Source organism: Apium graveolens, chromosome 8, assembly GCF_009905375.1.
Source record: "Apium graveolens cultivar Ventura chromosome 8, ASM990537v1, whole genome shotgun sequence".
Classification (NCBI taxonomy): Eukaryota; Viridiplantae; Streptophyta; class Magnoliopsida; order Apiales; family Apiaceae; genus Apium; species Apium graveolens.
This window is the reverse complement of record NC_133654.1, coordinates 217,220,280-217,292,368: the sequence shown is the minus strand read 5'-3', so window position 1 is coordinate 217,292,368 and position 72,089 is coordinate 217,220,280.

Sequence of the window (72,089 nt, the reverse complement as noted above, 5' to 3'; positions counted from 1 at the left end):
TTAAGGTAGATGTCACAAGCTACAGAGGTATGATTGGCTCGTTACTCTATCTTACTGCAAGTAGACCAGATATTATGTATGCTACATGTTTATGTGCAAGGTTCCAAGCGGATCCTAGAGATATTCATCTCGTTGCTGTTAAACGAATCTTAAGATATCTTAAGGGAACACCAAATCTAGGTATTTGGTACCCTAAAGAATCTGGTTTTAACCTTGTTGGATATACAGATTCAGATTACGCAGGAAGTGTTGTTGATAGGAAAAGCACCTCAGGAAGTTGTCAATTCCTAGGAAGCAGGCTAGTCTCATGGTACAACAAGAAATAGCAAACAGTTTCCAACTCAACGGCCGAGGCTGAATATATTGCTGCTGGAAGCTGCTGTGCTCAGATCTTGTGGATTAGGAACCAGCTTCGAGACTATGGCTCAGTATTGAACAAAATTCCTATTTTATGTGACAATACAAGTGCAATAGCCATCACCAACAACCCTGTGCAGCACTCGAGGACAGAGCACATTGACATCAGGTATCATTTTATTAGAGAGCACGTCATGAATGGTACTGTTGAACTATTCTTTGTTCCAACAGAAGAACAAATAGCAGATATTTTCACTAAACCACTTGATGAATCCACATTTACCAGATTAGTTGGTAAATTGGGCATGTTGAATAGTTTTAGTGATTAATTTAATTAATATCTGAGATCTGTTCTTGAATAAATTTACAAATGAATTTTTCATAAATGAAAAATTCATTTACAAATTTATTTTATCATTTTATCATATTTCTTGCTTATTTCTATGTAATTTATATTATCTTATCTGTTTTTATTTTCCCTACTTGTTAATTTAAAATATCTCAGAATATTTTATTTTCTCTAAAAATATTTTTCTATGAATTTTATTTGCTAAAATTCAATAGAAATCTATTTTTAGAATAAAAATAATAAATTCTGATATATTGTCTTTGTTTCTGTAAATATTATAAGTCTGTATTTCAGTTTTACTAATTTGTTATATAATTTCAGTACATAGATATATATATTTATATAAGTCTGTACATATTTGATTGTATTTCTACTAAAATGACAATCGGCAAGACAATTGAAATTGTCTTGCTGAAAGTCATTTCAGTACTTATATATATATACTTATTTTCATGAAATCGGTTTATTTCCAGAATGACAATCGGCAAGACAATTGAAATTGTCTTGCTGAAAGTCATTTCGATATATAATTGTCATATTAGTGTTTTTCAGTATAGTTTATACTGGCAAGACAATCGGTATGACTATCAATTGTCTTGCCAGTTATAAACAATATATATATATATTCTTTTATTTTATACTGGTATGACAATCGGTATGACTATCAGATTGTCATACCAGTTATATATACTCAGTGTTTATTTTGTTATTTCTTTTATTTCTGTTTTTTTTTTCTTTCCTTTCTTTTGCCTGGTATGACAATCGGTATGACAATCCAGGATTGTCATACCAGCTGTAATATAAAGGCGTACAATTTAGTTTTCCTTCAAATCACAACAGTTTTCTTTTCTTTCAAAAATTCGAACAGTTTTCTCTCCTCTCTCTCTACTCGATCTTAATCAAACCCCAACTGCCATTGTTGATCTTAATTGCTCGAGTTTTTACTCAGCATACAAATTCATCACTTTGTGATATATACATACAAGTATATATATATACAGAGGTGCTGTTGGATTTTTGTTAAAAAACAAAAACAAATCAAAATCAGTTTCTGTTTTTTTATTTTATTTATTTATTTTGGTTATTTTTAATTTTAATTTCAATTTCTGTTTTGTGTCTTTTGGTTTTTCAAAACTGCGTTTGTGAGTTAAGAATTTTAACGAGATACATTTCTGTCTAAATTTTTCGATTATAATTAATTTAATTCGAATTATTAAATTAATTTAATTAATTCGAATTTTCTTAATATTATTCTTAAAATTCTGAAAGTGTGTGTCTTATTATTATTTTAAATGGCTCTCAATTTCCAAATTGTCGCGCATAATCAGGTTGGTTATTTTAATCCAGAAAAATGTGATGTGGAAAAATTTAAGCCATGGATTAGATTTTTAAATGACCATTCGATTGTTAGCTCTGCTATTAAATCAAATGTGATTTTAAACGTCGATCTACTTAGACTGATTTGCACAACCTCTACTGTGGCCGATGATTCAAAATCTTTTTCATTCACCGTCGCAAACACACAGTATGTAGTTGATGAAACAGTCGTCAATCGTGCGTTAAATTTTCCACTAGACAATTTCTGTAATTTACCCTCTGAAAATGATATCATAAATTTTTTCCATGCTATTCACTATCAGGGGGTGATCAATTTAACCAAACTTTCTAAATCCAATTTGGTGTCTTTATGGGATATTTTCTTCGATACACTTTCCAAAGTGTTTGCCAACTGCACAAAATCCAATTTTCATAACATCACTTCCACTCTGCAGTATATTGGTCTTGCGGTTGTTTTCAATCAAAGGATCAATTTTGGCAAACTACTTTTTCCCATTCTCTTGAGACGTCTAACTTCTGCTTTACGTGATCATTCTACAAATCGTAGGGTATCATGTTACTATGCTCGTTTTCTCATGCTTATAGCAGATCATCTTCTCACACCTGAACACAAAGCCCTTTTTGCTAACTCTGCAGTAACCGAACCCCCTCCAGTTAGCAAAAAGATTTACACTCGCCAAGACACAACCTTCAAATTCATGCAAGTTCCAGTACTTGTATCTGCTTTCATGGCCACTTATATTCCTTTACCTATTTTCAATCTTCCCGGTCATGAACAGCAACCTCAACCTCCAGTGGTTCAAGCCACCCAGGCTCCTCCAACATCAAATGCTCTTCCATTACAGGTAGTAATTCCTCACTCTCACTCCCTTCCTACTTCTGTTGAAAGACCCCCAGTGGTTGATAGGGCTGACCATGAAGTTGTAGAACCACAGCTTCAATCCCAGGTCATAGAGCCAAACACAGAGTCACATTCTATCTCAACCTCTCCCCCACTGTCTAAAATGTTACCCAGAAGATTACTAGGAAGTAGTACATTGTTAAATATGAGTGAACCCTCAGCTCTGCCTCCTCCTAAGAAAAGAAGAACATATTCTGAGGCATCTGAAAGCCCATCCTTGTCCTCCCAACAGGACATGGACTTTGAAATGGCCAATGAACAGTTACTAGAGGCATTCTCTCAACAGGATGCATCTATTGAAATTCGCCATAGGGCCATGGCATCTTGTACTGAGTCAAGCACAATTCCATTACTCACAATGGAACCATACACTTCCCCAGATCATACTCAGGACACAGAGCGAGGAGTGCACGTAGAGTCGGTTACAGTGCCTGCCATAGTTACGGCAGAAGAGCAGTCACATGCTTCAGAGGGAAAATCTGACTCTCCGCCATCCTTAATAGAGTCATTTTCTCCCCTCCCAGATCAAACACCTCTGGCTCCCTCACGGGATTCTCCACTCGAAGATTTATCTGGAGAAAGTGGAGGGCAACTCGGTCAATCTATCCCTGAAGCAATTCAGACATCTATTTCACATGAAATGATAGGTTTGACTGAGGATCGGGACTCGCGAATTCCCATTGCACCACCACTGACCTCTCTTGAAGAGGCTAGGGTGATTTTTACTGCAGGTACAGAAGAACAGCAACAGGAAGACTCCTCACGAGCAATTATATTGAGAGAAACACAAGCACGTGAGGTGAGTGAACCAAACACGAGTGAAATTCAGGTGAGAGCACACACAGACACGGATACTCAAAACCTGTTAGCTCAAATTGCTGCTCTAAAAGAAGAACTTGCTAAAAGCCAAGCTGAAGCTCAAGCATTCAAAGCACAAGTGGTTGAATGGTCTTCTTCTTCCACCTCTGTCAACAATCAGCTGGCAATCATAAGGAATGACATCTCAGATCTCAAGACCACTGTAATACCAAAGCTCAATTCCATTCAGGACACTCCAACTTTATCAGCTAATGACATATCCAACTTCTGCTCTCTACATACAAGAATGACTTCTCTTGAAGACCTCGTTGAGATGAATCATTCACTGGACTCCTCAAGATTTCTAAAGATAGAGACGGGCATGGAACATCTCAATGAAGGGATGAAGCACCTATATTTCATGATCAAGAATTCTCATTGCCCTAATGAAGAACAAAGAACTTATTTTGAAGGACCGTCTGGTGGAGGATCAGGCTCTGGAGGTGATGGAGGTTCCAAAGGAAGGTCAGAAGAGGATCCCTCAACTAAGGGGGAGAAGAAAGGGAGTAGTGCCAAAGGGAAGGAAAAAGATACCTCTGCTGGAGACAAAGGAAAGGCTGATGATGTCTACTACAGTGGAGAACAGGATGACTTTGATATTTTTGACATTCCCACTGAACCAGTTCAGGAAGATAAAGATGGGTTATTTGAAGCTGAAGAGGAAAGTGATTTTGGAGAATGGGAAGAAGAAGCTCAAGTGGATCCTCTGTTTGAGAAAGAATTTCAGAAGGAGCAGTCAGAGATGAAAAGAAAAGAAGCTGAACTCAAGAAGGTCTCTCAGATCATTGACATGAGGAAAGACATTCAAAGAACAGAAACTCTTCAAAAGCAACGTCTTCATGACATTAAGGCTCAAGAAAGGAGAAGAGATGTCAGACTGAAGATTGGTGAAAAATGGGATGAAGCTAGGAGAGTACTTGATATGCCTCAGCTGAGCACTAACAATGATAGGCAGTTCCTACATCTTCTTGACAAGCTGGAAATCTCAAATCCTAACAATGACATGTACATGAATGCTATCAAGACTGAAGTCTCAAGGATCACAGCTGCTTTTGATAGATCCCTAAATGAGATGAGCATTTTTGTATATTGTCAGAGTGAAGGATCTTTCAAGGTGTCACTTCATCTGTTCGAGAATCGTTCTTTGTCAGAGAATTGGGTTCTTCTCAACAAGGTTAAAAGAAGCTCAGAATTGAATGAAGTTCTTCGAGAAAGGCTTAAAGAGTTTGCCAGCAGGGCTAGTCCTCAAGTGGTCAACAATCCTCATCAGGTGAGATTCTTTAAGTCTGATTGTCTTCAAATCTGTCAGCTAGATGTACAATCTCTTAAAGACTACTCAGCTAAGCATCTGGTCTGGATGGAACATCATTTAAGAACTGCTGGATACTCATCCATGTTGAAGACTCAAGCTGCTGATTTGATTCAAGCTTATTGTGAAAAGAATATTAAAAGGTACAATCAGATCAAGAATAAGCTGAAGTCAATTGGAGTTCAACCAGTCAGACCAGCAAGCTTCACTTCAGAAAAGGATCGTGTCTTTGACAAGGAATTGCTTCAAGATTTAGAAGAAGGTGAAGTCAGAAGAGAAGACAACTGAAGTCAATTAGCTCAAAACTCAATGTAATATGATTAGAGCTTTATGAATCAAGATATTCTAATGTAGTTATATGTTCAGGCTAGAGGAACATCTATCTTGTATTCACTTGTAAATTTCATTTGGAATCTGGAAAATGTTAAATATAATCCAGAACTTTTCTGCTATTTACTTTGCATTACTATTTATATCTTTTTCTTATTTGTTAGTTGAGTTATCCTCTAGGTATTTGTTGTTATTGTCTAACAAGCAAATAGGGGGAGATTGAAAGGCATATGTCATAGCCTATTCGTTTATTCGAGGATTTAACTCAACTCAAATAAGAATGTAATAAGTAAATAGTGGATCTATCATCAGAGAGATCTCACAAAGTAACATCTGTCAAAGGATAAAGAAACATTGTTCATCTGCAGACTTGAAGATTCACTGGAAGAAGTTCAAGAATTTGATCATGCCTCAGTGATATAAATCAAGATCGTGGATTTAATCAAGTGACAGAGATCTCGTCAGGGTGTCATTTATTACAAGGATTTAATCAGAGTATCAAAGTCAAGACATGAAGAAACGTCACGGAAGTTAGTCACTCATGAACCAGACAGTACATCGAGTGTCAGCATTGAAGTGGCGGAATTGATTCATAAGTCTCAGTAATTTTCAGAAGATTGTCAGAAGAATGGATGCTGCTCAGGGTTAGTATTAATTCTCTATTAATTAATTAAGTCATATAATTTAATTAAGAAAATAAATTATATCTGCAAAGATTAATTTATTGATTAATTGAATTAAATTGATTAATTAATTTAGAATTAATATTGAGGATTTACAAGATTTTAATTGGTTTAAAATCTGCTTAAATTCAAATCAAGACAATTCATTTGAACTAGTATGACAATCGGTATGACAATTGATAGTCATACCGAAAGTCATGCCAATACATTTAATTGTCTTATTAGAATTTCTGTTTAGATTAAAATCTGTTATTAATTCAGCAAGACAATTTATTTGAACTAATATGACAATCGGTATGACAATCAATAGTCATACCGAAAGTCTTGCTAGTTCATTTTGATTGTCTTGCTAGTTGTAAATATTGTCATACCGAAAGTCTTGCTGGCCAAAGAGATTGTCATGCCAGTACATTTTTCAGTTTGGTGTTTGATAAAAGCAGCAGAAGACTTTTGTTGAACAACACTAACAGAATCCAATCAAACAGAAAATAGAACACACAAGAGAAAAAGGAGCAGAAAACAAAAGCATAACATTTTATTTTTTATCTGCTCTTCTTCAAGATTAAATTTCTAGATTGTAAAGTTAAATCCAATCAACTAGAAATATTTATCTTGTTCTTGTGTATCAATCTAGCGGATTAAAATCCCTAGAACTTAATCTCAAATCGCATTTAGCATTTGATCTTTTAATTACAAAAATAGAAAAAGTTCATGTCGAATTTATTCTAGATTTGTAATAATTGATTTGAGATTAATCCCTTGTAACCGATACCGTAGTTGTAACACCTTTCAAGTTTAATAAAAGTTTTATTTAACTTGAATTTTGTTTCACAATTTTATTCCGCATTTTATTCGATTAAACGGTATTGTTTGCATTCAACCCCCCTTCTACAAACAAATTGGGACCTAACAGGTTTGGATTCCTAATGTAACGGAATTGAAGAACGAGGTATTACACGAAGTACATAACTCTAGGTATTCTATCCACCCTGGTAGTACTAAGATGTACCAGGACTTAAAGAGAAACTTTTGATGGCCAGGAATGAAGAAGGATATTGCCAATTGGGTAAGTAAGTGTCATGCATGTCAAACGGTGAAAGCAGAGCATCAACGACCGAGTGGATTGTTACAACCTTTGGAGATTCCCCAGTGGAAATGGGAAGAGATTACTATAGATTTTGTAGTGGGATTGCCAAGAACGAGAGCAAATCATGATGTTATTTGGGTAATCTTTGATAGGTTGACTAAGTCAACGCATTTTCTTCTGATCAATGAAAGGTATTCGTTGGAAAAGCTAGTTAAGTTATAATTGGATGAGATAGTTACCAAACATGGAGTGCATGTTTCTATGGTGTCAGATCGAGACCCGAGATTTAATTCCAGGTTCTGGACTAAATTCCAAGAGTGCCTAGGAACGAAATTGAATATGAGCACGCTTATCATCCTCAGACGGATGGCCAAAGTGAAAGGACGATTCAGACCATAGAGGATATGTTGAGAGTCTGTGTTTTAGATTTTAAGGGTAATTGGGATGAACACCTACCTTTGATTGAGTTCTCGTATAATAACAGCTACCATGCCAGTATTGGGATGCCACTTTACGAAGCTTTGTATGGATGAAAGTGTAGATCACCGTTGTATTGGGATGAGGTAGAAGAAAAGAAAGTGTTAGGTCCCGAGTTGGTTCAGCAAACCAGAGATGCCATAGTGTTGATTCGGAAGAGGTTGGAAGCAGCCCAAGATAGACAGAGAAAGTATGCAGATTTACATAGGAAAGATATGGACTTCGAGATAGGAGCTCTGGTTTTAGCCCTAGATTTGGTCAGAAGGGTAAACTTAGCCCTAGATTTATAGGAACCTTTGAGGTTTTGAAGAAAGTAGGAAAGGTTGCCTATGAGATAGCGCTACCACCGCAGTGGCAGCACATTCATAATGTGTTCCACGTATCTATGTTGAAGCCCTATGTCCCTAATTCGAATCAAGTCATAGAATATGAACCGATTGAGTTTCAGCCATATTTGTCCTATGTGGAACAACCGGTCCAAATCCCAGACCGTAAGGAACGAGTCCTTAGGAATAAGTCGATTCCTATAGTAAAAGTTTTGTGGAGAAATCCTCGAGTAAAAGAGTCTACATGGGAATTAGAGTCAGACATGCTTGATAAATATCCTCATTTATTTAGCTAAGTCAGATTCTGGGGACAGAATCTTTTTAAGGGGGAAAGGATATAACAACTCATGTATTTTTCTTTTTATTTTAATATTCAAAAGTGTAATAAAGGTTTAAATAATTAAATAAAATGTGTGTAATGGTTTTGGCAGCGGTTACTGATTGTTATTTAATTATTTATAGTCTGTTGATATGTGGGATTGAGTTATGTGATTCATTAGTGAGTTATATGATTTTATTTCACTTGTAAAAGTGATTTTATTGTAGTTTTAATTCCATAAATACTTGGGTTATTTCTAAAATTGGTTTATAATTTTATAATTTCAATAATTATTTTTAGGACTTTATAAACTTGAGAAATCAAGATTTTATTAATTATTTATTTTTAAATGATTTTCTGATTGTGTTTATTTGTAAAATCCATATTTAATTATGGAAGTCTTTAAAAATTATGAAACTTATATTTTATTAAGTTCGTATTATTCTGAAAATTTTAAAATTATTTTGGAAATTTTCGGGATTCGTTTCACACGCGCATCGTTTCGTTATTTATTAAAAAGCGGGTACAAATTGCACCTCAAAAAGTGTTTTTAAAATTTCAAAACTTATATTTTTATTAACTTCGGAATATTTGTAATACTTTAAGATTATTTTCGTAATTTTCTGAGTTCGTTTTTGGGTGCACTTAAGTTCGTTAATTGCGAATTATGGGGCAAACGGAGACTCGAAACCTTTATAATTATCCACTAACTACGTGTTGAATTTTCAGAAGGGGAGTGTTCCCCGTGCTTCCATTTCCTGTGTTCATCAGCAAAAAAAAAATTAATTAATAAAACACATAACCCCCTCCCATGTTGTCTTCCTCGACTTGGTTCTCTCTCGGTTCTTTTGTTTCTCTCTCGATTACATCTCTCTGCTCCCCCTCCTCGATCATCTCTTTAATCTCTCCTCCCTCTTTCTTATGTTCCTCGCTGTTCCCTATTGTGTCGCCGTGTTCATCTCCGGCTTATTTACGGTGAGTGGTCGTGGTTCGGTTACTTCGATTCTTTCCTATTATTGTATGCTTATACATATATATATATATGTATACGGGTGTGCAATTGGCTGTTATCTCTGTGCTATTTTATTTTTCCGGTCGCCACCACATTTCTCCGATTCCGGCGAGAGGTGTGAGGCGCGTTGTGTTGGTGTGCCGCGGCACGCGCTGCGCGTGTATGCGGCTGGGTTCCTGTTCGTCTCTGTTGATTTTGTTGTTGGGCTTGTGCTGATTTTTTTTGCTTTTGGCCTTGTTGGGCCGAGTTGCGCAGTGGATTTATTTTTATAATCCTAAAATTTTATTTCCCTTTTATGCAGGAATTACTGAGTAAAATTCGTGATATTATTAATTCGTGTGGGAAATTATTTTTAATTAATCGGTGGAATTTATTCGGATACCCGAATATTTCGGGCACCAATAAATTTTGCCGCCGTACCGTGATGACTCGTTACGAGCGGACGGTGGACGGTGATGACGATGTTCTGAGTCCTAATTTTTATATATAAATAAAATGATTTGTATAAAATGTTTTTTTGAAGATAAATTGTAAATTGGAGTTGTACGTAAATAATTACGAGATTGTGGAGTTGATGTGGTATTGAAACTTGTGGATTGATGTGATTGTTGACGTCAATTGCAATCGACCGGTAGACTTATAAACAAAAGAGTTGCTGCCAAAATTTTCTAAAATCTATTTTAAATATGATAAAAATGTACTTATTTATATTAAATGTTTTAGCTCTATTTATAAACGGACTATGTGATTATGTGATTACGTGATTAAGTGTATAATTGCTATACGAGTCAGGTTATCAGATTGGGTTGTTAGAGTTGAGGATATCAAGCATGTCGGTATAACTGATTAGGGTATTCTGTATTTGTAGATTCCGGTCGAGTTTTCCCCGGATTAAAGTCAGCGTGAAAGCTACTTAGGGTTTTGTAAAGCGTTGCAAGGCAAGTACCCCTGACCATTCTTTTATGGTTCAGTACATATGAATAGCTAAATGTTTTACTTTCGTAATGGAGCAGAAACGTTTTAAGTTACGTATCCCCTGTTCTTGAAAATATTGTTTAAAATTATGTTTTGGGGAAAAGTAACTTCTGAAAACACCTATCTCTAAACGTAATTAAAATGAAAAGAGGATTTGAATAGTGTGTTGTGACAAAATTGATTTTGAAAAGAGATAGGTAAAAATGATTTTTAAAAACTGGATAAAATGATCAGATATGGGATACGTTGGGGCCAGAGTAGGCCTATTGAGGTGGCGTAAGAGGCTACTTCGGTTGCGCGCACTGTATAACCGATTAGTCCAGCAGGTCAGAGACCTAGCTAGTCTCTGAGTTCCGGAACAGGTAAATGAGATGGCAGTTGGAGCCGTCTGGTGTTGATAGCCTGAACAGTTGTCTTCACATATCTGCTACGTATCTGATTTGGATTTGTGATTCCCGTGAGGGCATGAGTAGTTGATACAGCGGTTTTATAAATATGATTAGCATGCTAAAATTGGACTCTGGTATTTTTACAACACACTGCTATGTTGTTTTGATGAAGCATGCTAGTTAGTGATATCCAGTTATCTCTGATTTTCCTTATAAAATGTTGATATCATGATTACAGTTCTGTTCCTATTATTGTTACATTACTGCTTTTATTCCGTTATTCATATGTTGGTGCTGCTGAGCGATTATGCTCACCCTTGCAATTGTTATGTATATCTCGAAGATGTCTAGAAGACCAGTCAGACATACCCATGTTCCCGCCCCTTCTGGCCCGGCTCCTCTGAGGTAGTTTGTATCAGGCCATGAGGTCTGATGAGTTGCTGAATAAAGTTAGTGTGTGTTAGATGTTGAATAAAGGGCTTGTAATAATGAGAACCTGAATTATACTTGAACCTGGATCGGATCTTGGTTTGGGGTCAAGTTAGTATATTTTAATAATAATCTTGTTATTTATATTTTGGTTATTGTGTTTGGTGACGTCAACTCCTGACTCCGGGGTTGAGGCCGTCACATCATTTATGTTCCAACGGAAAAATAGTTAGTTGATCTTTTTACTAAACATTTGGATGAAGCAATATTCACAAGACTCTTAAGTGAAATTAGTATATTAAATTCTTCATCTTAAGGTAAGAACTTAGCTAACATGTTGTTGTAGATTAATTCTTAATGAATCAAAATTAAATTTGATTTAATTAAGAATTAACTGAAATATGATTTATAATTATTTCAAAAATCTATGTATATTTATTTTTCAAAAATAAATCTAGCTTAGAATTTTTCTAATTCTAAGAAAAATTGTGTGTTATGTTAATTCATATTGATAATACGTGAAATTAATATAAGGAAAATCAAAATAAAGAAAAAGTAAGTAAAGAACTGAGTTCTCGATAAATCTCAAATAACTTCTCAATAAGTCTCAAATGACTTCTCGATAAGTCTAAAGAATTCTTGATAAGTTAATTTTAGATCTCTCCATGTACTTTGTAATATAGAGTTCTCGATATAACATATCATGGCTTATCAATATCTCAGAATAGAATAATTTAATTTAATAAGTTACTTCATTAACATACTTTTGATATATAAACAATTTTGATTTTCTATTGTATTCTTTGACAATAAAAATTGAAATTAACAAGGTCTAATGGCAAAATGGGTATTTATACTACATATCGATATGTCACTATCTAGTTCTCAATAAGAGTTCACAAACTGACATCTCAATATGAAATATATACAATCTCTATGTGACTTCTCGATATAATTTTTACCATTTCTAATTATCTTGTCGTGAAGTAACATCTATGTACTATAAATATCCAGACATCTCGATATCATCCCTCTTTACTCTTTTAAGATCTCAATTGGCCAAATTATAATAATTTTTCACCATTTCACATCTTTACAAGCTTTATTTTCTCAAAAACTTGCCCATTCATTTTTCTCAAGCTTACAAATGGCATCCAACTAAAACAACCAAAGAGCAGTAATCCCCAAGAAAGGCACCAACTTTCTTTCTTTTGTTGATCCAACCCAGGGTTCCTGACAATTTCAAATTCTTTGTAAAGTTTGTTGTTGATTCATACCTTGCAGTGGCTCTTACTGTAAATGCAACTCTGTATTTGGATGTACTAAATGAATTATGGGAAAATGTTGTTCTTGTTACTCACATAGATGACAACCAAATGGTGTCTATGTTGGTGACTTGCTCAATTATGTGTAGCTGTGGAATTCAATTCCAATGACATAAATAAAGCACGGGGCATATCCACAGAAAACATGGTTGAAACTCTTAGCTCACAGGAGACCATAGAATTCATTGACTTCATCAACTATGGAGACGAGATTGACTTGGCCAGACTCAACAAGAAGAATCTGGGAAGGGAGTGGTCCTTTGTGTTTGACACAATAATAAAGGCCTTCACATGCAGGAAAACAGGCTTTGAAAATATCTCAAGTGTGGTCCAAAAACTGGTTTTCTCAATTGCATGTGACAGACATTTGGATGTTAGAAGCCTAATCCTAAGTGAGATTAGCACAAGGCTCACAATGCCATTAGACACTAGAGGTAAGGAAATTTTCTTCCCTAGATTCAATATGTCTACCTTAAATTATTAGGTGAATAACATTCACCTAACTCAAGATATTGATGTCAATGAAATAGGCATTTGTAAGTCAGTGTCCAAAGTTCTATTTAGACAACCGAATACTAAAAATTAGGTAAACGTAAGTCTCAATATCACTGAATTTATATTGAAGAAATTTAATACTTACCCTTATCCTATGCCTGACATGAGGACTAATTCCATTGCTAGTACAACTATGGCTCCTGGTCCTTAGAAACACCTAAACAGGACAACCAACAGGGGCCTATCACAGCTGAAACCATTCATTCTCAACCAATAGATGCTAGAAAACTAACTGCTTCATCCTCTCAAAAGATTGAATTTAGTAAAAAAAAGAAAGTAAATAAACCTTACAGTAATTAATGAGAGTAGAGAGAAACCACGTGAGGTTGAGGGTCACCTGGTCAAGAAACCAATAAAGAAAAAGATAAAGTTGATCACTCATTTGACCACCTCTATATCTTCTCAATAGGATGCAGTTGTAAATATGAGATTAAAATAGAATCTGGTGGCATCTTCTCAGCAAGATGTAATTATTGAACAAATTACCAAGTACATCCTGTATAGAGTCTGCACCTCTTCTTGAGCTCTCTCAAGAAGGTGAAGGAAGTCATGAGGCTCGCACACACAAATAGATCACATCTATTGAAACTCCCTCTTCTACTCAGGGGGAGTTGGCAACATCAAGTGTAACGGTTATTGAAACTATACCTACCACTCAGAAATCACAATTGGATGGTGAGAGGCCAAATGCTGAGTTGGACCTTGATGACACCATCACAAACATATGGGTTTCATCAATTTTTACTGAAGATCATGTGACATTTTATGCACCTTAATGTGCACAACAGACTTCACGGGCTTTAAAGTTTGAGGGTTGTAATCTTGAGGGGGAGCTACTCAAATCCTCTCCAATTTAATTAGAGGGTCCTCTATAAGGGACAACTCCCCTCAAAATCCTATCTGAAATTGCCTTGACAATTGATGCTAGGAGTCCAATTTCCCATGATTCATCAAATGAGGAGGCAAGAGATCAAGCACATTCAAGTGCCAGTTCTTTGCAAGAAGAGCAAGGGTTTGAGGATATGGTACATGAAAGTGACCTAGCTAACTCCCCTCCAATTTAAATGGAGAATCACTCACAAGGTGGTCAACAGAGTGTCACAACCACAATTCCCATTGTGACTTCAACTGTGAGTACAGTCACAAGGACTACACAATGAATCACCCCAATTATTTCAACCATAAATATTGACGTACCCTCTACCTCTACCTCCACACAACCATCCACACCTTCTAGCTAAATGGCTTCAATTACCCAAATTCAATCTATTCAAACACAGGTGGCTGAACTTTAATCATCCAACTCAACCTTGGCCTCTCAAGTCAATCATCTAACTACAAAAGTGCAAAGTCAGCAAAATGACATCAAGTCATTAATAGACTCCCATAATTATTTTAAAATGCAAAAAGATGTGTCACTGGGAGCTATCATTGGAGCTCTAAAAGTTCCATTTCAAAAAACTACACACACTGTCAGGGCTCAGATATCTCAACACCCCATTCAACCTGATAACAAGACTAATGGGGAGTTTGAAGCCAAGCTCAGATCTTTACATCAAGCAGATGTTGGTATGGAAGAGAGACTTAAGATAGCAGCTGAAGATTCTTATTTTGAAAAGGAGTTTAGTGAATTTCTAGAATGCCTGAGAGTCTCAGTGAACCACAACCACCACACATACAAGGGAGCTATTGACAGGAATATCAACTTCTTGAGGGTGCTTTTAGTCACCAAGGGCATGCTAAAAGGAAGAGAATTGTTGTCAACATCAAGGACACTGGAGTTGATAGGTGTATGCAGGTCTCACTAAATTTTCTCAAGTCTAGGAGATCCTCAAATAGGAGTGTAATTCGAACTCGACTCGAGGCCGACTCGATAAAATGGGTTCGACTCGACTCGAACTCGTTTTTGAACTCGAGCTTGAATACATTTTCAGGCTCGATAAAAAACCCGAGTCGAGTTTTTTTGAACTTGATTCAAAAAACTCGAACTCGACTTGGCTCGAACTCGAACTTGATTATTATTTTATTATTTTTTAAAAAATATTCATGTGTTTGGTAATATTTTTGTCATCCAATTATCAATTAATATTAATTTTACAAACTAATTTTCTTGATTTTCATATATTTACAAATATTATTATGTTAGAATTATAAATCATATTAACGCCCGCATTTAAATATTTTATGTGAAAATTCAACATTAATTAGCTGGAGTACACAACATATGCTATCTAAATTTAAAATAAATTAAGAAAATAATAACTTATTTGTTGTTATCAAAATAAATCATTTTAACTCCAGTTGTTTAATTTTAGTTTCTTCGCGTAATAATACAACTTCTTAATGGTTGTTTTGTCCTTAATGATCAAATTATATTGACTTCTTTAGTCTAATTAAGTGTAGGATATAATACTCACATAATTATATTTATATAGAGTGATTAATAATTACGAAATAGAGACTTTTACATACTTAAATTCAAATATTCAACTAATATAATGTTATTACCATTAGTAAAATGTATGTATATATTTAGCAAAATAAATAAATGTACGTATATGATATCTCAATTATCACTTCAATTAATCTTTCGATCAAGAAAATACATATTAAACTGATCAGAAGAATACTAGCTACAGTACCTACTATCCAACAAGGAATCCTTCCAGTATAAATCACTTTATTATATTTGGTTTCTAATTTTTATATTCTGTGTGTATTGTGCCCATTTTGAAGAAGCAAAAATTTAATATGTTTACTATAAAAAATGATATTTTTTCATTGTTACTATTATCATATGTTATTTAAGATGTATAGTACGTAATAAAGATAAAATACACCAGTAAAATATTTATAAATATTCGAATATTGTTTAATTGATCAGAAAAAGTTGAGTATTGAAAACATTAAATATGTTATTACAAAATTTTATTGTTTCATGTTAAATGGATCAAAAATGATATTTTTAGGTTGAACTTGAAATTAATATAGTAGAATCAAATATTTTCATAAAATCGAAGTCAAACCTCAAAAAATCAAAAACTAAGAAATAACCCTAATAAGCTCGACTTGAAAACTCGGTAAACTCGACAACTCGTTAAAAAAATCGATAAGCTCAAACTCATTAAACTGGGATAAGTTTCAAAACTCTATAAAAACTCAAAAACTCGATAAGCTCGAAAACTCGCGAATAGCTCGAACTCGACTCGTTTAATATTTTAGTAGAGACTGAGCATAATTTTCGGGCTCGATTTTTTTGGATCGACTCGACTTAATAAGAAAAACTCGAAATCGAATTTAATAAGCACAAACTCGACTCGACTCGAATCACACCCCTAGCCTCAGAACTGGACATCCTCATCAATAAAGTTAATGTGATGACTCCAGAAGATACTCAATTGCTAAGGGAACTCAAAGAATGTTAGGTAATGAATACAACACCGGGGGGGTGAATGTGTTTTAGATGTTTTTAAGGCTTTTTGAATATTTGTTGCTTGGTGAACAAAGCAGATTAGAAAGTGCAGTAATATTATGTTAACTGAAATAAAATAGTGCACACAATATTTCAAAACTCACTTAATTTTGTATTAAAATCAAGCTAGTGTTTTGCTACAAATCCTGGGTTCTTTGTAAGTAAAGAACTTGGCTTCTTCCTTGAGATACAAGAAAAACTAGATCTATTTGATATATTTAAAAGCAAAGGACCAGTGTTTACTTTATAGATTAGTAAACACAGGTTTACACAACATGCAATAAGATGTATTAAACCCTACTTTAAGTTATCTCTAAAGCTTTCCATTTCTGGCTTAGTGTATATTTGAAAATCCTATGGATATGTGACTTTCCTTTGTCAGTTAATTTTGGCATTTAATCCTGTACTCTTCAAGCTGCTTTTATAGACTTTTAAATCTAAATGATTAAATCATTTGTTGATTGATAATCTTGAATATTTAACTTGTCTGCATTCTGTACTTGAGCTTCATGTCGAGATCTCCAGTATGGTGTATAGAGAACTGACATCTCAATAAGTATAATGGCTTATCAAAATCTCTTAGTACTCTATAAGTATTTTGACTTGTCGAGGTCTCCAAGTTCTCTATAAGTGAATTTGGCTTGTTGAGGTCTCTGAGTTCTCGATAGATAACTTTGACTTGTCGAGATCTCTGAGTTCTCTATAAGTGAACTTGGCTTGTCGAGATCTCCAAATCTCTGCATGTAGAAATAACTTGTCGATATCTCTAATCTTCATATCTTCATTTGCCTTGTCGATATCTCTTAGTTCTCGATATGCAGAAATGACTTATCGATATGTCCAACCTTCATATCTTCATTTGACTTGTCGATATCTCTGAGAGTTCTCGATGGGCCAATTTGGACTTCTCGATAAGTCATTCTGGAGTTCTCGAATGACTTCTCTATATGACTTGATCTGTGACTGGTAGATATCTTGACTTAGAATATTTTTTCTAAAATAGATTTATTCAACTCCAAGCTTCTTCACAATTTCTCTGAGGCATGATCTTCTTGATCTTCTTCCAGAGTTTATTCTTAGGCTTGAGACTGTTTATAGAAAAATACTCCAGTCTAATATTTGACATTTTTATAGACTCAAGTAATACAGTATAAAATACAAATTAAGATTATCATACTACTAATTCTTAGGGCTGTCAATTTGACTTAGTCTTGTTATAGTATATGCATGTCTTGCACAACATTCTCCCCCAATTTGTGAGAAGATTGCTTATCACAAATTCATGCCTGGTAACAAGACTAACCCCAAGTTACAATGAAATAATAAGGATTACATAAAAATTGACAAAATTACAACTTTTATATATTAAGTGATTACATGAGTTTGATAAGTACATTCATTCCATGAAATCATCATAGCATGGCTCTTTTCTAATAAGGTCCTTTAGATTTACTAGCACTTAAAGTTCTTCTATGATTTCAGTACCTCTTAGAGTTTTCACAAGCTTGAGCCACTCATCTAATGAATAACCATTCAGGTAACCAGCTCTAAATCTTGAGTATCTTCCAACTTTTATATTCAAAAACTGTTCATCCTTAAAAAGTCTGCTCAACCCCTTTTCCTTGAGCTCATTTGATCTTTGTTCAAGTCTTGCTAGTTCTTCTGCATACTTTTTATCCTTTTCTTCATTTTCAGCCTTTTTCCTTTGTATTTCTTTCATCCCTTTCTCTCACCCATACACATAGTACTGCCTTCCAAGCCCTTGTAATAGTGTCCTTATCCTTCATCAAGTTGATCACTCTTTTGAATTATGTGGTTGAAAGTGTATCCATTAAGGTTCTACCAAGTAGAGTGAAGGTACCATCATCATAATATATCCTGATTTTTGTATAGGATGCAACCCATACTCTAATTATTTCTTTAACTAACTGTTGAAATTACTCATCATCTGTGATGCACCAATTTAGTGGCAGAAAGTCGGATTGATTAAAAAAATTCCAGATGGCCCTTTCAGTAACTTGAAATTTCTTTGGTTTTCTTCCAACAGATTTGAAATGAATTTTGGTTGGTGGCTTGAATGAGGTTAGGTTTGTGATTTTCTTCAAGGTGGATTGGGTAGATGTGATTGGTATTTTGAGTAGGGTGTTTGCAGTTGGTTTGTACAAAAACTTGGGCTTTATGTCAAAGATAGTTGAATGTTTGAGCTTAAAAGTTTAGTGGTTTGAGCATGTTGTATTTGAATTGACTGGCATTTTTTTTGTTCTGACCATCCTCCTTCTTTTTTCTTCTTCTCTCGTCACCTCTTTTATTATCATCTCCCTTCTTCTTATCTTGCTTCTTTTCTTTGCTACCAGTTGCTCTAGAAGATTGACTTGGATTTGAGCCAGAAGTTTTTTGATCATCTTGCTTCTGCTCATCATCATCCTTGTCTTCTTTTAAGTTGAATTGTGAATTTGGCAACATGGTATCTGTATTTTGAAGATTTCTTCCCAAGATTCTGATCATCTCTTCATCTTCAGTTTTCTTGTTTTTCTTGGACTTTAGATCAGTTTCAAAAGACATTATCAATCTAACATTTCCTTTTACACAATTCTTTGGAACTGTGAAAAATTTGGACTTTCTAAATTTTGAACAGATGTAGGCCATCCCTTACTTGGATGAAGATAGGCTTTAGGAAAAGCAGCTATTTGAGCTTTCTTTAGTTCATTTAGCAGTTGGGTGTTCTCTGGAAATACTGAATTAACTTTGTCAATAATTATATCCATCTCATATGCTCTCATAGTTTGAAGATTGGAGAGAGACACCACTAGACATCTGTCAAAGCCACATTCATTTACATTTTCAATAAAAAATTTCTCTAGAAAGTTATCAACTTTGACAATCACAACTCTGATAAAATTAATGTTATTGGTCAAGGCTCTTTTGTAAGTGATATAGTTGTTGTGAAGAGACACCCTTAAGACTGTTAAATGTTCATTGAATTCTTGATCTTGATAAGGTCCTTCTACAGCTTTTAGAAGTCTGTATTTTCCAACATCTTTAGATATTTGTGCTTGTGTAGAGCTTTGACCAATGGTTGATCTCAATTTTCCAGTCTCTTTAGATTTACCAGTTTTCTTAGACTATTTTATCATAGCTTTTATCTCCACCTTAGTCTTGTTGACAGGCAGGAGTATGGTAGTTGGAATTTCTGGCCAGCTTCAAAAAGGGCAGGTAAAGGAAAATTCAAGGCACCCATGATAGCTCCCAAATGAACTGGGTTCTGCATTTGAAGATGTTTGTGGGAGTCTACCAGGGTCCTGATTTCATTTTGTTGACTTTGCACTAGAGAAGTGAGAGCTTGTACCTAAGCTGTGAGTGAATCATTAGAGGACTGTAGAGTTGAGACTTGCTGTTGGAGAGATTGAAGTTGGATATTTGATGATGTTGATGATTTTGACTGAGAGCTTGAAGATACTGAAGTGCCAAATGTTGCTTGAACAACCTCCTTGATTCCTTCCATTAGAAGAGCAGATGGCTCATATCTACTTTGACGAAGTTCATTCAGCTTGAGTCTGGTGTCATTGGAATTTGTGATGTGCTGTTGAACTACTTCATGCAAAGCTATAAAGGATTGTCTTAGATTTTTGACATTTGCATCCACTGTAGTTAAATCAAATCTTGCCATCTGTTCTGCAAAGGTTTTGAATTTAGATTTGATCTCAACTTGTGAAGGAATAATCTCATCCATCTTCTACCTCACCAATTTTCTAATTTTGTCTTGATGACCAGTCAAAGTCACTTACAGTGCTTTATCAAAGAGGTGAAAATCTTTAATTTGAGCCTTGTAGACATCATTGATTGCATCATAGACTTCCTGTAGAGTGAGGATCTTGGCATTACTCCCCAAAATGGTGACATATTCCTCTCCGAACCTTTCCAAGACCTCATCCATCTTCAAGGTGAAATCCTTAGAAAGCCAAGCATCCACATTTCCAACCTGCTCAACTTCATTCACTATGTTCTGCTTTTGCTTTTTAACATCTTCATTATAGGTAAGAAAAATTGTCTGATAGTCTTGATTTGACATATCTGAAGTGAATATATGTTGTGTGATGTTTGCAAGGCCTGAGAGTTGATTAACCAGAAGATCATCCACTGTGTTTGGTTGGGATTGTTCATTTTGTAACATTGGTGGATTAGGTGTGAGGGTTGTTGTATAAGGTTGGATGTTGAAGGAATATTTGTGAGTTGGAAAGTGGAATATCTAGTAGGGCTCGTCATGAGCCAGAGAGATATTATGGATTTCTCTTGACTCAAGATGATGATGTAATGCTCATAGATAATGATGAGCCTCTTACCTACCTAGATGCTATGAACGGTCCAGACTCTGAGAGATGGCTAGAGGCCATGAAATCCGAAATGGAATCCATGTATCAAAATAAAGTATGGACTTTAGTTGATCCACCTAAAGGGGTAAAACATACAGAATGCAAGTGGGTTTTCAAGAAGAAAACTGACATGGATGGTAAAGTACAAACCTATAAAGTGCGACTGGTGGAAAAAGGTTTCAAACAAGTTCATGGTATAGACTATGATGAGAACTTTTCACCAGTTGCTATGGTCAAGTCCATCAGGATTTTGCTAGCAATAACTGCTTACTACGACTATGAGATTTGGAAAATGGATGTCAAAACCGCTTTCTTAAATGAGAGCCTTGAAGAGGATGTATACATGATACAACCTGAGGGTTTTGTCGATCCCAAGTTTGCTAAGATGGTCTCTAAGTTGCTTCAATCTATTTATGGATTGAAGCAAGCCTCAAGGAGATGGAATCGTCATTTTGATGAAACAGTCAAAGAATTTGGCTTTATTCAAAATGAAGATGAAGCATGTGTTTACAAGAAGGTTAGTGGGAGCCATGTGGCATTCCTAGTACTATATGTAGATGACATATTACTAATAGGGAATGACATACCTTCTCTACAGGCTGTTAAGACTTGGTTGAGAAATAGTTTATCGATGAAGGACTTAGGTGATGCTACCTACATATTATGGATCAAGATCTATAGAGATAGATCAAGGAAATTAATCGGCCTAAGTCAGAGTACATATATTGACAAAGTATTGCATCGTTTCGGGATGCAAGAGGCAAAAAGAGGATATGTTCCAATGTCTCATGGGATATTGATCTCAAAAGACAATTTCCGTAAATCATTAGATGATAAGGGCCGTATGAGCAAAGTTCCATATGTTTCGACAATTGTTTCTATAATGTATGTGATGATATGTACTCGACCTGATGTTTCGTATGCCTTGAGCATGACGAGCATATACCAGTCTAATCCTGGTGAGGGTCACTGGACAGCTGTCAAGAATATTCTTAAGTACTTGAAAAGGACTAAAAATTCATTCTTGGTGTATGGAGGAGATGAGAAGCTGGTTGTAAAGGGTTACATTGACGCCAGCTTTCAGACAGACAGAGACAATTCAATATCTCAGTCAGGTTTTGTGTTTTGCCTTAATGGAGGTACTATAAGCTGGAAGAGTTCAAAGCAAGAGACAATAGGTGATTCTACAATGGAAGTTGAGTATATTGCTGCCAGTGAAGCAGCCAAAGAGGCTGTTTGGATACGGGAATTCATAACGGGACTTGGTGTGGTTCCATCGATCACAGATCCAGTTGATCTTTACTGTGATAATAATGAAGCCATCGCGCAGGCTAAGGAATCAAGATCCCATTCACGAGCAAAGCATATACTTAGGAGATATCACCTCCTTCGAGAGATTAATGAATGAGGAGATATATATATATATATATATATATGTAAAGTGCATACTGATGATAATGTTGCAGACCCACTGACTAAGGCTTTATCATAGCAAAAGCACGAAGGTCATACTAGTTCCATGGGTATTAGATACATGGGTGATTGGCTCTAGTGCAAGTGGGAGATTGTTAGTGTTTGTGCCCTAGAAACAACACTATTATGTTTATATTATGAAACATTTGGATTATTAATTATGATCATATGGATTATTCTTTAGTAATTTATTATATCTTTATTTTCTGTGATAAGATGTTAGATTAATAAATGTCCTTGGAATATGATATGTAAATCTATATCTCTAAGTATGTGACTTAGAAATGAGATCATGAGAATATTATTGATATTCCTAAAGGTCCCTAGTCAAGTATTATTGTTAAGGGACGATAATAAATACATTGAGACTAGTGTGTTTGTTGGCTGATGATCACATCTCATTGATCATAGGTATGGTGATACTAAAGTCAAAACACAGACACATGTATTAAATACATGGTGCTGGATTGACCCGTTGTGAGATACTACATGTTTATACATGTTTATAGTGTCATAAGTTAATCTCACAGTGATAATGATGTATTGGTCCTTTGACCTGAAATCATTATATTTCTATACGAGAATTAATATACTTTGATACTATTAAAAGTTATCATTGACCGGGTAATAATAAAAGTAGACATTGGGTACATTATGAATCGTACGAGAAATATGAATGATCTAGATGGGATTTAGCCCTCCTTTATTAAAGGAGTGATATTATTGGCCTCTTGATTGAGCAAGACTATAAAATGCATGGCCGTGCTCAAATACTGATTTGTTTAATAGTTTACTCATTGATCAAGGAAAGAAGGATTGAACGTTAGCAGAGGATGACACAATGCATGCCTCGAGTTTGATCTATAATATAAGGCTAAAGGAATTATATTACATTGTACATTATTCACGAAAGGTTTAATTGATCACCGATTTAATTATTATTAATTGGGTAATAATGATGTATTACTAGATGCCGCTCATTGTTTATGATTTTAAATTAGATTTAAAATTGTTGCCAACGTAATAATAACCTAAAGGGTCGCACAAAGAATTATTTTAGGATTATTTAATTTAAATTCGTATTTAAATTAAATGTAAGTAATTCGAATTATTTATTATTAATTAAGTGTGACTTAATTAATAAATAAATAGGAAATTCGAATTTAATAATAAATCCGTAATTAAGTTATTGGATGATTAAGTGAGACTTAATAATACAATAATTAGAATTTCGAATTTGATAATAATAATAACTCTAAAATTCAGTTTAGGGTTGGAGGCCCATTAGCTCTTGCCTATATAATATCTTTTTCTAATAGAATTAGGGTTACATATTTTATTTGATAAAACATAAACCCTAGTAGCTTGAAGAGAGATAGAGAGAGCAAGAAGGCGGCCTCAAGAACGTGCTAGTACACACCCATCCCCCGGGCGATCATTCGTGTGGATACCTTCAAGGCGTAGATCTTTCCAGCAACAGGCTACGTGGTGATCATTCAAGACCTCCATCTTTCCATTAACGTAAAGCTACCTATAGTAAACATACTGAACTACGAATTAAATATTATTTTTCGCATGGATCCTGCGGAGGGTTTCGATTTTTAAGATTTAAATTTAGCTTTTTTGTTGCATTTATGTGCTAAAAAACCCTTCAAAGGTATCAGAGCTACTTGCGAAAAGTTTTTAATTCGTTTATGCGTTTAACCGTTTTCGATATATGAGCATGTACGTGATTCGCCATGATTTGATATTGATATAATATGCTTGTATATGTATGGTTTTGAATATATGATATTCATGTGAGTTGTATAATCATAAGATGATTATGTAATCTGTATATATACTGATATATACATGATTTATGTTTGTTCTAATTATGAGAATCGTATTAGATACGGATTCTGAATTGGTTGCTGCAGATTTGCTGAAATCTGGGTCTGGTGTCCGATTTACGCAAACGAATACCCTATTCGATAGGTAAACGAGCGTCTGAACAAAACTGATAGATTTAGCTATCATTAACGCGTCTGTAAGGCGTTTGACTTCGTTTACTGCCCTTAAATAGTGATTCTTGTTTTTCTGATATGATTCTGATTTTTCTGATTTTTGTTATATTTCTTTTATGATTAGATCATGAATAATATGATATGTTAAGATCATATTATGTGTTTTAACATGCTTTTATGTGTTGTATGAGCACGTTGGATGATTATGGCCTTTCGACCTTAGTGTAATGGTTTTGGTTTTGGTTTTAAATACGACTTGCATGTCGTCAATCTTTGTAATCATAAATATCGAATGTAACTCAAGTTATTCTTGTAAGTTCATTAGATTAGTTTTACTTTCAATCATGTAATGTAATTGAAGACTCAAGAAGGCTATCCAATGGAGGTGATTCAAAGAAGAAGATGAGGCATACAAGAAGTCTAAACAAAGAAGAAGACTTATATAATAAGTAGTTGTATTTATTTCCATCACCACATTAGATTGACCTTGATCTTTATCATGAGTTTGATAAAGATCACATAGGATGGGGCCATAACCAAACACATTTACTTTATTGCACTTCACATGTTGATGTATGAATGTATGTATAGAATAATTAATGATGCATGCTTTAATTAGATTAATTGAGCATGAATGTATATATTAAATACATCACCCATGCCATGCCTAAACAAGATAAAATCTGTAACGAGTCAAGATTTTAAAATTTACAAACGATTATGAGATTCTCGTGTTTATGAAATACGAATCTTCTTTATTTCTGACATGGGGCGATTTTGTCAACAATGGGTTCATAGAACTTGTAAGGCTGTGGGTTTTAAGCGAGACCGATGTGACTCCTCCACTACCTGAAAATCAAACCATTGACGAGTATTGATTTGAAGTATTTTATTCAAGGAAAAATTGGAAATCTCTTCATGATGGGATCATGATCGTTATAATACTAACAAAACCCTAATGTTTATATCTTTTTTTTTCCGGATCCTAATGTTTATATTAAGTTATTTAGATGCCTTCCAATATGTCCAACGCGTCAACCCCTATATCGATAAGGAGTGGGTTCGCCAGAGCGAAGTACTCCCATCTATCGTGGGATGGCGTGTTGAAGTATATGATACTTTTTAGACCTTTGGGTTTTAACTTAACTAAGTTACCAAAATAGGATTAGGAACTTAGAGGCATAGAGTTTGGTGAGATTTATTGGATAAATAAGAATAAATATTGTTCCACTAAACTATCCAAGAGTTATATAGTTTATATAATTAACAAATGTTGTCTACCTTATTGAATCATGTTTTAGGAGTAAAGCCAAAGCTGAACTAAAACGTTGTGAAAATTTGGATCTTGGCTCACTAGAAAGTATATAGAAGATACTCTTTCCGAATTAATAGTTAGGGCTATTAATTTGATAAAATAGTGGGAGATATATATTTTGAATATATATGAATAATCACTTGAACATAATTTAATAATCATCTGTAAACTAATTTATCTTATGCATTTTAAACATTGTAGATATCAAATGGCAATTAATTCAAACAACTTCTCTGTGCGATCAGTCCTTGAGAAGGATAAGCTGACAGGAACAAACTTCCTTGACTGGCAGAGGAACTTGAGGATTGTCCTCAAACAAGAGCGCAAGCTCTATGTTATAGATATCCCTCACCCTGCACCTCTCCCTGAAGGAGCATCCCGTGCTCAACATAATGTTTATCAGAAATATATCGATGATGACACAGATGTTCAATGTCTCATGTTAGCGACCATGAGTGCTGAACTTCAGAAACAACATGAGAATATGGATTCTTATGATATGATTGATCACCTTAAACGTATATTTGAAGGACAGGCTCGTCAGGAGAAGTTTGATACTTTTAAATCATTGCATGCATGTAAGCAGGGAGAATGTGATCATGTTGGACCGCATGTTCTAAGGACGATTGGGTATATTGAGTACATTGCCAAGTTGGGTGCCCCGATTGCTGTGGAGCACCAGATTGACCTAATTTTGCAATCTTTAAACAGCATCTATTCTCAATTTGTGATGAATTACAATATAAATGAGACGGATTAGAACCCCGCCGAACTTTTGGCTATGTTGAAAACTGCTGAGACCAACGTTCAGAAAGCATCCCCTGCTCCCATGTTGATGGTGAATAAGGGGAAGGCCAAAGGAAAGGGTAAATGCAAAGGCAAGAGGAAGATGGGATCTAAATCAAATTCCAATCTGAAACCTGATCCGATCAAGGCTTTGAAGCCTAAAGGTGGTGTTCCAAAGGTTGGTGATTGTCACTATTGCAAGAAACCAGGTCATTGGAAGAGGAACTATCATGCTTATTTGGAGGATCTAAAGAAGAAGAAGGCTGTTGTTACTGCTTCTGATTCAGGTATTCATGTTATAGAAGTCAATTTGTCTACTTCTACATCTTGGGTATTAGATACTGGATGTGGTTCTCACATTTGTATAAATATGCAGGAACTGCAGGAAAGTAGGACATTGGCGAAGGAAGAAGTCGACCTACGAGTTGGCAATGGTGCAAAGGTTGCTGCTTTAGCTATAGCGACTTATCATTTATCGTTGCACACTGGGCTTGTTTTAGAACTAGATAACAGTTTTTACGTGCCTGCGATTTGCAGAAACATTATTTCGATTTCTTGTTTGGACAAGAAAGGTTTTTGTTTTTGATTCACAACAATAGTTGTTCCTTTTCATTCAATAATGTTACCTACGGGGTTGCACGTTTGTTTAATGGTTTATATGTTTTTGATATAGATACTCCTGTCTATAACATAAATAATGATAATAAACGTATTAAGTTGAAAGACTCAAATCAAACATACCTTTGGCATTGTCGTTTAGGTCACATAAATGAGAAACGCATTTCCAAATTACATAAAGATGTTACTTGGATAAGTTTAATTTTGAATCATACGAAGAATGCAAATCTTGTCTCATTGGCAAAATGGCCAAAGCTCATTTTACCTGACAAGGTGAAAGGGCCGCCAAATGATTATGACTTATACATAGTGATGTATATGGTCCAATGTGTACGATGGCAAGAGGTGGCTTTTACTACTTCATTACTTTTACTGATAATTTCAGTAGATATGGATATGTGTATCTTTTCAAGAACAAATCCGATTCTTTTGAAAAGTTCAAAGAATACAAGGCTGAAGTGGAAAAGTAAATAGGGGAAGGTATAAAAGTTCTACGATCAGATCATGGAGGAGAATACTTAAGCCTCGAGATTAAAGGTTTCTTGAAGAAGTGTGGTATCGTATCACAACTTACTCCTCCTGGAATGCCTCAATGGAATGGAGTTTCTGAGAGGAAAAATTGTACCTTGTTGGACATGGTGCGATCGATGATGAGTCTAGCAGATCTTCCAATAAGTTTCTGGGGTTATGCTCTAGAAACGGCTGCATATACACTAAACCGAGTTCCAACTAAATCGGTTCAAAAGACTCCATATAAGATGTGGACTGAGAAACATCACATCATGTCTTTTATGAAAGTATGGGGATGCAAGGTATTTGTGAAACGCTTGGTGTCTGACAAGCTGGGACCAAAATTGGATAAATGTTATTTTGTGGGATATCCTGAAGACACTAAAGGGTATAGTTTCTATAATCCTACCGAGAACAAAGTGTTTGTTGCTCGAACCGCTGTATTTCTTGAAAGAAAGTTACTTTCAAAGAAAATTAGTGGGAGGACTATAGATCTTGATGAAGATCGAGTTGTACAAAATAATATTGAACTAGAGTTGGAAAATAGGCAGGAAGTACATCAAGATGTTCCTGCTCCGGAAACACAGGTTGTTCATAGATCTAGTAGGGCTCGTCATGAGTTAGAGTGATATTATGGATTTCCCTTGACTCAAGATGATGATGTAATGCTCATAGATAATGATGAGCCTCTTACCTACCTAGATGCTATGAACAGTCTAGACTCCGAGAGATGGCTAGAGGCCATGAAATCCGAAATGGAATCCATGTATCAAAATAAAGTATGGACTTTAGTTGATCCACCTGAAGGGGTAAAATCTATAGGATGCAAGTTGGTTTTCAAGAAGAAAATTGACATGGATGGTAAAGTACAGACCTATAAAGTGCGACTGGTGGCAAAAGGTTTCAAACAAGTTCATGGTATAGACTATGATGAGACCTTTTTACCAGTTGCTATGGTCAAGTCCATCAGGATTTTGCTAGCAATAACTGCTTACTACGACTATGAGATTTGGCAAATGGATGTCAAAACCGCTTTCTTAAATGGGAGCCTTGAAAGGGATGTATACATGATACAACCTGAGGGTTTTGTCGATCCCAAGTTTGCTAAGATGGTCTCTAAGTTGCTTCGATCTATTTATGGATTGAAGCAAGCCTCAAGGAGATGGAATCGTCGTTTTGATGAAACAATCAAAGAATTTGGCTTTATTCAAAATGAAGATGGACCATGTATTTACAAGAAGGTTAGTGGGAGCCATGTGGCATTCCTAGTACTATATGTAGATGATATATTACTAATAGGGAATGACATACCTTCTCTACAGGCTGTTAAGACTTGGTTGATAAATAGTTTCTCGATGAAGGACTTAGGTGATGCTACCTATATATTAGGGATCAAGATCTATAGAGATAGATTAATGAAATTAATTGGCCTAAGTCAGAGTACATACATTGACAAAGTATTGCATCGTTTCGGGATGCAAGAGGCAAAAAGAGGATATGTCCCAATATCTCATGGGATGTTGATCTCAAAAAACAACTGCCCTAAATAATTAGATGATAAGGGTCATATGAGCAAAGTTCCATATATTTCGGCAATTGGATCTATAATTTATGCGATGATATGTACTCGTCCTGATATTTCGTATTCCTTGAGCATGAGAGCAGATACTAGTCTAATCCTGGTGAGGGTCACTGGACAGCTGTCAAGAATATTCCTAAGTACTTGAAAAGGACTAAAGATTCATTCTTGGTGTATGGAGGAGATGAGAAGCTGGTTGTAAAGGGTTACATTGACCCCAACTTTCAGACAGACAGAGACAATTCAGTATCACAGTCAGGTTTTGTGTTTTACCTTAATAGAGGTACTGTAAGCCGGAAGGTTTTGTGTTTTACCAAAGAGGCTATTTGGATACGGAAATTCATAACGGGACTTGGTGTTGTTCCATTGATCACAGATCCAGTTGATCTTTACTGTGATTATAATGGAGTCATCGCGCAGGCTAAGGAACCAAGGTCCCATTCCCGAGCAAAGCATATACTTAGGAGATATCACCTCCTTCGAGAACTAGAAAATGATTTGTCGAGATGTCAAATAAATACCCAATTTGTCCTGAATGGACTAAATTATTTCTAATTTTTATTTGAATAAATCAGAATAAAATCAGAGAGAATTTTATCAAAAGTATCATATTGAGAATAATTTATTAAATAAAATTATTTCAGTCTGAGTTAAAGATAAGTTGAAATTGTACTAGTAGAGAACTTAAAGTAGATTACTCGAGAACTCTATATTACTTATCGAGAAGTCATAGAGTGACTTATCGAGATGTCCATTCGAGAAGTATAGTAATGACCTTATTCCAGAAGTCATTCGAGAGGTCATAATAACTTATCGAGAGGTCCACGAGAAGTCTAACAAAGACTTATCGAGAACTCTTTCAAGAAGTCAAAATGAATTAGCGAGATGTCTACTCGTGAAGTCCAAAACCTACTTATCGAGAACTACTTTGAGAAGTCTCAAAATGACTTATCGAGAAGTTATTTATACTTATCGAGAACTCAGTCCTCTATAAAATTTTGTTGCTTCTGAGATCTATCTTTTATTAACTTCATATATTGAAAATATGAATTAATTTTGAAAAATTCCAAGTTGATAATAAGTAAAATGAAAATTAAATAAGCAGAGAAATCTGAAATATTTATAATTCATATTTCAGTAATTTTCAAATTAATCAAATGAATTTTGATTTATCAGAAATTAATCTGCTGCAAAACATTAGCTGAGTTCTTTCCTTTAGGATGAAGAATTAAACATACCAATTTCACCTACAAGTCTAGTGAAAGTAGCTTCATCCAAAGGTTTAGTAAAAATATCAGCTAACTATTTTTCTGTTGGAACAAAAATTATCTCAATGGTACCATGTGCAGCATATTCTCTAATAAAATGGTACCTTACATCTATGTGTTTTATTCTAGAATGATTAACTGGATTAGCCACAATAGATATAGCACTAGTATTGTCACACATAATTGGAATTTTGTGTAACACTAGGCCATAATCTATTAGCTGATTTCTAATCCAAAGCACTTGAGCACAACAACTTCCAGCATTTATATATTCAGCCTCAGTTGCGGAAGTTTACACCGATTGTTGTTTCTTGCTATACCAGGATACAAGTCTTTGTCCAAGAAACTGACAACTTTCACTAGTACTTTTTCTGTCAACCCTACATCTAGCAAAATCTGCATATGTGTATCCAACAACTTAAAAACCTGTTCCCTTGGAATACCATAGTCCCAAGTTTGGAGTAACCTTTAGGTATTTGAAAATTCTCTTCACATCCATCAAATGTGATTCATTTGGATTGGCTTGAAATCTTGCACACAGACATGTTGTAAACAAAATGTCTGTTCTACTAGCAATAAAATACAGTAAAGATCCAATCATTCCTCTATAACCTGAAATGTCTACACTTTTTCCTTTCTTATCTTCATCCAACTTAGTAGCTCTAGACATAGGTGTAGGTGTAGGTGAACAATCAATAATATATAACTTCTTCAATAAATCATTGACATACCTAGTTTGGCTGATGAAGATTCCATCACTCCTTTGACTGACTTGAAGTCCAAGAAAGTAACTTAATTCTCCCATCATACTCATTTCATATTCACTCTGCACGAGTTTTGAGAATCTTTGACATAGATTTTCATTTGTAGAACCAAAAATGATATCATCCACATAGATTTGAACTAGGATCATATCATCACCATGTTGCTTGTAGAAGAGAGACTTGTCAATTGTACCTCTAGTGAAACCATGTTTGATCAAGAATTCTGACAGAGTGTCATACCAAGCTCTAGGTGCTTGCTTTAGTCCATAGAGAGCCTTGAGTAATTTGTATACAGAATATGGAAATTCTGGATCTTCAAAGCCATGTGATTATTGCACATAAACTTCTTCTTCTAACTCACCATTAAGGAAAACACTCTTTACATACATTTGATACACCTTGAAATTTGAGTGTGCAGCAAATGCAAGAAAGATCCTTAATGCTTCAAGTCTTGTAACTGGAGCAAAAGTCTCATCATAACAAATTCCTTCTTCCTGTGAGTAGTCTTTTGCAACCAACCTTGCTTTGTTTCTTATTACAGTTCCGTTTTCATCCATTTTGTTCCTGAACACCCACTTTGTTCCAATTACACTTCTATTCTTTGGTGCATGAACCAATTCCCAAACCTTATTTCTTTCAAACTGATTTAGCTCTTCTTGCATAGCAGATATCCAGTCAGGATCTAGTAGAGCTTCCTCAGTTTTCTTAGGCTCAACTTGTGAAAGAAAACATACATGAAGACATTCATTTGCAGTTGCACTGCTAGTCCTCACTCCAACAGTTGGATCACCAATAATTGCTTCTCTTTTGTGACTCCTATCCCATTCCTGGTGTGAGTTTGTTGATTTAAGTTTTCAGCATTTTCTTCACCATTGGAAAGACTTGCAGAACCTTCTTCTCTTTCTCCCCCTGAGTTTGTGATATCAAATTCAGGTGTTTAAGATGAGTTTGCATTCTCATGATTCACTTGTTCAGTTGACTTTTCAACTATTCTGTGATTTGTGTTGATTTCAACTTCATTCTCAGAATCACTATCAATGTTGGGATTATCAAATTTCAGGGCATCAACTTCATTTTTATCAAGGCATTCCAAGCCTTGACACTTGTCATCATCAAAAGTTATATCTGTGTTTTCCATAATTTTTCTTTTGTTCAAGCACATAGAATTTGTAGGCAATTCTCTCCAATGAATATCCCAGAAAAATTGCTTCAAATTTTTTTCCACATATTCAGAGTTGTCTTTCAAAACATAACACTTTCTTCCAAACACATGAAGATGCTTCACAATAGGCTTTCTTTTTGATAAGATTGAGTAGGGTGATTTGCCAAGATTTTTTTGATGAGATACTTGCTTTGAGTATAGCATGCAGTGTTGACAGCTTCTTCCCAAAAACTTGTTGGTAATTTGGCATCTTGCAGCATTGTTGTAGAAGCTTCCACTAATGTTATATCTTTACTCTCAACAACACCATTATGTTGAGGTGTCCTAGCTGCTGAGAATTCTTGAACAATGCCCATGTCTTTGCAAAATTCAGTTAAAGTTGCATTTCTGAGTTATGTGCCATTCTCACTCCTCAATCTTCTTGATGTGTTCAATTATGATGTGTGGAGTTTCATCCTTAGAGTGCATAAATTCTACCTATGTGTACCTTGAGTAGTCATCCACTATCACAAGTGCATACTTCTTTCTTGAAATTGATAAGACATTTACTGGTCCAAATAGGACCATGTGAATAAGTTGCAGAGGTGCACTTATGGAATTCACTGTTTTATACTTGTGACTTGATTTCTTCATTTTTTTCCTTTTTTACAAGCCTCACAGACCCCATTCTGAGAAAACTCCATATTTGGCATGTCTCTCACTAACTCCTTTTTGACTAGAGTACTGATTGCCTTGTAATTCAAGTGAGAGAGCTTTTTATGCCACATCTTGCTTTGCTCTTCAGATGCCTTGGTGTAGAAGCAATAAATTCCATCCTTATTTGCTGAGTCCAGGTTTGCAACAAATAAGCTTCCTATTCTTGCTCCTTTCAGAGCAACTTCATTACTTTTTTTGCTGATGATTAAGCATTCTCCTTTGTCAAATTTAACATTGAATTCTCTATCAGTGAAATGACTGACACTTAGGAGATTTACTTCCAAACCATCAACCAATGCTATATCCTCAATGACAACATTTCCAAAAATCAATTTTCCATATCCCATTGTGAAACCTTTGTTGTTGTCTCCAAAAGTCATTAATGGGCGAGCCATCTCCTCAAACTGTGATAGCGGGACCTTATCACCTGTCATATGTCTTGAGCATCCACTTTCTATGATCCACATGACTTTCTTCATTTTCCCATGCACACAATGAGGCTTAAGTGTTTTTAGCTACACAAGCAGTGTCGGGTACTTTTTTCTTGTTAACAGAATGTGCAGAAATAGAATGAGTTGATTCAGAAAGAATGGTGTTCATTGTTTGATTTGCATGTTCTTTTTTAGCTGTAGACCCAATATTGATTTCTTTGAGGTCTACTCTCATCTTGTGGCAACTTGTCATTACTTTCATGTTGCAAGGAATGCAATCAAACTTAACACCAGAGGGAATAAGGATCTTCAGTCTTTGCTTCATTATATTTGTATACTTCTAATCTTGGATCACTAACATTCTTTTTACAAAGGTGAGTTAGATGATTTGTAGAGCCACATTTCTAACTACTTTCTAGGAGCATTTGCAACAAATGCAAAGTCATTACTTTGTTTATCCTAATCTTTCCATTTATGTTTTTCTTCTTCTTTCCTAAATTCTCAGTTTTAACTTCTTTGATTGGCTTCTTGGAGATTTGATCAACCATGGGCTTCTTCTCAACTTTAGAAGTTGGAGTTGTTTCTGTACATTTCTTTTCATTATCCTCATAAGAAATTTCTTGCTTTATGATCAACTCATCTTCACTGAAATTTACTTCACATGCTTTGAACATAGGTGAACCAACCTTTCTTAGCATAGCTGGGACATCTTCACTTACAGTTGCTTTTCCCTTGTCACCTTCAACTTTCCTGTTGTTTTTCAATGCATCATAATTTAAGCTAATAGCTACGTTAGCACATGGCTTGTTCTTCTCATGGTACTGACCAACTAACTGAGATGCATTTCTAAATGACTTCAGTTTCACTTCATTTTTCTCTAGCTTCTCCCTCAACACATCTTCTATCTCAGTAGCAAACTTTAGCTTGTTCTTTAGATATTCATTTTCTTGCTTGATAGTTTCAAGCTCAACAAGCTACAGTTCTAGATCTTGTTTCTCAATTTCAAGATTATCATTAGCTTTTGATAACCTACTGACCTCTTCAGTAGCTGCTACCAAGCTAGTAAGGATGTGGAACATTTCTATGCTCATCTTTTCAACAGTCTCCTTACATTGACTAGCATTCAAATCAATAGTAGTAAGAGTTGGTACCTTTGTATTTGATGAGGATGACTCTCCTTGCTCCAAGGCCATGGGTGCATAGTTTCCAAACTCCTCATCTTCATCATTATCATAATCATCCCAACTCTTTCCTTCTGTAATATAAGCTTTACCCTGTTGCTTTCTTAGAAGAGCTTCATACTTTGCTTCAAATTCAAGATAAGCCTTGTCCTTTTTCATCTTTTTATGCTTTCTCCATTATGTAGCAAAATGGCCCAGTTCATCACAATTGAAGCACCTGATCTTTGACCTGTCAACATATCCTATTTTGTAGCCATTTTTTCTGCCAGAGTCATACTGTGCCTTTGCCTTCCAGCTGTTTTTCTTGTTGGATGTTTATCCCTTGTTTTTGAAGAACTTTGGCTTCTTTACTCTAATATTAGAGAATTTCATTGCTAAGTAAGCCATGGACTGATCTAAGTCATCCAGTTCATCCAAGGTATATAATCCATCCTCTTCAAGTTCAAGAATAACTTGCTTCTGTGGTTCCTTACTCTTTTGCTCATTGCTTGAAACAACCGGAGTATGAATTTTATATTCATCATCAGATAACTGGCAGTCATTAACAACTAGAGCACTTGATCCATCAACAATGTGCCCTTGACCAGCTCTTAAGAATTTTCTTTGAATCATTTCCAATTCATAGGTTTTTAAAATACCATATAAAACCTCCAATATCATTCTGCTCAAGTCTCTCCCTTCTCTTATAGCTGAGATTTTCTGTTCTAGATGATCTGGAAGTATGAGCAAAAATTTCAAGTTAACCTCCTCAGCTTCATAGTATTTATCATGAAGCTACAAGTCATTTATCAGCTTATTAAATCTTTCAAAGACATCAATTATACTCTCCTTTGGTTTATCCATAAAACCCTCATACTGAGATACCAAAATCCTCCTTTGGTTTGACCTAACTTCCTATGTTCCCTCACATAGAATTTTTATCTTCTCCCAGATCTGTTTGGCTGTATCACAATTGATAATGTTATTGTACATTACATTGTCAAGCGACTCTATTAAGATCAGTTGCAAGCCACTATCCAGAGAGACTTTCTCCTTTTCAGGTTTAATATACTTTGAGGGATCTTTAGGGGCATAATGAGCTAGAATGACCATGTCTCCATCTATATATTCCTCAACTCTTTCCATGGGGGTGAAAGGGCCATTCTTGAGAACCTGAACATATAATGGGTTGGCCATATTTATAAACAGCAACATCTTCTTTTTTCATAATGTGTAGTTAGCTCTATCAAAAGTAGGAATCTTGATACTGCTAATCTTCTGTGTATTAATTCTTCCAAGATCTTTAATCTGTTTACTTTTAGATTTTTCTTTGATACCACTTGTTAGGTAATGAATACAACAGATGGGGGGTGAATGTGTTTTAGATATTTTTAAGGCTTTTTGAATGTGTATTGCTTGGTGAACAAAGTAGATTAGAAAGTACAGTAATATTATGTTAATTGAAATAAAATAGTGCACACAATATTTCAAAACTCACTTAATTTTGTATTAAAATCAAACTAGTATATTGCTACGAATCATGGGTTCTTTGTAAGTAAAGAACTCAGCTTCTTCCTTGAGAGAGTTGTAAGAAAAACTAGATCTATTTGATACATTTAAAAGCAAAGGACCGGTGTTTACTTTATAGATTAGTAAACACAGGTGTACACAACATGCAATAAGATGTACTAAACCCTACTTTAAGTTATCTCTAAAGCTTTCCATTTCTGGCTTAGTGTATCTTTGCAAATTATGTGGATCTGTGACTTTCCTTTGTCATTTAATTTTGGCCTTTGATCTTGTACTCTTCAAGCTGCTTTTATAGACTTTTCAATCTTAATGATTAGATCATTTGTTGATTGATAATCTTGAATATTTAACTTGTCTGCATTCTATACTTGAGTTTCATGTCGAGATCTCCAGTTTGGTGTATAGAGAACTGACATCTCGATAAGTATAATGGCTTATCAAGATCTCTTAGTTCTCTATAAGCATTTTGACTTGTCGAGGTCTCCAAGTTCTCTATAAGTGAATTTGGCTTGTCGAGGTCTCTGAGTTCTCGATAGATAACTTTAACTTGTCGAGATCTCCGAGTTCTCTATAAGTGTATTTGGCTTGTCGAGATCTCCAAATCTATGCATGTAGAAATAACTTATCGATATCTCTAATCTTCACATCTTCATTTACCTTGTCGATATCATTTAGTTCTCGATATGCAGAAATGACTTGTCGATATCTCCAATCTTCATATCTTTATTTGGCTTGTCGATATCTCTGAGAGTTCTCGATATGCCAATTTGGACTTCTCAATAAGTCATTATGGAGTTCTCAAATGACTTCTCTAAATGACTTGATCTGTGACTTGTAAATATCTTGACTTAGAATATTTTTCCTAAAACAGAGTTATTCAACTCCAAGCTTCTTCACAATTTCTCTGAGGCATGATCTTCTTGATCTTCTTACAGAGTTTATTCTTTGGCTTGAGACTGTTTACAGAAAAATACTCCAGTCTAATCTTTGAAATTTTTATAGACTCAAGTAATACAGTACAAAATACAAATTTAGATTATCATACAACTAATTCTTAGGGCGGTCAATTTGACTTAGTCTTGTTATAGTATAGGCATGTCTTGCACAGCAAAATGAATGACTAAAGCTTGTGGAAGCTCTAAGAGGAACTGAGATTATTGAAGAACTAGAATGCCTTGTTAGGCTGAAGTACTTGATTAGATCTCAGTCGGGATATGAAAATTTTAGCTGATTCTGTAAACTCAATTTTTAATTGTAACTATTGAATGACATTTATGTATAAATGAATGTACCTTGTATTTCTGTTTGTTTTTCATTTTAACTTGGGATTAGTCTTGTTATCAGGCATGAATTTTTGACAAGTGATCTTCTCATAAATAGGGGGAGATTTTTGTGCAAAGCATGCCTTAACATGACAAGACTAAGTCACATTGACAATCCTAAAATTTAGTTGACTTGTAATTTTGACGTAATCTTTAATGGTATTTCTTAAGTCTGTAAAAATGTTTGAATAGACTAGACTGAAATATTTTTTAGTTTACAGCCAACAAGATAAAAATAAATCTCTAGAAGAAGATCAATCATGATCATGTTTTAGAATGAAGATAAACAGTAGAGAAGTCACTTTACTTGGCATGTAGAGAAGTCACTTTACTTGTAGAGAAGTCACTTTACTTGTAGAGAAGTCTATTCACTTGTAGGGAAGTCTATTTGGCATGTAGAGAAGTCACTTTACTTGTAGAGAAGCAATTTGATATTTAGAGAAGTGGAGATGTCGACAAGTCAGTGTGGCATATAGAGAAGTGGAGATATTGACAAGTCAAAACACATGAAGAGAATTGGAGATATCCACAAGTCAAAATACATGTAGAGAAGTGGAGATATCGACAAGTCAAAATATATGTAGATAAGTAAAGATATTGACAAGCCATTTACACATTTAGAGAAGTGGAGATATCGACAAGTTATTATTGTATTGTATGTGGATGACATACTTCTCATAGGAAATGATATACCGATGCTACAATCAGTCAAAGTATGGCTATCAAAGAACTTCACCATGAAGGACTTGGGAGAAGCATCCTACATTCTCGGTATGAAGATCTATAGAGATAGATCTAGAAGAATGATAGGTCTTACCCAGGGTACATACATCCAGAAAGTGCTTAAAAGGTTTAGCATGGAAAACTCCAAAAGAGGTCTCATACCGATGATCCATGGAGTGTCCCTTTCCGAAAAAATATCTCCTAAGACACCTGAGGAAAGAGAGCGTATGAGTAAGATTCCTTATGCTTCAGCAATAGGATCTATCATGTACGCGATGTTGTGTACAAGGCCTGATGTTGCTTATTCAATTAGTGTGACGAGTAAATATCAGTCCAATCCAGGTGAAGACCACTGGAAAACAGTGAAAAACATCCTTAAGTACTTGCGAAGGACTCAGGACATTTTTCTTGTTTTTGGTGGTGAATCTGAGTTGAAAATAGAGGGTTATACTGACTCTAGTTTTCAATCAGAAAGTGATAGCAAATCCATGTCAGGGTACGTGTTTACTCTGAATGGTGGTGCAATTCAGATTGTTGAAAGAGGAGATGTCAACGTCGAGAGAGTTGACACACATAACAACGTAGCAGACCCACTCACAAAGCCACTTTCTCAGAGTCACTTTGATCGTCATAAAGATAAGATGGGTATCAGATACCAGAGTGATTGGCTTTAGTACAAGTGGGAGATTGAAAGAGATATGTCCTAAGTCCAATCATGTATGAGGATTTAGGAATAACTTTTATGTAATCTGTTTTGATTTCATTGATATTAATAAAAGGCTTGTTTTGTTTTTATTGCGGGCTCTATCTATTTAAATGTTTAAATAAGATATACCACATTTTAGAGTAAAGCTTTTTATAGATTATGATGAGATCATAATAATGAGACCTAGAAGATGATAACTCTAAACTTAAATAGTTCCTGGTCGTAGGATTACTAACTGGTAATTAATAATCCACAAATATCGGTACATACTATGCTTGCTTCATTATGAAGGATGTCTGTTCTCATAAACATTTGTATGGTGACACTATAGCTAGTATGTAGGTGCTTATTATAGAAAAAGTTCACTGAACATGACTCACACAGCTAAACAACTGATGGAGTTCACTCACGTGTCAGCAGTTGTTCATATAGTGATAGTTGTACAAGTATCCTTAGATTTGAGATCATCATAGTCATCTTGTGTACACTGAACTATGCTTTGGTTTAGTTCTTAGTCTCAAGAGACAATTATAAGGGCTCTAATGGGTATAGGAATTTGTACACAAAGATAGTGTATGATCAATAAAGGATCTACCCCTTCCGGTGTAGGAAGAGAATGTTCAATGCTGATCCACTTATGTTAGTTCAGGAATCTCTGGCCAAAGTGAATGAAATTAGAAAGGAGTTTCTAATTTACATTAAATAGAACTAAGCATAGTGAATAGGAAAGCAAGTGATTAAATAAGATAGGCTTGACACAAGTTCCATGCCTTGTATTTAATCGTGACATTGCAGGGTAGAAGGAATTAATTGTACGGTAACTACTCACTGAATAGGTTCCTGGTATTCTAAGCAGTGAATTCGTATTATCCGGATAGTCGCGATATGCTGAGAAGTATCCCTCACGATGTAGAATAAATATGATTAATTAATTAATCATATTTAATGAATTAGAGAATTTATATAAATAATGATAAAATAGTTGTATTATTATTTATTTCTACTACCGGCTTAATATTGAACCTACAGGGTCACACCATAAAAGAGAATGATTTAATGGTGGAGGAATTAATTAATAATGGCTGATAATTATTTATTTATGAAATAAATAATTAATTAGCAAATTTAATAATTGATTAAATGAGATTTAATTGATTATAAATTAATTAGGAAAAGATTCTTAATATTATTAATTAAGAATTTAATTTTTGGAAATTAAATCAAGTGAGAGAATTATTTCTAAAGAGTTTAGAAAAAGGATTAATAATTAAAAGGTGTTTTAATTATTAGTGAGAATAATAAAGGGTTAATAATAATAATATTTTACGGCAAAATTTTCAGCTGAAAATTTTGCCTATAAATATACTATTATAAACCCTATTTTTGCCTCAACCAAAAAGATTTACAAAACCCTAATTCTCTCCATCTCCTCCTCCTTCATTACATCGTTTTCTTGGTGGATACCGGTGGAGTGCTTCACACTTGAGGAGCAGCTGCTAAGGATCTCCGCTCGTTGTTCTTGGATCGCCATTAAAGACCTCCATCTTTCCATTAACGTAAAGCTTCTTAAGGTAAATATACTGAACTACGAATTAAATATTATTTTTCGCATGGATCCTACAGAGGGTTTCGGTTTTTTAAGATTTAAATTTACGTTTTCGTTGCGTTTATGTGCTAAAAACCCTTCAGCAACTGCAACACATCCAGTCACACAAGAACCATCTTCTCAAAGGGAAGATGAAGACACTGAGGCTGCAAAAATCATTGTTAATATTGCTCAAAGTGATCTTTTTGCAGACTCTGTTCAACTACTCCAGGAAAAGCAAACTCATCAGGAGATACTGTCACGAGTGGATGCAATCATTGATGATCTTATTTTTGAAAACAGCACACAAGAACCTTCACCGAGCATTGCTGAAGCAGCTCACATGTCTCAGACTCCACAAGAACCATCAGTTCAAAGTACTGATGCTGGTCTTTCAACTTCTCCTGACAGATTAAATCCTGATGATACATCAGCTCCTACTGAGAATCATCCTTCAACTACACTAGCTACAATTGATGATCCATTACTAGTTGCTAGTTTGAAAAAGCATCCTGATGTGTTGTTTGTTCCTCCACTTTCATCACTTCCACTTGAGGAATCACCTTCAGGTATTGCTAACTTCTCATATATTCTCATATTTGTATGATTATAAATAGTCTCTTATTTGAGGTTACCTCTATTTATATGACAAGCATACAACTCTTCTCAGCCATCTCTTATTTCTTTGCTATATGTGTGATTGAGCCTTTCTGTGAGACTGTGTGGAAAAAAAAAAAGAAAATATTTTGAGTGGCAGTCTCCTGTACTGGCAAAAGGAGAGGTAGTTTTGAGACAAGAATCTTTTAAGTTTTTCTTTACTTATAAAGTTTCTTCTGTGAGAATAATATTACTCTTAAAAGTAATATATTGTGTGAGAAGTGATGAGATCACTTGAAAAGAATAGAGAGAATTAGGTGTTACTATGTTTCTGTTTCAGGATCACATCAACCACAGGCATCTCTTGCAAAGAATCTGGATAAAGGCAAGGTAATTCTGCCTGATTCTGCACATTATTCTGATGGCTTGTCTGACTCTGATAATGATAGTGATAATGATGATCCTGAAACCGCTCAACTTAAGTCTGTAATTGATGCATCTAAGAAGTCCAATGTTGGTTCTTCTTTGCACTTTACTGAACATCCTTCTTATTACAATCCCGATGCTGAGTATTTCAGACAGATAGAATGGGATTATAAATGGAGACTTACAAATACTTTTATCTCATCTGCTGTTGGCCTGTAACACATTCATCGGGCCTATGATGAAATTCAAACTCCTGATCTGAAGTTGCATCTTAAGGCCTCAACCATTTCTGTTAAAAGAATTCACTCTGAACTTGATGAAATGAAGAAGTCTCATGCTGGTGTCAAAGAGAAAATTGATGGATTTTTGCTTCACACACCTAACTCAGCTGAAATCAAAAGTGTGAAAAATACCATCAAAGATGTTAAATCTCAAGACAGCATGGCCTCTAGACTTTCCTCCTTGGAAGACAAGGTTTCTTCTATAGGTGACAAACTAGATGCTCTGTGTTCTCTTCTTTCAAATACTGATGGGAGAAGATAGTTGCTACAAAATGTACACCAGATTCTATTCAGACAAATGATAAAGATATTGATGATGATGGTGATAAGAATAATCCAGTTACAGATGTTCAAATTGCTTCTACTGCTCAACAACTTCGACATTCCAAGAAGAATGATTCTTCTGGACAAAGGAAGTCTACTGGCGCTTATAAAGCCAAGCACAAGACTACTTCCGGTACTCCTGAGGATGATGATACTACAATCTCAAATTTACCAGAAGCTAAAGGGATGTTCTTTCCTTACAGATATAAGGAAACAAGTGAAGAGATTGTCTTGTACTACAAAGACAAGAAGTTTAAGCAAAAGAATGCTAGGAGTACTCTTGGGTATATAACTGAAGAATTTCCTGATCTAACACCTGAAGAAGCAGTTATGCAACAAAAGGAGCTTTTTGCTCAAATTGAAGCTAAAGCTAACACTTCTAAAGGAAGAGGAAAAAGAGGTGATAGATCTGCAAGAGCAAGAGGAATAGGAAGAGGTGGAAGAACTTCTGAATCAAGGCAAGTGACTACATTCAACTCTCCTTTTCAGAATTTTCTATCCAGAGAAGGTTATGTTCCTGTACAAGGAAATGAAGAAGATAAAGAAGTTCAGAAGCCAGAAGAGTTGATTATACCAGGGAAGAAAAGATCAGCCATTGACATTGATCAAGCTGATACAGCAAATCAGAATGTAGCTCCTGATGCAGACATAAATCATGAGGTAAAAGCAGATCCTGATGCTGTGAACCTGATAACTGATTTTAACTCTGATGAAAAGGTGATCAAAGCATTAAATGAGTCAGCTCCTTCTCTAGTAATCACTCCTCATATTTCAGAGGCTGATGAAAAAGAAAATATTAATAGAAGGGAAGTTGATCAAGCATTCAAAGAATATTTGCAGAGAGTTTTAAAATCAAAGAGGGAGCTATGGCATAAAGCAGAAGGGAAGACTGATGATTTGTCTTCAAACTATGTTCCTCTCGGCAACAAGAATAGAAGATGGAAAGACATCCATGTATTCAATTATTCTAAAGGATTCAAGCATGTTGAATTTGTGTCAGCTGGGTTAAGAGATTCTATCCCAAAACAGGAAGATGTTGATAAGTCCATCAAGAAGCCTTCTTGGGTGGTATACAATGAAAAACTGCAACTTATCAAATCTCGAACCAGAGGAGGCATTGGTCATTCCAGTATGGAGATCTTGGAATCTGATCCGCTGGATACAGATACTCTGACACAAAATCTTGGTAAAAGAATTTCTCCTTCACATCTTGAGAAAGTTGAAGCTGTGAAGATTGTTCATAGAAAGATAAATGATAATGATGTCAGAGAAGAGATTTTGTACTTCTTCAGAGATGGTAAAGTAAAAAGCTTTATGTTGCAACAACTCTTAATGAAGACTGTGACATAATTGAAATACATTCACTATCTTCTTAGAGTTGAGAACAAAGTCTCCAGAAACTGGTCTTCTATGATACTTGAAATGATCAGAAGAAGAGACATGACAAAAGATGATAAATACAATGGTGATTATGTTCCTGAGTAGAGAACTTATACGGTCAAGAAATACAGATGAAAAAGGGAGTTGCAGTGCTACAAGTTTTTCTCAACAGTCCTTAGTTATCCTCCAGTCCTGATCATGAAGATGTCAGTTTAAGCTTCATGTTGATTGGTGATCTTGAGATAAGCAAAAACTCAATTTCTAAGTTAAGATCATCTATCTATCAGCTTGGAGAAGACACTGAAGAGAAGAGAGAGTTGAAGAAAAGCTTGTTAAAGTCCTATGAGACAAGGAGGAAGAAAGATTAAAGAACTTTCTTGGAATAATTGTCAGTTATCTGAAGATACTGAAGTAAGCTTTACTCCTTGTACATTTTGTAGATTGGTTTTGGCATCATTGAGAATGGAATTTATGCTTCATTGCATTAAGCATAAATTGGGGGAGATTGTTACATATTGAATTCTCAATGATCAGAAGAAGCTCAGGATCTGGTTGTTCGGATGTCATCAGGATCTGATGTACGTCATGATTTGGTATATCATCAGCATTTGTATGACATCAGTATTTGAAGACAGTCAGCATTAGAAGATTTGTTATGTTCCGTATAATGTGGAGCAGATATCTGTTACGTCTGAGTTATAGGACTTTATCTATTTAGTTTAAGAAATGTATCAGTTTTAGTTAGTTTTTGATAATGCATATCTTAGATTAATCTGTTGTAGCTGTGTAGTATATAAACACAGTTTAGGTCATCTCTTAGCAGAAAATAGACTCGAGGATCATTCGACCTAGCAGCTCTCGAGAACATAAGTATTTCTTAAGATGATTTTGTAACAGTTTTTATCAGATATATAAAAAGCTGTTATATTTTATTACTTATTCGAAACATTTATACAATTGTATCCAACCTCCCTTAAACAATTGTATCTTTACGGGGCAACAATTAGGCAATGCCATTATGTTCTTCTTGTTGCACCACAAGATTAAGCATTATTGCTTCATTGACATATTGGGTGAGACCGGCTCCGGCTCTTAATAGTGACACGTTGATAATCATCAATATTTAATGTAGATGAACGTTTCTTACATAAATTTGTAAATTTTCTTTAGTTATGTTTATAGATAGAATTATAATATATTATATATATTATAATTTGTAAATTTATGTTGAAAAAAATTAAAATGATATATTCATTAATAAATTGATAAATTATTAATGTATCGATAAAATAATAGATTATTTTATCAATTAATTAATATTTTGATTAATTAATATCTTTTCCTGATCACGATGACATTAATTTATCGAGATTTACCTTTATTTCTCATGGTTATAGAAATCAGAATTCGGAAGGTTGGAGAAGATGATGGATATTTGGGGTGTATTAATGTGACGGTTTTTGCGCATTCAATTTAATTGCTGATGTCATAATTGTTGGAGTAATTTTTGGTATTTACTTAAAGAGGGGTTTACAAATCTAGAATCTATTCAATTAATTGTTAGATATTTTAATGAGTGTCTTGATTGAAGGCTTTTATGGGTGGCCTATTTATTGTGCAAGACATGCCTGTACTACAATAAGACTAAGTCAAATTGACAACCCTAAGTAAGTTGTATTATAATCTAAGTTTGCATTTTGTATTGTAACACTTAAATCTGTAAAAATATAAGTAGACTAGACTGGAGTATTTTTCTGTAAACAGTCTCAAACCTAATAATAAGCTCTATAAGAATATCATGAAGATCATGCCTCAGAGAAAGTGTGAAGAAGCTTGGAGTTGAATAAATCTATTTTGTGAAAAATATTCCAAGTCAAGAAGTCTACAAGTCACAGATTAAGTGTTCTAGAGAAGTCATTCGAGACCTCCAGAATGACTTATCTAGAAGTCAAGAAAAGCTACTAGAGAACTCAGAGATATCGACAAGCCAAATTGAAGACATGAAGATTAGAGATATCGATAAGTCATTTCTTCACTAGAGAACTCTGAGATATCGACAAGTCAAAATATCACTAGAGATCTCTGAGATATCGATAAGTCAAAATATCACTAGATATCTCTGAGATATCGATAAGTCAATTTTTCACTAGAGAACTCAGATATATCGATAAGCCAAAATGAAGACATGAAGATGAGAGATCTCGACAAGCCAAATTCTCTTGTAGAGAACTCAAAGACTTCGATAAGTCAAGACAACTATAGAGTAATAAGAGATCTCGATAAGTCATTATACTTATCGAGATGTCGAGTTCTCTATATGACTAACTGGAGAAATCGAAGTAAAAATCAAGTACAGAATGCAGAGCAGTTTAATATCATAATTATCAATCAACAAACAAATCAATCACTGATTTGAAAAGTCTATAAAAGTGGCTTGAAGAGTAAAAGATCAAAGGCCAAGATTAACTGGCAAAGTAAAGTCACATGCATGCACGATTTGCAAAGATACATTAAGCCATAAATAGAAAGATTTAGTTATACAAAAGTAGGGTTTAGTACATGCTGTTGTAGTTGCATAAAAACCAGTGTTTACTGTTCTATAAATTAAACACTGGATGCTTTATTTTAAAGGGTAACAAATAGATCTGAAAAATCTTGTGACTCTCAAGATAGAAACTGAGTTCTTAACATACTAAGAACCCAGAAATTTGTAGCAAAACACTAGCTTGATTTTAATATAAAATTAAGTGAGTTTTGAAAGATAAGTGTGTTCATGTGCATGTTTTAATTATTCTGTTAAAGCATATTATCTCTACAATACAGATTACTTTGTTCACCATACTTAAAAGTTCAGAAAGCCATTGAAATTGTCCAAAACACATTCACCCCCCTGTGTTATCTTCATTACCCAACAAGTGGTATCAGAGCAAAATCTGAAAGCAAACAGATTAAAGAACTTGGAAGAATGAATACACAGAAACTTAGCAGTATCAAAATCCCCACCTTTGACAGATCTAACTATACACTATGAAAAAAGAAAATGTTGTTGTTCATCAGGATGGCCAATCCATTATACATTCATATCCTCAAGAATGGGCCTTTCACTCCCATGTTAAGAGTTGAGGAATCTACAGATGGGGACATGGTCATTTCAGCACATTATGCTCCTAAAGATCCTTCAGAATACACTGAGCCTGAGAAAGAAAAAGTCTATCTAGATAGTGGCTTACAGCTGATCTTGATAGAGTCACTTGAAAATGTAATGTACAATAACATTGTCAACTATGACACGGCCAAACAGATCTGGGAGAAAATAGTAACTTTATGTGAGGGAACATAGGAGGTTAGGTCAAACCAAAGAAGGATTCTTGTTTCTCAGTATGAGGGGTTTATGGCAAAACCAAAAGAAGGAACTACTGAAGTTTTTGAAAGGTTCAATAAATTATTAAATGACTTGCATCTACATGATAAATATTATGAAATATAGGAGGTTTACCTAAAATTCTTGCTAGCTATTCATGGCCATCTTGAACAGAAAATTTCAGCCATTAGAGAAGGAAGAGTTTTAAGCAGAATGACTTTGGAAGTTCTATATGGAATCTTGAAAAATTATGAACTTGAAATGATGAAAAGGAAGTCATTAAAAGCACACAATGGTCATGTTGTTGATGGTTCAAGTTCTTTGATTGTTAATGATAGAGAAGAAAGTGAAGATGAGCAAGATGATCAAGTTCCAGTTATTCAAGCTATGGAACAAAAAAAACAAAGGACCTTAGAAGCAAGTTATGTTGGAACTGGAGGAAGATGAATATTACACCTTGGATGAACTAGATGAAATGGATCAGTTCATGGCTTACTTGGCTAGAAAATTTTCAAATATTGGAGTCAAGAAGCCAAGGTTTCTTAAAGGCAAGGGACAATCTTCCAACAGTAACAATTGGAAACCAAAAGCTTAGTACAATTCAGTTAGTAAAGGTGGCTACAAAATATGATTTATGGACAGATCAAAGATAAGGTGTTTGGAAAGTCTTATATTGCAGAAGGAAAAAGTTGGGCTGATACTGACGTAGATGATGAAGATGAAGAGGTTGGAAACTATGCACTCATGGCTCTTGAGCATGGAGAAGCATCTACTTCAAAAATAAAGGTACCAACTCTAACCACTATTGATTTAAATGCTAGTCAATATAAGGAGACTGTGGAAAATATGAGTGTGGAGATGTTTCATATACACACTAGCCTAGTAGCAGCTACTTAGGAAGTCAGTAGACTAACAAAAACAAATGAGAAGTTTGAGAGTAAAAAATAAAAGATGGATCTACTGCTTATGGAGCTTGAGTCAGTCAAGCAAGAAAATGAATATCTGAAAAACAAGCTGAAGTGTGCAAATGAGATTGAAACTGTGTTAAGGGAAAAGTTGGAAAAGAATGAAGTTAAGTTGAAATCCTTCAGGAATGCATCCGAGTTGGTTGGACAATATCATGAGAAGAACAAGCCATGTGTTAACATCGCTATTGGTCTTAATTATGATGCTTTGAACAACAAGAAGAAAGATATAGGTGGCAAAGGAAAAACAACAGAAAATGAAGATGTTCCAAGTATGCTGAAAAAGGTTGGTTGACCCTTGTTCAAAGCTTGTGAAGTAAATTTCAGTGAAGAGGAGTTGATCATAAAGCAAGAAATTGTTGATGAAGACAATGAAATGAAAAATACAGAAACAACTCCATCTTCCAAAACTGAAAAGAAGCCCATGGCCAACCAAGATTCCAAGACACATGTCAAGGAAATGAAAACTGGAGATGTAAGAAGAAAAAAAAGAATATAAATGGAAAGATTGGGATTAACAAAAGCAACAATTTTGCTTATGTTGCTGATGCTCGAAGAAAACAATGTGAGAAATATGGCTCCGTGAATCATCTAACTCACCTTTGTAAAAAGGGTGTTATCAAACAAATAGAAGGAGCATGCAAGTATAATGAAGCAGATGCAAATGATCCCTACTCATTCTGTGACAAGTTTGATTGCATCCCTTACAACTTGAAAGTGATGAAAAGTTGCCACAAGCAGATAGTAGACCTCAAAGAAGTAAAAATTGGGTCTACATCAAAAAGGGAAAATGCACAACAGTCAATGAATTCTATTTTATCTGAAACAACTCTTTCGGATTTTGCTCACTCTGTTAACAAGAAGAAAGTACCCAACACTGCTTGGGTTGCTAAACACAATTAAACTCATTGTGTGAAGGGAAAAAAGAAAAAAATTATATGGATCATAGATAGTGGATGCTCAAGATATATGACAAGTGATATGGCCCTGCTATCACAGTTTGAGGAGAAGGCTGGCCCATTAGTGAATTTTGGAGACAACAGCAAAGGCTTCACTATGGGATATGGAAAATCGATTTCTGGAAATGTTGTCATTGATGATGTAGCACTAGTAGCTGGTCTTGAAGTGAATCTTCTAAGTGTTAGCCAATTTGCAGACAAAGGTTTAAAGTTTTATTCACCAAAGAAGAATTCACTTTTATCAGCAAGAAAACTGGTGAAATTGCTCTAAAAGGAGCAAGGAAAGGAAGATTATTTATTGCAGACGTGGACTCAGCAAATAAAGATGGAATGTGTTGCTTCAACACCAAGGCATCTGTAGAACAAAGCAAGTTATGGCATAAGAAGTTGTCTCACTTGAATTTCAAGGCAATTAACACTCTGGTCAAAAAAGAGTTAGTGAGAGACATGCCTAATCTGGAGTTTTCTCAAGATGAAGTCTGTGATACTTGTCAAAAAAGGAAAATAAAAAGATCAAGTCACAAGAGTAAAACTGTGAAGTCCACCTTTGCAAATTATTCACATGGACTTATTTGGACCAGTTAATGTCCAATCAATTTCAAGAAAAAGATATGCACTTGTGATGGTGGATGACTCTCATGGGTAGAATTTATGCACTCTAAAGATGAAACTCCACACATCATAACTGAACACATCAAGAAGATTGAGAAGCAGGCTGAAGATCAAAACTGTGTGAAGAGGTTGAGGAGTGATAATGGAACAGAATTCAGGAATACAATATAACTGAATTCTGCAAAGACAAGGGCATTGTTCAAGAGTTCTCAGCTGCTAGAACATATCATCAAAATGGGGTAGTTGAGAGAAAGAATAGAACACTAGTAGAGGCTGCTAGAACAATGCTGCAAGATGCAAAATTGCCAACCATTTTTTGGGAAGAAGCTGTGAACACTGCATGCTATACTCAAAACAGATATCTCATTAACAAGAATCTTGGCAAGTCACCTTACCCAATCTTGTCTAAAAGAAGACCTATTGTGAAGCATCTTCATGTGTTTGGAAGCAAGTGCTATGTGTTGAAGGACAACTCTGAATATGTGGGAAAATTTGACCCTAAATCTTTTGAGGCAATTTTTCTAGGATATTTATTGGAAAGAACTGCATATAAATTCTATGTGATTGAACAGAAGAAAATTATGGAGAGCACAAATGTTACTTTTGATGATGACAAGTGTCCAGGCTTGGAATGCCTTGATGAAGATGAAGCTGAAACCCTTAAGTTTGAAAATCTCAACATTGATAGTGATTCTGATGATGAAGCTAAAATCAACACAAATTACAGGATTGAAGAAGAGTCCACTGAACAAGTGAATCATGAAAATAGAAGCTCATCTCAAACACCTAAATTTGATAGCACAAACTCAGGGGGAGAAAGAAGAGAAAATTATGTAAATTATGTCAGTGATGAAGAAGAAGCAGAAAACACAAGTCAACAAACTCACACAAGGAAGTGGGATAAAAGTCACACTAGAGAAACAATTATTGGTGATCCAACTGCTGGAGTGAGGACTAGAAGTGCAACTGTAAATGAATGTCTTCATGCATGTCTTCTGTCACAAGTTGAGCCAAAGAAAACTGAAAAGCCCTTCTTGATCCTGATTGGATATTTGTAATGCAAGAAGAGCTAAGTTTGAAAGAAATAAAGTTTGGAAATTTGTTCCTGCACCAAAGAACAGAAGTATAATTGGAACAAAATGGGTGTTCAGGAACAAAATGGATCAAAATGGGATTGTTACCAGAAACAAAGCAAGGCTGGTTGCAAAAGGTTACTCACGGGAGGAAGGAATTGATTATGATGAAACTTTTGCTCCAGTTGCAAGACTTGAAGTAATAAGGATTTTCCTGGCATTTGCTGCACATTCAAATTTCAAAGTATATCAAATGGATGTGAAGAGTGCATTCCTTAATGGTGAGTTGGAAGAAGAGGTTTATGTGCAACAACCACCTGGCTTTGAAGATCCAGAATTTCCAAATTTTGTATACAAGCTCCTCAAGGCTCTCTATGGACCTAAACAAGCACCTAGATCTTGGTATGACACACTATAAGAATTTTTGATTAAGCATAGATTCACTAGAGGTACCATTGACAAAACTCTCTTCTACAAGAATCATGGTGATGATATGATCCTAGTACAGATCTATGTGGATGATATCATCTTTGGTTCTACTAATGAAAAGTTTTTCCAAAGATTCTCTAAACTTATGCAGAGTGAATATGAAATGAGTATGATGGGGGAATTAAGTTACTTTCTTGGACTTCAAGTCGGTCAAAGAAGTGATGGAATCTTTATCATCCAAACTAAGTATGTCAAAGATTTATTGTAAAAGTTTGGTATGATTGATTATTCACCTGCATCTACACCTATGTCTACAACAACAAAGTTGGATGAAGATAAAAAGTGCAAGAGTGTAGATACTTTAAGCTATAGAGGAATGATTGGATCTTTGCTTTACTTAACTGCAAGTAGACCAGACATCATGTTTGCAACATGTTTGTATGAAAGATTTCACGTCAATCCAAAAGAATCATATTTAATGGCTGTAAAGAGAATTTTCAGATACTTAGGGAACTCCAAACTTGGGATTATGGTATCCTAAGGGAACTGGTTTTAAACTTGTTTGGTATACAGGTGCAGATTTTGCTGGATACAGGGTTGACAGAAAGAGCAATAGTGGAAGCTGTCAGTTTCTTGGACAAAGACTTGTATCCTGGTTCAGCAAGAAACAAAAATCTGTGACAACTTCCACAACTGAGGCTGAATACTAGTGCTATATCTATTGTGGCTAATCCAATTAATCATTCTAGAACAAAGCACATTGATGTAAGGTACCATTATATTAGAGAACATGCTACAAATGGTACCATTGAGCTTATTTTTGTTTCAACAGAAAAACAATTAGCTGACATTTTTACTAAACCTTTGGATGAAACAACTTTCACTAGACTTGTAGGTGAATTTGGAATGCTTAATTCTTCATCCTAAGGCAAGAACTCAGCTAATGTTTTTACAGCAAATTAATTTCTAGTAAATCAAAATTCATTTGATTAATTTGAAATTAAATGAAATATGAATTAATAAATATTTCAGAAATCTCTGCATATTTATCTTTCAAAATTCAAAAATCAGCTTGGTATTTTTTCAAATTCTAAGTAAATTGTCTGGATGTGGATTTACATTTTCAGTATGTAAAATTAGCAATGTAGAATCAAAGTGATCAAAAGTATATATAAAACTGAGTTCTCGATAAGTCTAATTGACTTATCGACAAGTCATTTTAAGACCTCTCGAGTGAGTTCTCGATAAGTCAATATCCTGACTTCTCGAGTGACTTCTTGATAAGCTTTATTATGACTTATCGATACGTCATTGTAGAGTCTCTATAAGTGTTAATTCATAGAGTTCTCTACAAGTATAAATTTAGACTTATAAATAACCCAGAACTGAAATAATTTAATCCAATAAATTATTTTGGTAAAATACTTTTGGAAAAATTATTCTGATTTTATTTTGATTTACTCAAATAAAAATTGGAAATAATTCAGTCCATTATGGACAAACTGGGTATTTATTAGACATCTCGATAAGCCTATTTTTACTTCTCTACAAGAATAAAACAAAATGACTTATCGATATGTCTTTCACTTTTCAAAATGACTTCTCGATAGACAAATTCCAAACGTCTATTTTTGAGTTCTCGAAAAGTCATTTAATTTTACTATAAATACCCAGACATCTCGACATACATATACTTACACCTTCGAGAACTCTAAGTGGCCTAGCTTTTTCAATTCTAAACTGATTTCTCTCTCGTTTCAAATCCTTTCTCTCTAATTTCTTTTACCCATTAATCTTCACATTTACAACAATGGCAGCAAACATTATTGTACCTTTTATCCCAAAGGAGACCAACTTCCTTGCATTCTTAGATGCCAATCAAGCTCTTGAAGCTTTCAAGAGCTTTGTCAAGTTCTTGTCTGAAACTTAATTTGTTGGAGCTCTTACAGCTAACCCAGTTCGCTATCTGGATATTTTGGGTGATTTTTGGAACATAATTGTAGCTAGGCTAGTTGTGCATGAAGACCAATCTTCAAGTCTAGTGGTTAACTGTCAAATCAAAGGACAACAGGTTGAGATAACTGAAGCTGATATGAACCTATCCTTGAACATTCCAACTGACAAGGTAGTAGGGATTCCAACTCAGGAGGAGATGTATGAATTCTTGGATTTTATCAACTAACCTGAGAAGATTAACTTGGCTAGCTTGAACAAGAAAATCTGAGGAGGGAGTGGTCCTTTCTGTTTGATTCTGTGATAAGAGCTTTCACATGCAGGAAATCAGGATTTGACAATATTTCTAATGTTGTTCGGAAGCTAGTCTACTCAATGGCACACAACAAACAGATAAATGTAGGACACTACATTCTGGAGGAATTGAGCACCAGGCTCATCATTCCATTAACTTCAAGAGGTAAAGAAAATTTTCTTCCTAGATTCATTATGTCTGCTTTAAATCATAAAGTAAATGAAATACATATGCTTGAAGGGTGTAGATAGGTCATTAATAGGCAACTGTAAGCAAGTATCCAAAATCTTATTTGGATCACTTACTACTAAGAATAAGGTACAAGTGGGTCTTAGGTTAACACCTTTCTTGATTGAAAGACTTAAGACCTATCCTTACCATATGCCTGACATGAAGACCAATGAAGTTCAATCTAGTACAACAATGGTTCCTGAGCCTGTGGAAGCACAAACACGGGCACACCCAGAGGGACCTTCCCATGTTGAGCCTACTTCTTTAAAATGGTGAAGTGAGTAAAAATAAGAGAAATGAGATAACCCTTACTATATTGAATGAGAGTGGTGAGGAACAAATACAACCTGAGTCACCTTTGGTCAAAAGAAAAAGGAAGCAAAAGAAAACTGAGTTGACCACTCAAGGCACCTATGCATCCTCTCAAAAGGATGTAGTTGTAAACAAGGGACTTGAACAGAATCTAGGGGCATCCTCCTAACAGGGTGTCTCTATTGAAAAGTGCATTCTCCCAAATGCACCTTGTATAGAGTCTACACCTGCACTTGACAAAATTCAAGTGTATGAAAGAAGAAAGAAACAAGGATGGCACACACCATGAGATCACATCAATTGAAGCTCCCTCATCTATTCAGGGAGAGCTGCCAACACTCACTACTAAACAAGAACTCTTAATCTCTCAAATTTCTTCTTCGTACACTACACTTGAATCCAATCCTCAAGTGCAAACTCACTCAAGTGATATGCTTCAAGAAACCCTGCTCACCACCCAGACACCAAACTTAGATGGTGAGAGGCTACAAGCTGGGGTAGGCCTTGATGACACCATCATAAATATGGGGGATTCATCAGTTTTTACTGAATACCCCATAGTGATCTCAAATGTACCTTCATGTGCAAGTCAGCCTTCACAGACTGTTAGGTTTGAGGGGAGTATTTCTGAGGGGGAGCTATCTAAATCCTCTCCAATTCAATTGGAGGTTCCTATTCCAGGAACAATCCCCCTCAAAACCCTGGCTGAAATGCTCTGGCAATTGAAGCTGGGAGTACAATTACCAATGATCCTGTTAAAGAGGAGGCAAGTACATCACATTCAAGTGACAGTGTTCTGAAAGTGACACAAGGGTTTGAGATTGGTGTACATGTCAATAACCCAATCAAATCCCCTCCAATTCAAATGGAGGTTCCCACTTCAAGTGGAGGACAACACACTATCATAACCATAAAACCTACTGTGAGTCAAACTGTGACTCCTGCCACAAGTGGTTCTGTTACATTGTCACCTTCTCACCCAACAAATCAACCCTCAACTTCTCAACCTCAATAACCTCATCTCATTTCCCAGTGGCTTCAAGAAACTGAAGATCAACCTTCAACCATTGAAGATCTTGTAGTTGACCAGATTAGAGGTCTTGCACAAATCTCACGATAGCTGCTCACATCCAACATGTTAAATCAGGACTACCAACTATCATGCTCACCTACCAGACAGATGTTGAAGATAATCAAGCTAAAATTATTGATGAAGCTGGTCAGGATGTAAACTGTGATGCTTGGCTAGATAAATAATTTTTTATTATAATGGATGTTGTGCTAGCTAAATTCAGGGAGAAGTATATCACTATTCTGGGAAGCAATGCTAGATCTCTAACTCCTCAGGAAGTGTATGATGCCATCAATGATGTATACAAGGCTCAAATCAAGGATTTCCACAACTTTGGAAAAGCACTTCAAATTACATTGACTAGATATCAAGATAAAATAATGAAGATGGTGAGGGAAAAGATGGATCAAATCATCCCTGTAATAACCCCAATTTTTGGGAAATTTTTGAAACCCTTATGAATAGTGTTTTTGCTGAATGAGAAAATTTTTCATGCCACACTACGTAGGGGTTCTGTTATTGATCTTCTGGGATATTATTAGTACTCTATGTGGTATATAAGTGTATGTAAAGATCGTCAGAATCCAATTTTCGAACACTTTGATTTTTCCCGGAAATACACTAGATACGGAAAGATTTGAGAAAAAGGTAACAGGATAAAAAGGATTTAAATTAAAGGATTATAGGAGAGGATCATAAAAGGAATATAATATATTGAGAAAGGTTAAGGGAACCTAAGTAATAAGATCCCGGGTATGATCCCTCAAACTATAAACGAAAACGAAAGTTAAGCGAACCGTATAACAGATCAGCGGTCATTAGGCAAACAATTAGGAAGTTAATCAAAGGGATTAGAGAGGATGATGTCACCCAACCAATGAGAAGAGGACAAGGAGGGGAGGATGACATCATGAGGATGATGCAAGCATGACATAAGAGGGAAGGAAATGTGGTGGAATATTAACCACACAAAGTCAAGGCTACAAAGGGAATTAACCAAAAAACAAGACAAAAAGTAACCAACCAAGCAAAACAAATCACAAAACACCAAACCTTCCATTTCTTCATGAAGCTCTCGGCTTCTTTCTTAAGAATTGGGAAGTCCAAGCTCCTCCACTTGCCATTTTACAAGGTAATTATCCTAGCTTCTCCTAGTTAAGTTACATACTTCCTAGAAATCTTAGCTTCAAAATCCTTTCCTAGCATTTCCTATAAATCATTCAAGAAGATGGTGAATAGTACTTTCTTGAAATTAATTTTTGTGTTCTTGATTTCTTTGAAAGAACAAGCTTGTAGGAGGTTAGATTAAGGCTTCCATGGGCATTCCAAGGACCTTTCATGGTCTTAGTTTTAAGTTTTGTTGTTTAGATTTCCTAATGTTTAGATGATGGGTTAGTGTAATGGGTGTGTAATCATGTTTAGAGCTTGTTATGAGTAGTTTATTTGGTGAGAGGCATGATTATTGTGTGTTTAGAGATTGGTTGATTTTGTGATATTTTTGGAGTTGGAAATCTTGGTTATTAGTTAATGAACTTAAGTAAACTATTAGTTCATAATTGAGAAATAAGTATGAATTGGAAATATTGAATTGTTGGGGCTGTTGTAGTATGGTATGGATGGATGTTGGTTGTATGAATGATATGTGGTTGAATTGTGGTTGTTTTGAATTGGTTTAAAATTGGGAAATCGCGTAAACATAGCCGTCGTAATGTCCGATTTACTTTAGACTGCTTTTGTTCATAACATTAGGACCCGAGAACCCCCTGCTAGTTTATTACCACTGCCATGTTTAGATAGCTCATGTTACGAGCTTCGTTTTGATATGTAGTTCGTTCGATTCCGATGCACGGTTTAGGAGAAACGACCGTTTCAAGTAACGGCGTTTCGCGAACGAAACTTTTCCCCTCGCCTTACTTTGAAACATAGGTTAAAGACCAAAAAGGGTTAATTAATGTATGAAACATTTATGGTAAGTGTGTTAGGCAGTTGGTAAGACACTCGCGAAGGAATCGCTTTAAAACTCGTAAAGGTTAAATTATTAAAAATGGTGGAGCTGAGGGTACCCGAGTGACTTAAGCGAATCAGTGAGCGCAAAACAAGCGTTAGAATCTAAGTTAGTTAAAGTATAGATTTACAAGTGATTTTGGTTTAATTCCAACTTACTTGTTGTTTATAGGTTACCAGACTCGTTCCGAGCCTTTTATCACCCCAAGTCGCTCAGGCAAGTTTTCTATCCGTTATACTGTTGTTGTGATGTAAATATATGTATATGCATTATCTTGTGATATTGCATGATTGTTATTAGCAAATTTTGCGATATATTGGAGCATGCTGCTATGGTATATATGCATGCCTGTTTCATATTCTTGAAATATATATCTGTTGATTCAGTTAATAATACCTATGCTAGAGGATAGCGGTAACTTGCATATACCCTTAATATAGGGACCCAAAGGTGAAAATATTTTCTAAAACCGGGAGTCGAGGATCCCGAGTAGATTTTGTATATATGGATATGGATATATATATATATATACATTTATATATATATATGGTTATAGTTTTCCAAACTATTAATCGAATAAGGTTTATTCGATAACTTTAACTTTATTTTATTATTGAATATTATTTCGAATATTATTCGAGGGCTTATGACTCTTTTATATTATTTATTGAATATTATTTCGAATATTATTCGAAGGCGTATGACTCCTTTTATTTATTTATTTGAATATTATTTGAATATTCATTCGAAGGCTTATGACTCAGTTTATATTATTTAATGAATATTATTTGAATATTCATTTGAGGATCTATGACTCCGATTATTTGCTGAGGTATATTCTTTATTTTATTAAAGAATAAGGTGTCAATAATCAAACTTATTTTCGATTATTCAAATAAAGATAATACTTTCATATAAGTATATCTTTGATTATTTAATACTCGTTTCAAGTATAAGTTTTAATACTTCTACTTCAATTATTTTTATAAAGATTATTCTTTATGGGAATATTATTTAAATAATAATATTCAGTCATTTTCTAAATATTCCGGGGACTGATTTACTTCATTAAATCAGCTTTACTCCAAACACTCTATAAAGTGTTTTCGAGTCTTCAAAATGATTTTTAAAGTTAGAGCGGATCCCAAAACTCATTTTTATATTTAAGATCTTCTTTTTTTAAGGGGATTTAAATACTCGCTCAAAACCTGGGGAATCCGGCTCTGTGGTGTATTTTATATTCGCAACGAGGTTGCAGTTTTGGTAAATGAATTGATTACTTGCCCAATGTTCGGGAAGTAAGCCCATCTAATTGAGTCGGCATAAGCGACAGGCCGGGTTACGGTCTATTATTGTGTAAGTGGCTGGGTGGCAGTCCATCAACGCGTAAGAGGCCGGGTGGCGGTCCAGCACAAGGTCCTTATGAGGCCAGGGTGATGACCGGTGGGGGATTCATCCATCTACTAGTAGAAAAGGTTACTTATTGGTATCTTTGCCTGATCAGCAAGATATCTGGTTTATGCCAAAATTCTTTTCCTTCCAAATTTATTGGATATTGCAATTCTGTTCATACTTTACATGACAGAGGTTTTCAGGAAATGTATGGGAGATATATATGAATATATTTATATATTGGGACTTAATGAAGTATCTCGTAACTTCATTATTTATAATGATATTCAAAGATTGAATCTATTCAAATCTTGTCTTGTAGTCTCATCTATGTGATGAACCTTTGAAACTGATTATAACTTGAACGGGGGTAGTTCAAGTAGTATTTGGGAAAGATATAAGTATATTGGGGTATTTGGTAACCTCATCTTTTAAACTTATATCTAATTAATAATTGTCTTATGAATGACAAAGATTTTCAGAAAAACGTTGAGACAAGGTTAGATATATGAGATCACCTTGCAACGATATTTTTTTTATACAGTTATACACTGGGACTTTGTGTATATTATGCATGGAAGAGGACTTCCAATATTTTGAAAAGTATATATGTATATATATACTGAATATTTTGCGACTTCATCGCATTAAGATATCAAACTTGGTTCATTTCTTTTGACCAAGACTTTCATGAGTATTATGAGTAGGCTCATATATTGTAAATCATTATACATATTATTTTGGTGGGCTTGCTGCTCACCCTTGCTTTATTTCTTCATCACACAACAACAGTTAGGAAAGATGGCCAGACTCCAGCAGACCCAGCGCAAGCGCGTGGGAAGCGTCCCGCGTCTTCCCGTTGATGTTGTAGCTGCTATAGCTGCAGAGGTAGATCTATTGTAGATCAGACCATCTACTTTTGAGAATCAATTATGTTTAATTATAACTTGTGGCAGATAATGGCAATTAACTGTAAATTTATCAAGTAATCATTTTGGGTTGTAATAACTTTTAAATTGTGGATTCAAAGACTTGTACTTATTTAAATTTCATCTCTGAGACTATAACGGGTTGTGGTGTGTGTTAGTGTGGGGTCACAGCATAAGGTTATTTATTATTAATTAAGTGAAGTGATATTGTGGAAAGAAAGACCGTGACGACCCGGATCCCCGACCCCGGATCTGGTGGTGTTACAGAAATGGTATCAGAGCTAAGCGTTATAAACCTCAGAGATGATGTGACGTTAAGATAATAAGTTCACAAAGATAATAAGAACTCTTGCCAAGTTCATAGTCGGGCTACCTAACGTAGTACTGACAGTTAAAACCCTTATGGGAACCCTTATAAATGTAGCGATAGAAGCGTAGTTCGTTATCGTATAGAGTAGCGGGACTCCGAACCCTGAGGTTGAGGAGCAACAGTGCGATGATGTTTTATTACTAATTGGAGATCGGATTGTGGATCTGATAGAGTGTCCTAATGCAGGACCGGATGATGTTGATATTGAGGATGTTGTCCTAGTAGGGATAGTTGTTGAGGAGGACACCATGGAGGATCTCGACAGGATTGGATAAAGGACCGCTGATGAATTGATGACCATGGTTTGGTCGACTACCAGAGGTAGGATTGGCCGGTCACTACCGGAGGTTCGTTCAAGTTTGTAAAGATAGTAACCCCTTTAACGCGGCTTACTCGTAAGACTGAGAAGTTCGAATGGACAGAGAAATGCGAGAACAGCTTTCAAGAACTGAAGCAGAGGTCGGTGATGGCCCCTATGCTGGCGTTGCCGGATGGAAAAGGAGATTTTGTGAAGTGTAGTGACGCTTCGCACAAGGGCTTAGGGTGCGTGCTTATGCAGCACGGTAAGGTAATCGCGTACATGTCAAGACAATTAAGGTAATATGAAATTCGATATCCCCGCTCATGAGCTTAGGCTCGTGGCAATAGTTTTACCCTAAAGATTGGAAGCACTACTTGTATGGAGAGAAGTGCGAGAATTACCTAAGCCATAAGTGCTCTAGTACATTTTCACGTAGAAAGAGCTCAACATATGACAGAGGAGGCAGTTAGAGCTAATCAAGAATAATGATTGGGAGATTCTTTATCATTCGGGGAAAGCCAATGTGGTGGCTGATGCCCTTAGTAAAAAGGAGAGACCCAAGATGATAATGTCTTTGGGATAGTTTATAAGAGATTTTGAGAAAATGGAAATAGAAGTGAAGGTAACCGGAGCCGGTACCGAAAAGCTATTTGAGATTGCAATACAGACCGAATTTTTGGAAAAGAGCATACGGTGCCAGAGAAAGATGATAAGGGAATAATGAGGTATTCCTACAGAAATTGGGTTCCAAAAGTTCAAGAGCGTAAGGATGAGAACTTAGATGACAGCCATAGTTTGAGGAATAGGATTTAGGGCAAACCCTGAATGTGATAGTCAGGGAGGTTGCCATCAAGAAAGAAAGAACCCATAACATAATAGAGTGGAAAACAAGGTTTTTAATGTATAAGATAACCCCGATTATGGGAGAAGGTTGAAACATTTCATACTAAGGAAACAGAAAGTCGAGTAAGGAAAGGAGACCCGAATGGTACTCCTATACGACAATTTATGGACCAGTCTAGACAGAACTTAGACTATTATCCCCAACCACCACCCTGAGGAGACAGTGCGGTGAGAAATTCTTTCAGGACCTTTAAATTGCTAAGCTCTCAGAGTTCCAAGGAACAGGTTGACCTAGTCGAGGCAAGAGCCTGGCTAAAGGAAATAGAGGAATCATTTGAGATTCTGAATGATTGACGAACCATAAAAGACTATTTTTGTCACTTACCCTCCTAAGAGAGAGACCACCCGCTGGTGAAAGACCAAGGAAGGCACGGAGTAAGAGATTATAATAAACTGATTTAAGTTCAGTCAATTGTTTTCGGGAAAGTAATTCCCAAAGATAAGGAGATAGTGTAAAAGCTTTAGAGCCAGAACAAAGGCAGAAGAGTATGATGAATTATGAATCTAAGATGTAAAAGTTGTCAGGATTCGTTCTGAGGACACGAATCCAGAATGACGGGATGTTTGAAATCAATGCTTATGTTGTGTTGGTTCATGAAATAATGATAAGAGAAAGGAAAATAAAAAGAAATTGAAGTGGAAAGGAATATAAAGGCAACAGAGTTTGAGGAATGATAAGGGAGTTGGGTATGGGGAAACCCTAAAGACTCATATTAATAGAAATAGAAAATTATATGATCGTCAGGATGAGGGTGATTCACCATGAGTTAAATTGATGGTTGAGGGCATAAGAGATACATATATATTATCCCCTGTAAGTTGGGAGGATTCGAAGAAACCTTGAGATAGTTCGAAGGATAAATAATGAGACGCGGATAGACTGAGGAGACAAGAAAGTAAGAAATTAAGAAAATTGGATGAAGGAAGTGACCTTCAAGAATGTGAAGTGTAAGACCGGTGGCTTGATACCCAGGAAGGGAGACGCCAGGTATGAAAGATATCCCAATATTGAGATGACTGTTGAGATAAACAACAAAAGTAAACACGTAATTATTAAGAAGAAGTTCACGTTGAACACGACCAATATCTTCCAGAACATCCTTATTATCGTTACCAAATTAGGCAAGAAAAGCGGATAACCATTGTTATCTTTTGGAGGCCATATGGATTGACCTCAATTTGAATAAGGATGCTATTATGAAGTTAGGTATAGACTATCGAGGTGGGAATGATGAATAAGATAATCTATCAAGGATATATGACTTGATTTATCCATGGAAGGATGCATGTACCTTTTAAAGGTGGAATTAAGAATAGAACATCGGTAACTTAAAATGAATCCTAGGGGAATGCATAAAGGTTGGCATTTCACCCTTAATAGGGACAGTATGAGTTTTGACAGGATGAATTGGAAAGGATTAAGGTAATAACAACCTTTAAGAATCAGTGGAGAATTTTTTTCAGAAGTATATAGACAATGGTTCTAGTAGTAGTAAATGGTATTTTGATATGCCCTGTATCTAAGGAATACAGGAGGAACGATTCAAGGATAACCCTAGAGGTTTTACAAGGAGAAAGGTAATATTCAAAATTTTCAAGAATAAAAATGTTGATAAAAGAAAAATGACGTAATTATAATGATGCCAAGTGGGGCACGTGTTAAACCACGAGAAGGTATGGATCGAACCAGTAATGGTCGAAATTGTTCAGGGCAATTAGGACTTAAGATAGAAGATGCTCTAAGTATAATTGAGAGTCGGTCATGACAGTGATTAACCTCTAAAGACTGAGGCAATAACTTAGGGAAAAATGGTGATTTTTTTTTTACTCATCAGATTTTAAGGAAAACATCTTCACATAAGCTGTGATTGAAATGAGGTAGAAAATTATTTGGAGGTGGTTAAAATGACATTGACTATAAGGAAATTTTACTATCAGGAAAGGCCAAAGAGGTGGCCGACACTTTAAAGGTAAGAGGATAATTATAGGCGCTTGTGCCAAAGGAATACAGTGATGATGGTTGAAGCCGTAAAGGTTGTATTATGGTTTGGAAGATTGACATTCCTTCTGATGACTGTGCAATACCCAACCATAATAGTAGTTAGTAAAGGTTTAATTCGTGTAATCGCCATGAGCGGGCTATCTATCTCAGAAGATACTATCTTGAGATAAGCCAGGACTATATTTCAAAAAGGACTAAACGAACCTTTGAGTAAGTCTTCTATTTAAGGCATATGATTCAGAATGGTATTAACCTGCTATCGTTGCTTTGATTGAAACTCTTCTGCACTTTTATCTGCTTCATGTCATGTATGTATGTCAGGATCAGGAGTGTTCTTCATGAATCAGGAATGGTGATTATGTTACCTCCTTAGAAGGATTTGATACGAGATGTATGGACTCTGTATGGTTAGCTACTAAGACTTCAGGGAAAATGAATGACTACAGTGGGTCAGTGGTGGACCATAGTAAGGCAGCAATGATTCTGCGAGTAGTGAGCTGATTACAACCATGAGAGTTGTATTGGAATGGGTGTTGAGATTGAGTACCACTAATCGGGTCGTGGTAGTGTATAAGTTATCATTGATAGACTAATTAAGTAGAGTATCTACCTAGTGAATAATTATTCTTTCTTATCAATAGAGAGTCGTATTATTATACGAGGAAGGTTGCGGTGCAAGCATAGAATTCTAGTAACGATGATGTATAGAATGAGATCCCAGATTCGATTTTCGATGTCGAGGGAGTTTCAAAGGTGATTATGTATAAGCTCGAGGAAGAGTGTGGGTCCATAGAATGATGGACGGGATAGCGAAAATATTTAGGCATGGGAAATACGAGGCTATAATGCTTGATGCTGATATAAATACATATATGTTTTGTTCTCCTATGACAAACCTCTATAGTTCAGAGGTAGATTCCAAGCCAGATATTTTATGGCAATATTTTTTACATATATATACAATTCTCTTCAGTTCACTCTTTTCTCTTCTTTTCATTTCATGTAAGCTGAGAAGAACAACCCTTCTAGAAGGGGAGGTATTGCCGAATGACTATCTATCTTTGTGATAGAAGCCTAGTAGGAAACCACATGTTGTTTAATTGCTTGTCAAGTACTAAAGGCTGGCCACCTTCTGTACTAACTATGCGATATAACAAGTGTTCATGATCATAGTGATCTCTCAACAAATTCCTTTACTTCTATTTGATTGATCAAATTTTGGAAAATAGAAACAACTGAAAAAGGAGTAATAAAGTGGTGGTAGTATGCGGAATGGAAACACATTCGTGATACTAAGGTTGACGTGGTTATTAAAAAGTTATAGAACGCTAGCGAGCAAAAGTATAACTAGTATAATATTAGGAACGGAAGGTAGTAGCGACTACGAACTGGAAAAGAATGGGTATTAAGAAGCAAAAGCTATAATGCTAGAAGCTATAATGAGAGTCTGTGCAATAGACTTGAAAGGAATTGGAATGATCACTTAATGCGGATTGAGTTATCTTACGACAATAGATCATATGTCATTATCGAGATGTCGCCTTATGAGATCCTTGAGGGAAGATAATGTCGATCTCCCTTATGTTAGGATGAAGTTGTAGAGCGCAAGATGCTCGGACCCGCAGTAGTTCAAAGGACCAAGGATATGATAGATCTAATCAGAGGACGGCTGGTAGTAGCCCAAGATGGACATGATAAGTATGTTGATTTGACACGAAAGGATAAAGAGTATGAAATAGGGGACCTAGTAATGTTATAGGTATCCCTTGGAAAGGATTGATGAGGTTCGGAAAGAAAGGAAAGCTAAGTCTACAATTTGTTGGACCCTTGGATATATTAAGACGTTTGGGAAGTTAGCATATGAGCTAGCCCTAACCCAGAACATGTAGCAGGTCGTAACGTGTTTCACGTATCAATGATAAGGAAGTGTAATTCAGATGCCAGATAAATAGAGGCATATGAGCGCATAGATATGTAACCCGACGTAACCTATATGGAGCAACCAGGAAAGGTTATAGAGTGAAAAGGAACAAGTGCTTAGGAGAAGGATTATCAAACTAGGCAGAGTTTGATGGTAGAACCACAATGTGGGAAAATTGACTTGAGAGTTAGAAAGTGCAATATTAAGAAGGTATCCCCATTTTTTTTCTATCTGATTCCGGGACGGAATCCTTTTAAGGAGGGGAGACTGTAATAACCCCAATTTTTGGGAAATTTTTGAAACCCTTATGAATAGTGTTTTTGCTGAATGAGAAAACTTTTCATGCCACACTACGTAGGGGTTCTGTTATTGATCTTCTGGGATATTATTAGTACTCTATGTGGTATATAAGTGTATGTAAAGATCGTCAGAATCCAATTTCCGAACACTTTGATTTTTCCCGGAAATACACTAGATACGGAAAGATTTGAGAAAAAGGTAACAGGATAAAAAGGATTTAAATTAAAGGATTATAGGAGAGGATCATAAAAGGAATATAATATATTGAGAAAGGTTAAGGGAACCTAAGTAATAAGATCCCGGGTATGATCCCTCAAACTATAAACGAAAACGAAAGTTAAGCGAACCGTATAACAGATCAGCGGTCATTAGGCAAACAATTAGGAAGTTAATCAAAGGGATTAGAGAGGATGATGTCACCCAACCAATGAGAAGAGGACAAGGAGGGGAGGATGACATCATGAGGATGATGCAAGCATGACATAAGAGGGAAGGAAATGTGGTGGAATATTAACCACACAAAGTCAAGGCTACAAAGGGAATTAACCAAAAAACAAGACAAAAAGCAACCAACCAAGCAAAACAAATCACAAAACACCAAACCTTCCATTTCTTCATGAAGCTCTCGGCTTCTTTCTTAAGAATTGGGAAGTCCAAGCTCCTCCACTTGCCATTTTACAAGGTAATTATCCTAGCTTCTCCTAGTTAAGTTACATACTTCCTAGAAATCTTAGCTTCAAAATCCTTTCCTAGCATTTCCTATAAATCATTCAAGAAGATGGTGAATAGTACTTTCTTGAAATTAATTTTTGTGTTATTGATTTCTTTGAAAGAACAAGCTTGTAGGAGGTTAGATTAAGGCTTCCATGGGCATTCCAAGGACCTTTCATGGATTAAAAGCTTCAAGGAAGGTATAACTCTTCATGGTCTTAGTTTTAAGTTTTGTTGTTTAGATTTCCTAATGTTTAGATGATGGGTTAGTGTAATGGGTGTGTAATCATGTTTAGAGCTTGTTATGAGTAGTTTAGTTGGTGAGAGGCATGATTATTGTGTGTTTAGAGATTGGTTGATTTTGTGATATTTTTGGAGTTGGAAATCTTGGTTATTAGTTAATGAACTTAAGTAAACTCTTAGTTCATAATTGAGAAATAAGTATGAATTGGAAATATTGAATTGTTGGGCCTGTTGTAGTATGGTATGGATGGATGTTGGTTGTATGAATGATATGTGGTTGAATTGTGGTTGTTTTGAATTGGTTTAAAATTGGGAAATCGCGTAAACATAGCCGTCGTAATGTCCGATTTACTTTAGACTGCTTTTGTTCATAACATTAGGACCCGAGAACCCCCTGCTAGTTTATGACCACTGCCATGTTTAGATAGCTCATGTTACGAGCTTCGTTTTGATATGTAGTTCGTTCGATTCCGATGCACGGTTTAGGAGAAACGACCGTTTCAAGTAACGGCGTTTCGCGAACGAAACTTTTCCCCTCGCCTTACTTTGAAACATAGGTTAAAGACCAAAAAGGGTTAATTAATGTATGAAACATTTATGGTAAGTGTGTTAGGCAGTTGGTAAGACACTCGCGAAGGAATCGCTTTAAAACTCGTAAAGGTTAAATTATTAAAAATGGTGGAGCTGAGGGTACCCGAGTGACTTAAGCGAATCAGTGAGCGCAAAACAAGCGTTAGAATCTAAGTTAGTTAAAGTATAGATTTACAAGTGATTTTGGTTTAATTCCAACTTACTTGTTGTTTATAGGTTACCAGACTCGTTCCGAGCCTTTTATCACCCCAAGTCGCTCAGGCAAGTTTTCTACCCGTTATACTGTTGTTGTGATGTAAATATATGTATATGCATTATCTTGTGATATTGCATGATTGTTATTAGCAAATTTTGCGATATATTGGAGCATGCTGCTATGGTATATATGCATGCCTGTTTCATATTCTTGAAATATATATCTGTTGATTCAGTTAATAATATCTATGCTAGAGGATAGCGGTAACTTGCATATACCCTTAATATAGGGACCCAAAGGTGAAAATATTTTCTAAAACCGGGAGTCGAGGATCCCGAGTAGATTTTGTATATATGGATATGGATATATATATATATATACATTTATATATATATATATATGGTTATAGTTTTCCAAACTATTAATCGAATAAGGTTTATTCGATAACTTTAACTTTATTTTATTATTGAATATTATTTCGAATATTATTCGAGGGCTTATGACTCTTTTATATTATTTATTGAATATTATTTCGAATATTATTCGAAGGCGTATGACTCCTTTTATTTATTTATTTGAATATTATTTGAATATTCATTCGAAGGCTTATGACTCAGTTTATATTATTTAATGAATATTATTTGAATATTCATTTGAGGATCTATGACTCCGATTATTTGCTGAGGTATATTCTTTATTTTATTAAAGAATAAGGTGTCAATAATCAAACTTATTTTCGATTATTCAAATAAAGATAATACTTTCATATAAGTATATCTTTGATTATTTAATACTCGTTTCAAGTATAAGTTTTAATACTTCTACTTCAATTATTTTTATAAAGATTATTCTTTATGGGAATATTATTTAAATAATAATATTCAGTCATTTTCTAAATATTCTGGGGACTGATTTACTTCATTAAATCAGCTTTACTCCAAACACTCTATAAAGTGTTTTCGAGTCTTCAAAATGATTTTTAAAGTTAGAGCGGATCCCAAAACTCATTTTTATATTTAAGATCTTCTTTTTTTAAGGGGATTTAAATACTCGCTCAAAACCTGGGGAATCCGGCTCTGTGGTGTATTTTATATTCGCAACGAGGTTGCAGTTTTGGTAAATGAATTGATTACTTGCCCAATGTTCGGGAAGTAAGCCCATCTAATTGAGTCGGCATAAGCGACAGGCCGGGGTACGGTCTATTATTGTGTAAGTGGCTGGGTGGCTGTCCATCAACGCGTAAGAGGCCGGGTGGCGGTCCAGCACAAGGTCCTTATGAGGCCAGGATGATGACCGGTGGGGGATTCATCCATCTACTAGTAGAAAAGGTTACTTATTGGTATCTTTGCCTGATCAGCAAGATATCTGGTTTATGCCAAAATTCTTTTCCTTCCAAATTCATTGGATATTGCAACTCTGTTCATACTTTACATGACAGAGGTTTTCAGGAAATGTATGGGAGATATATATGAATATATTTATATATCGGGACTTAATGAAGTATCTCGTAACTTCATTATTTATAATGATATTCAAAGATTGAATCTATTCAAATCTTGTCTTGTAGTCTCATCTATGTGATGAACCTTTGAAACTGATTATAACTTGAACGGGGGTAGTTCAAGTAGTATTTGGGAAAGATATAAGTATATTGGGGTATTTGGTAACCTCATCTTTTAAACTTATATCTAATTAATAATTGTCTTATGAATGACAAAGATTTTCAGAAAAACGTTGAGACAAGGTTAGATATATGAGATCACCTTGCAACGATATTTTTTTTATACAGTTATACACTGGGACTTTGTGTATATTATGCATGGAAGAGGACTTCCAATATTTTGAAAAGTATATATGTATATATATACTGAATATTTTGCGACTTCATCGCATTAAGATATCAAACTTGGTTCATTTCTTTTGACCAAGACTTTCATGAGTATTATGAGTAGGCTCATATATTGTAAATCATTATACATATTATTTTGGTGGGCTTGCTGCTCACCCTTGCTTTATTTCTTCATCACACAACAACAGTTAGGAAAGATGGCCAGACTCCAGCAGACCCAGCGCAAGCGCGTGGGAAGCGTCCCGCGTCTTCCCGTTGATGTTGTAGCTGCTATAGCTGCAGAGGTAGATCTATTGTAGATCAGACCATCTACTTTTGAGAATCAATTATGTTTAATTATAACTTGTGGCAGATAATGGCAATTAACTGTAAATTTATCAAGTAATCATTTTGGGTTGTAATAACTTTTAAATTGTGGATTCAAAGACTTGTACTTATTTAAATTTCATCTCTGAGACTATAACGGGTTGTGGTGTGTGTTAGTGTGGGGTCACAGCATAAGGTTATTTATTATTAATTAAGTGAAGTGATATTGTGGAAAGAAAGACCGTGACGACCCGGATCCCCGACCCCGAATCTGGGGGTGTTACAATCCCTTCCCAAACTGAGATAAAAAACAAATTCATAAAATTTGCTGACCAGATGTCAAGATATGATCTAAGTGGAATGGAAACACATGTAAAGAATCTCAAGACCTCATTTGTGGCCTTGAATGAACAAGTTCAAAATCATATCATTCATTCTAATGATACAAGACTGAAGCTGGATTAAATGAACTCTAGCAGATACACTCCTTCAGTCTTGCTCATGGATGAAATTAAGAAGGTTGTGCATGACACTTTTGGGGTTTCTACTTCCTCCACATCTCAATCCTCATCCACACTGCAAGTTCAAGAACTGCAAAACTAAGTAACTTCCCTCAAATCTTCCAATGACTCACTGAGTGCACAAGTACAAGCTCTCACATCCTTGATACAGAGTTAAAAGACAGATATCAAAATCCTGGTGGACTCTCACAAGCATCTCCAAATACAAAATTCTGTTGCTTTGGGAGCCATCATGGGGAAGCTCAACATACCATTGCCCTCACTACCTGAAGATATAAGTCCAGAATTACCAACTCCCCTACTCATGCCTGTGACCAAGACTAAGGGGGAGATTGAAGCTAGGATTCAACAATTTATGGATGCTAAATCTAAATCTAAAGAGCCTATTCAGGTTGGCCAAAGTTCTTCACAAACTCAACAATTTCAAGATGTGGGAAAAGAAAGACTCATCAAGGCTGCAGAAGGACCAAATCAAGATCAAGAATTCAGTAAACTTCTTATAGTCCTGAGGATGTTTCTTCAAAATAACTACATAACATATAAAAGAGCATTGGCCAAGACTATCAACTCTATCAGAGCAGTAGTTGTGAATCTTGAGAACTACTTACAGAAGAGGATTGTTATCAGCATCAATGATGGTGGTGAGGATAGATTCCTTCAAGTATCCTTTTCAAATCTCAGAACACCAAGGGCATCTGAGCTAGATGTTGTGATTGACAAAGTACATGTAGTCATCATAGAGGAGACTCAGCTTCTTCATGAGCATAAAATTGCACGGATATCAGCTTTTCTTGAAGCCTATCTATATCCAAGCAAATGGGTGTCCAACATCTGCTCACAGACCAAGAAGAACAAAATCTTCAATGTTCCCAAGAACTGTGTGAGAGAGAACATAAGGCTGATCATGACTCTTCAATCCGATTTAAAATACAAAAAGGTCAAGAAACTTGAAGATGAAGAAATGATCAGAATTCTTGAAAGGTATCTGGTAAATGCTGACACCATGTTGCCATCTTCTCAATTTAATATAAAAGATGACAAGGATGATGATGAGCAGAAGCATGATGAACAAAGACCTTCTGGCTCAAATCCAAGTCAATCTTCAAGAGCAACTGGCAGCAAGGATAAGAAAAAGGATGAGAAAAAGGAAGATGAAAAGAAGAAAGGGGATGAAAGAAGAAGGAAGAAAAGACAAGATGGCTCAGAACCACAACAACAACAAACCCTAAAAATCCAAATTAACCAAGCTCAACCTACTAAGCCAACAAACTCATACACTGAACCACCTCCTACCTCAAAGCCTAAATACTTGTACAAACAAACTGCTAACACCATTCTGAAAATACCAATCACCTCAAACCAAACATTTCTTAAGAAAATCTTAAACCTACCTTCTGCTAAGCCATCAAAAAAAATTCACTACAAGTCTGTGGGGAGAAAATCTAAGAAAATTCAAGCCACAGAGAGGGCCATCTGGAATTGCTATAATCAAAGTGATTTTCTACCTCTAAACTGGTGCATCTCAGATGAAGACTACTTTCAACAACTGGCTGAGAAAATGGTCAGAGTATGGGTTGTAACACTATGGAGTAAGAATCTACTATCAGGACGGGTCCTTCACATTTCTTGACAGCAACTTAATGGACACCTTTTCACCCACAGAAATTAAGAGAGTGATAAGCTTACTAAAGGATAAGGATATTGTAACCAGGGCATGGAGACTGTTTTAGTTGAATGATTGATAGAAATGGAAGAAATGAGAGCAAGAAACAAGGCTGAATATGAGGAGAGGAAGAGAAAGTATGATGAAGAAATAGAAATGTACATTCAAAGATCTGAAGATCTCAAGGCAAAAGGGATGAGCAGAGTTACCAAAGATGGGAAATTTCTAAATGTCAAAGCTGGCACATTCTCAAGATTTAGGATTGATTTACTGAGTAACTATTCAATATATGACAAACTCAAACTTATGGAAGCTTTAAGAGGAACACCAATCATTGAGGAGCTGGAAATACTTGTAAATTTAAAGGACCTCATTAGAGAAGAAACAGGAGATGAGATATTTGTCTGATGTATGTATCTGTTAAACTCAAGAAATCACCTAATGTGTAAATGTTGTATTTGTGTCAATTTGTATGTATAAATCTGATTTTCCATTATAACTTGGGGTTAGTCTTGTTAACATGCATGAATTTGTGATAAGCAATCTTTTCACAAATTGGGGGAGATTGTTGTGCATGGCATGCCTGTACTACAATAAGACTAAGTTCAATTGACAACCCTAAGTAAGTTGTATGATAATCTAAGTTTGCATTTTGTATTATAATACTTAAGTCTGTAAAAATATAAATAGAATAGACTGGAGTATTTTTCTATAAATAGTCTCAAGCCTAAGAATAAGCTCTGGAAGAAGATCATGAAGATCATGCCTCAGAGAAAGTGTGAAGAAGCTTGGAGTTGAATAAATCTATTTTGTGAAAAACATTCTAAGTCAAGAAGACTACAAGTCAAATATTAAGTTTTATAGAGAAGTCATTCGAGAACTCCAGAATGACTTATCGAGAAGTCTAGAAATGCTGTTAGAGAACTCAGAGTTATCGATAAGTCAAATTTAAGACATGAAGATTGGAGATATCGACAAGTCATTTCTTCACTAGAGAACTCTGAGATATCGACAAGTCAACATATCACTAGAGATCTCTGAGATATCGATAACTCAAAATATCACTAGAGATATTGAGATATCGATATGTCAATTTGTCACTAGAGAACTCAGAGATATCG